The sequence below is a fragment of the Monodelphis domestica genome, chromosome 3 (genome assembly GCF_027887165.1).
Source record: "Monodelphis domestica isolate mMonDom1 chromosome 3, mMonDom1.pri, whole genome shotgun sequence".
Lineage (NCBI taxonomy): Eukaryota > Metazoa > Chordata > Mammalia > Didelphimorphia > Didelphidae > Monodelphis > Monodelphis domestica.
This window is the reverse complement of record NC_077229.1, coordinates 143,380,343-143,441,394: the sequence shown is the minus strand read 5'-3', so window position 1 is coordinate 143,441,394 and position 61,052 is coordinate 143,380,343. Positions and strand designations below refer to the sequence as shown.

General features: G+C 36.6%; 1 protein-coding gene and 1 non-coding gene across 2 annotated transcripts; both read left to right on the top strand.

Annotated features, from left to right (window-relative positions):
• The first annotated feature begins 1,839 nt into the window (after window positions 1–1,839).
• On the top strand, window positions 1,840–13,416 carry CCN3 (cellular communication network factor 3). The gene is made up of 5 exons (XM_001380979.5): window positions 1,840–2,228; window positions 2,314–2,539; window positions 4,078–4,329; window positions 9,131–9,345; window positions 11,896–13,416. The coding sequence occupies exons 1-5, from the start codon at window positions 2,133–2,135 to the stop codon at window positions 12,190–12,192; spliced, it is 1,086 nt and encodes a 361-aa protein (XP_001381016.3). The 5' UTR covers window positions 1,840–2,132; the 3' UTR covers window positions 12,193–13,416.
• Window positions 13,417–42,802: 29,386 nt separating this feature from the next.
• Window positions 42,803–42,966, top strand: LOC130458636 (U1 spliceosomal RNA). The gene has a single exon (XR_008918046.1). It is a non-coding gene; the product is annotated as a U1 spliceosomal RNA (small nuclear RNA).
• Window positions 42,967–61,052: the final 18,086 nt, after the last annotated feature.

The following is a 61,052-nucleotide window of genomic DNA, read 5'->3' as shown; positions in this document are numbered from 1 at the left end:
CTTGTAGGAACCATATGTTAAGTACCAACAGGGACAGCTTATTTTCATTTATTGGACATAATAAACTCTTGGGAACCTCTACCTTGAGTATATCCACAAATCTAAGAGTACTCCAGAAAAGGAAATGAGATCCTCCCATTTGTTGTGTTGAAAGAACTGCCCTCTCACCCACTCTCCCAACTTTCCTGGTTACACCCTTTGATACAGATCTGTCTCATTTAATTCAAACAAATCAGGCTTGTTGGAGGTTTGGAAGTACTAAGTGGTAATTCCAAGCAACTTACAGAACTTCATGGAAGTGCCTTGCAATGACCTCATCCTCAGTGGGTGTGAGTACATGGGTAAATTTGGCTTTTTGCCAGTTACTTGTGATTCCTTACATGTCCTGAGATGGAGAGGTAATTTGTTTCTTTTTTTAAGCCTGGTTACGTCACAATTTTTTTCCTATAAAATATCCTTCAAAAAGCTGCTATCCTCAGAGGGCCTCAACATATTTTCCCTTTGAATAACAATAGACAGTAGTGAGACTGATATATGAAAAACACCCAGAAGGCAGCACCACCCTTTCAAACATAAAACTGGCCAGACTATCACATACTGACTGGATGGTGGAGTTGCCACTAGGATGCTTCACAGTTTCGCAGCAGTTTTGTGAAATGGTGAAATATAAGAGAGGGATTTTTTTATTTATTCATATGTGAGACATTCTTTTTTAAACTCTGCCCTGTAACCTGAAGGGCATCACAAAACAATGCCTCAATTTCACCAAGGTCTTAAAATGTTAGAGTTGAAAGGAAACTTGATATCCTTTTAGAATGCAACTTCCTAAGGACGGTCCTGATGTTTCCACACCAGCAAGTGGCTAGTGATCTTTCTCCCCAATTGTGCTTTATATCTTTGGCATTTACTTTTCAGTGTGTTCTAGTCTCTCAGTACCACCCAAGTTTCTTAAGGGCAATAATAATCTTGTTTATGTCTTTATGTTCCCAACATTTAGCACAATGCTTTGGATATAGTACGTATTTAAATGTGTGTTGAGCGAATGCTTGGACCCCCTCATTTTTATAGAAGCGATAAAATAAGATCGCAGGAATTCTAAATAGGGCTAAGATTCCAGATTCTTAGACTCTCATTTCAGTAGTATTTTTGCTCCACTATTAAACCCAGTCCTTTTTTCTTTCTTGTTTTTTTTTCCAGTTTTTATCAAACAGCACGTGATTTCAAGAATTTGCTGAGAAAATAAATGTTTTGTGTTCATTAATCTAGAACTTTTACTCCTTTAAATTTAGGCAAATACTTTATTTCTACTTAGTCCTAAAGGGATAGGGGCAGGGAGAGAAGAGGGAACATATAGAGAACAAATGGAATAATTCGTCAAAGAGATTAGAACATCTGGATAGCAGCATCTCCCTACCATTTTGACACTTTTTTTACACATACAGTGAGGACACTAAATGATGACAAACTTGAATGTGCTTTCTCTTTAGTTATGACTAAGCAGTCAGGCCTCTTGCCAAACTCAAACAGATGGTCCCAAACTCTGTACCTCCCCCAAACAGTAATTCAGGCTCAAGAACCCCTTGTTGCAAACAGCCTTGCGGGTGGAGAGAATGGAAAGAGATAGGGGGAAAGAAGGTTTGAAGGGAGATGGAGGGCGGTGGTGCTTTTTGTCCTGGGAGAAGGCAACTGGTCTTTTCATTCCCATTCACTCAAGTGACTCCTCAGAGTCCGAACTCCGCCCCGCTAAACTGAGCACCCAGGGAAAAGCCGGTCCCCGCACAGGCGTGCAGGCGCACACACCCCAGCACCGCGCCCTAATCCTCCTTCCACCACCGCTGCTGCTGAGAGTGCGGCTGCTGTGGCTGCCTTGGCCAATTACCATAGCAACCCTAAGGTTGCTATTGTAACCTCAATACATTTAGCCTTCCAGCCAATCCCACCCTCCCTCCTTCCCCAGCTGCAGCCAACCGGCTTCCACTTGTCCCTAGACGCGCTCTATATAATCTGCTTTAGCAGCTATAAATATGAGCTTTGCCTGTGAGAAGCAGAGGGAAAGAGTCCGGGTGGGTTTTTAAAAAATAAAGTTAAAAAAAAAAAGAGAGGGTCATTGCAAGAAATCCTGAGCGAAGATCATGCAGTGCGGGCTGCTGCCCCCACCAGGGATGCGCCTCCAGCTGCAGAAGCAATGTCTGTGCCTCAGTTTCTTGCTCCTCCTTCTCCTGCACAAGGCAAGTGACGCTCTGCTCTCGCCCTGTGCTCCTGTAACCTCGATCCATCCTTACTGAATGTGGCTGTGCTCTTTTTTACTCTCAGGTCGTTCCAGCTCAGAGCTGCCCGACTCCGTGCCCAGGTCAATGCCCAGCCCAGCCTCCTGCCTGCGCCCCTGGAGTGCCGGCTGTGCTGGACAGATGCTCCTGCTGTCTGGTGTGCGCCCGCCAGCGCGGGGAGAGCTGCTCAGAGCTACTACCCTGCCAGGAAAGCAGTGGCCTCTACTGTGACCGCAGTGCCGACCCGAGGGCTGAAGTTGGCATCTGCATGGGTAACTCGCGCTCGTCCTGTCTCCCCTCCCCTTCCCTGGGGCTCAGGGCTGGAAGCTGCAAAGGCTCGCTGTAGTTATTTCTAGTCCCCTTCCTTACTTGGAAATTCTTTCAAGTAGGCATGATTGGGGGAGGGGGAACGACGGGCAGAGGGAAATTTGGGAAAAGGTCATTTAGAAAGGATTGGGGGTTGGTGATAGGATTTGGGTTTACATGACGAGATAGAATAAGTATTGCACACCTCAACCGGGACAAAGAGAGCATGTGGTCAAATTGAACAAACTAAAAAACCTCCACTATTTTATTATACCCTTTAAGAGAATTTGGACAGATGATTGACAACCCAGAGCAGAGTAAAGCTGGTTAGGTCATTTCCTTTTGAGATTCCCAAAGGGAGCAAGGAGGAGGAGGGGAAATAGAGCCCTAAGTCTACATGCAACATAATTATAATAATAAAACAACTACAGTTCATAAAATTCCCCAAGCTGTCATCCAGTAGGTTTGTTTTCACACCTGTACAATACATATTGTTAAAATTAAAAAAAAAGAAGTTTTTAAGTAAAGCTAGCCCCAGATCACCCAGAAAGCTTAATAAAAGCATTGTGGCAGGTTCTCCTTCTCTCTCTATATGAGGGCATTTGTCGTTCTCCCAGGCCCTGCCCTTCTTTCACCCTGATGCCTCCATATAGAAGGGATTTGATGGCAAGGGCTTTTTACTGCCTAGTAACTTAAATGTTTGTTGAATTGAATTGGGGGGGGGGGCAGAAAAAAGACAAAACCTATAGAGAAAAAAACAAACACAAATTCAGTTCTGAGATTTGTCAAGGGAAGATGGTTGTCAATCTGGAATTTATTGTAGAAATTGACCACTTTTATGACAAGGCTAATAGCCTTTAGAATTCAACAAATAGTAATTGTCCACCACATACAAGGTACTCTGCTGGTCTCTAGGGATAGAAGGAGAAAAACTGGAAACATTCACTGGCTCCTTTACCCAGAGGAACATTTATATTAGTCAAATCCCAAGGCATCTGAACTTCATTCACTTTATGCTTATTCATCTCCAAAGGGATAGATTAATTTTTTTAAATTTATACTTCCCCACTGATATAGAAGAGTTGTAAGAGAGACTGAGGAATCCCTTGCACATTCAGAAGGAACCTTGGAGATCAGCTAGTATAACCCCCTTATTTTATAGCAAAAGAAACAGACCTAGAAAGGTGAATGGAAGATCATAATATCACAGCTTTAGAAGTAGAAAGGACTAGAAAGATAATTTCAAGTTCCATTTATCATGAAATCCAACCAAAGCACAGCTATTGTTGATAGAAATAATCTTTACAATTTGGCTGCAAATCCAGCTATCAGACATATCTTGGAAACATTCTTTTTCTTTTTCTTTTTTTGGGGGGAGGAGGGCAGAGACATGAAAGAGGCAAATAGGAGATTTTGATTATTTCCAGAAAAAAATTTATGTAATTACTGTGAGTTTTTTTTCCTCTTTGTTCTCCCCCTTCCCCCACATCTCTGAACATTTTAGTTCTAGAAGAAGACAACTGTGTGTTTGATGGCATAATTTACCGAAGTGGTGAGACCTTTCAGCCAAGCTGTAAATATCAGTGCACCTGCAGAGATGGGCAAATAGGCTGTGTTCCCCGCTGCAACCATGACCTGCTCCTTCCTCGCCCAGACTGTCCTTTCCCAAGGAAAGTGGAAGTTCCAGGAGAATGTTGTGAGCAGTGGGTTTGTGACCCAAAGGAAGAGGTGGCTTTGGGAGGCCTTGCTCTAGCAGGTGAGAAACTCATTAGGGCTGGAGGTCATTGGACAGGGGCCTCTTTCCACTCTGTGCCTGAATAATAAAGGCATGCATACTCTGGGGTCCCATAAGGAATGTTTCAGGATGAGAATCTGGTCCTCATTTGCTAAAATTGTGGCTTTGCTTTCCAATGTGCTCTCTCTAAGAATGCTGAGTGTCCTTAAAATCCAACCCAAGATACTGTAATGGGCTCACCAGATTCCTAAAATGGGAATCTGCTAAATAGCTCTTCTCCTCCGTGAGAGCACTTCATAGACATTAGACATTCTTATTTTTACAGAGGAGTAAACTGAGGTGCAAATAGGTGACATTGGCTTACCCTAAGGACACAGGCTTTGAACCCAAGTCATTTGACCCCATATCAAGCCAAGCTGACCATCAATAACCCAAAAGTTAGATGATAATTAAGAAGTAAGTGTGGATAGTAAACTGGCCTAGGAGTTAGGAAGACTTGTTTCCATGCCCGCCTCTGTTGTATTCTGAATGTAGGTCCCTGGGAAAGTCACTTAAAAATTTCCCAGGCAACAAAGTAGGTGCTGAACTGAATTGACAGAGGAAGTCCCTAATAGTGAGCTGCCTATATTGATGAAATCCCAGGGAAAGATAAATTTCAAAAATTAATATAACAATAGAAGTATAATAATAACTCATTAAATAATAACATAAAGGATATATAATACATAGAGGCTTACATGACTATTCATCCAATCCAACAAGCATTTATAAAATACTTCTATGATGTGACTGTGCTAGGAATTGGAATATCAGTAAAGTAGAAATACATTCCTTGTCAGTTAATCAGTAAACATTGATTAAACACCAACTATTTGCTAGGAACTTAACTAAATGTTGGGGATGCAAAGAAGGGGAAATGACAGCCTCCGTTCTCAAAGTTTCATTATCTAATGGGGAGACAGCATGCCAGCAACTAGGTACAAGCAAGCTCTAGACAGGATAAATTGGAAATTATCAATAGAGGGAGAACAGCTAGGTAGCGTAATAGAGAGTACCAGGTGTGGAGTCAGGAGGACCTGGGTTCAAATTTGGCCTCAGACACTTCTTAGCTGTGTGACCCTCAATAAGTCACATTCCAGCCTTAGAATCCATAGACAAGTTATTTTAAATAATAATAATCAGTAGAGGGAAGGCACTAACATTAAGGAATAAATGAGATTTTAGCTAGAACTTGAAGGAAGCCAGGAAAGCCAGGAGGTGGAGATGAGGAGACAGTAAGAGAAAATGTCCAAAGTTGGGAGATAGTCACCTGTCCTCAAGGAGCTTACATTCTACTCAGGGAATACTCTATGTATATATATATATATATATATATATATATATATATATATACATATATATATATGATGATTTGTACTTTGCAATGAGTTTTCATTTATATAACCTCATATGATTCTCAGTTCAACCATTCAGGAGGAAGGCAATACAAATACAGATCTATGATCAGATGTACAAATACCCATTTTACAGAATGTGAAATCAAATATCACAAGTCTAAGAGAATTGTCTGAGGTCACACAGCTAGTAGGGAGTAGGGCTTCCCAAACCCAGATCTTCTGATATTAATCTCAGTACTTTCTTCTGAGGTAGTTTTGTCTCTGCTCTACAGAGTTACTCTCCTTTTCAGACGGTGATATTCTACTTGAATATCCTTAAAATAGAATTCCTCAGTAAATATTCTGAGAAATCATTCCTCACCATGTTCTTCAGAGAAGGAAAATTTTAGTTCAAATCCTACCAATGATGTTTACTGTTCACATAACCTTGGACAAGTTCAGTTTCTTCATCTGTTAAGTGAGGAGAATGGTCCAAATGAGTTCCAAAAATCTTTGCAACTCTAGAGCTATGGTCTTAGGGAAGATGTGAAGTTCTAAAATATTTTCTATCAGGATCTCAGCCATTTTCCCTTAGTAAGGGAAAGAAATATTGCTGTGTTCTTGGTCATCAGTAGAAGAGATTGCTTTGCAGAAGCCATACATCAGCCAACAGCTAAAACTTATTGGGATCATTTAGAAATGAGGTCAGTCTTAGTGGGTGTTTTCTCCAGCCGGAGTTACTCATAAAGAACCTACTTTTGACATCTCATCCCTGGGTAGTGTTAACAAGTGATTTAATAATACCTTACATCTGTGGAGCATGTTAGTTTTAGTTTTTGTTTTTCTCCCCAAATCTTTTCACATAATTTCTCCCATTCTTTCTGTAACAAATCCATGAGAATGAGCGTGTCTTAACAGATTCAGAAAGCTAGACTTTTCTGGAAAGGGAAGACAGGGAGACCTGGTTTTGAATTATGTGTCCAGTTGTACAAATTTTAGCAGTAAACTTTGTCTTTAAATGTATGACCATGAATAAGTCTCTGAAAACTTGCTAATCTTTATCAGCAGAAGGAGTTTCACCAGAAATTCCCTATATTGATGACATCACAGGATCAGACCAAGGACAGAAAAGAAATTAATGAGGTCTGAAAATTACAATTTAAGCAGGGTATCATTCTCATATTTTACAATAACCTGGCACATTGATTCTAAGAGCTCATTGAAATAAATTTGATAGGAAAGTAAGGCTCAGAAAAGGTTTTGTCTTACTCAGGGTCAACATAGTATGTGACAATGCTTGGACTAAAACCCAGACTTTATGCTATGCTGTTTGATTTTTTATGCCCTTGTATAATGAATAAAGAGCTAACCTCAAAGACTGAGGGGTTCAAATTTTGCCTCTCACACATACTGGATATGGGACTCTGGACACTTTGCTTAGCCTCTAAGTATGACAGGCAGCCCTCCAAAACTCAAAGTTCTAGAAAAGATGCTGATGTGAGCATGTAGGTGGATCAGTGAATTAAGAACTAAGCCTAGATACAAGAGGTCCTAGGTTTAAATATGACCTGAGACACTTCCTGTGTGACCCTAGGCAAGTCACTTACCCCCATCACCTAGCCCTTATCACTCTTCTGCCATGGAACCCAATACACAGTATTGATTCTAAGACTGAATGTAAGGGTTGTTTTTTTTTTTAAGATGCTAACCTGTATTTATAGATAAGGTTGCCTCAAATATGAGGTCTCTAAGCCAATATGCCTCCCCTCTCTTAATTATTTCCTGTTTTTCTTGTGTATACCTTGATTTGCATATATTTGTTTGCATGTTTTCTTCCCAAGTCTATTGCAAGCTCCATGAGGGCAGAAACTGTCTTTTGCCTCTTTTTGTATCCCCAGTGGTTAGTGCAATGCCTGACACACAGTAGGTGCTTGAAAAATGTTTATTAAATCAATCAAAATTACAGGTCCAATCCTTATCCTTATCCCATTCCATACTCATGTGTGAACATTGTACTGTTCCTAGGGTTTTGACTATTGAAAGTTCAATTTCACAAATGTTTTTGTGGATTAAAAATTTTCCATTAAATACCACATTCCTGATATACTCTGACATAAAACATCAGGATAAAAATACACACATATTTACTTTGTAAAATGCAGTTGACCTTACTGTGTGGTGAGCCTTTTATTTGGAAATGTTAAAATTATCTTCCAACTTGCACTGAATTGTACCATGCATTTGGAAAGCAACAAATCATGGACCGTGTTTAACAAATAAGGAAACAGAATCACTTAGAAGGGAAATTGGCTTGTCCCAAGTCACATATAATAAGCATAGGAACAGAAGTTTGTTTTGTTCTTGTTTTTGTTTTTTTTAAATGCTTAACTATTGTCTTAGTGTCGGTTTTGAGACAGAAGAGTGATGAGGGGTAGGCATTAGGGGTTAAGTGATTTGTCAAGGGTCACACAGCTAGGAAGTGTAAGAAGACAGATTTGAACCCAGGTCCTCCCAACTCTAGACCTGGTACTCTGTCACTATGCTTACCTAGCTGCCCCAAACAAAAATTTAATAAACCAAAGACAAACTTTTTTATGTCAAGTGCCACTTCCTACAGGATCCTCTTTGATCCTTATAGTTATCAGAGCTTTGTCCCTTCTCAAATTCTATTATACATCTGTTTATGTGTTCTATCCCTAAATAAATGTAAGCTTCTTAAGAAAAGAAACTATTTTTTCATCTTTTCCCTTCAACTACTACAAGAATTGCCCCAAATCCATCTGGGTTTCTTGGCTATATGTTAAAAGTAGATGAGATGGAAGTCATTAATCCTATTACTTCTGGTGAGATGTAGAACCAGCAGACCTTGCCATCTTTAAAGCCCCTGAATCCAAAGGTCTTCCAGGCCTTACTATCTGCTCTACAACTGAACTTTCTATTATTTATTGTCTTCCCCCAATTAACATGTGAGTTCTTTGGGAGCAGGAGCTATCCTCTTTGCATCCCTAGCACTTGTACATGCCTAATGAAAGCCTTTTCACTCATTCATTCATCATGGCTTCTGCAGTATCTTAACACTGCCTTTCCCATTATATGTGCTCAGTGTCTTCTTGTTGAATTATCTAATCAATTCTGCCAAAACTGTTACTTCTACCTTCCCAAAATTCACTTGTGGTTTTCATTACTATTTGTAGACTTGCTAACACTATTTCCTCCAAAAAAATCAGAAAAGAAGTCTCAATTTTTCCTATGCAAAGTCATGCCTGAAAATGGTGGTCATGTTCTAAAGGCATAGACTTGGATTGCTGCTAATGTCCTAAAAACACGATGCCATCATTTTCTACCTTCCTTTATTCTCTTTTTATTTCCTAAGTAATTGTTGGAAGGACCACTTTGTTGAACCCTGTTTTTCCCAACAACATTGATTATGTGTCTCTTTGCCAAAGCTTACAGACAAGAAGCCACACTGGGGATTGGTGTTTCTGACTCGAGCCTCAACTGTATAGAGCAGACTACAGAATGGAGTGCATGTTCCAAAAGCTGTGGGATGGGATTCTCTACTCGAGTCACCAATAGGAATCGCCATTGTGAGATGACAAAGCAGACTCGTCTTTGCATCGTAAGGCCCTGTGAACAAGAGATTGAACACGCCACTGAAAAGGTATATTCTATTGAACAGGCTTGCTGAGAACAGCTCCGATGGAATTGTTCCAGGAGCTGTAGGTGTGAGAGGATACATCCTTGAAGCCAGAGTAAAATGGGGCTTGTGTCTGGGACTAGGGTGCAGGGGTGGGGAGTGCAGAAGAGTTGGAGGGAAGAGATCAAGAAAAAAGTTGTATCACAGAGGTAGGCACCCTAAGTATGCCTCAGACACTGCACTGGGTCAGCACCAGAGAGAAATCAGAAAGGTTAAATGAAACCAGACTGGCTCTCATTGACATTACCCAGCCATTCATCTCCTCACTTCCTCTTGTTGGTTCAAATGTCAATAGTTATAAGATGGCAAGATCAGAGTAAAAACAAAGAACTCAGAGCTAATTAGTTGGCATTTACTTAGGGGGGTTATAAAGTGCTTTATAAGTATTATCTTTGTTTATCTTCACAAGAACCCTGGAAAGCAGGTGCTATTATTATCATTTTGCAAATGAGGAAACTGAGGCTGACAGTGGTTAAGTGACTTGCCAGGATCCCTCAGCTAGTAAGTACCTAAGGCTAGAATTGAATTCAATTCTTTCTGACTATATGACTAGGATTCTATTCACTGCACCACCTAGCTGCCACCCTTAGGGCTCCTGAAATTATCGGGAGTGAGAAAGTTGGATGGAAGCGTTCCATCCCTCCTCTTGGAATCATAATATTCAACTTCACCTAGGCATATCTCTGCTTCAGTGTAGTAGATAACTTCAAATCTGTCTAATCAGTATGATTCTATAATCATACATGTATAAGGAAATGTTAGTCTAACACAGTGAACCCCAACATGACTCACTAGAGAGTTCCACTTCCATTAGGAGGTACAGGGAAGAATATGGATGACTTTGTGCCCTATTTATGGTTGCTACCTAGAAATGGGCTCAGGCTAATGCAAGCAAATTGCAATCAACACCGCATTCCAATACTTGTTGGTGAACTTTTTCAAGTGTCCAGAAGGCAAATTCAAGCTGTCAATGAGCTCCTGGATTCCCTAAGAGAGTTGAGGGAGAAAGCGCTTGCTTTGGGCTGCTGGACAGAGGGATGGAACATGTAAAAAATGTCCTCTGGTGATGGGAAGAGGGAGAACAGAGCAGGTCCCCGAGTGCCGGTTGTGCATATGTGCCACGTCTTCACCAATGCAGCTAAAACAACAGTTCTTAAGACCTTTTACAATCTTAAAAATGATTGAGGGCTGGGGGCAGCTGGGTAGCTCAGTGGATTGAGAGTCAAGCCTAGAGACAGGGGGTTTTAGGTTCAAATCTGGCCTCAGACACTTCTAAGCTGTGTGACCCTGGGTAAGTCACTTAATCCCCATTGCCCAGCCCTTACCACTCTTCTACCTTGGAACCAATACACAGTATTGATTCCAAGACATGGAAGGCAAGGGTTTAAAAAAAAAACTTTTTTAAATTATGGAGGACCCCAAAAGCTTTTGACCATATGATTTATATCTTTTGTTACTTATTAAACTGATCATTTTAATTTACTTTGTCTAAAATAGCAGTAATAAACATTATGTTAACATAACTTAATTTTATGAAAAAATAACTACATTTTCCTTAACAAAACTATATGATGAGTGGTGCTATTTGATATATTTTTGTAAATCTCTTTATACTTGACTTAATAGAAAACAGTTATATTTTCCTATCTATTTCTACATTTAGTCTATTGGGATATGTTGTTTTTGTTTGAGTTTATGAAAAAAAATCCAATCTCATAAAGATATGTTGCCAGAAAACAGATGAATATCTTAATAGGTAAATAACATCTCAGTAAAAGTATGAACTTTTTTTTACCAAATGAATCTCTTGAAAGATTGTTCAGGACCCTCAGGTATCCTTGAAGCACCCTGCTGTTTAAAAAAAAAAAACAAACAAACTTGCTAATGGAAAGGGAATGAGACAGATTCATAACCTCCAAAGAGCTAAAATTTCGTAGCACTTTAGTTTTTTAAAAGTTTCAGTAAACAGATCACTTAAAACGTCCTTCAAACCTATTTTTCAAAATTTTGGCTTTATTTGTTGCTTTCTTTCTTCCAAACTACACTTATTTTCCATATAGGAAAGAGATTCTGTGACTAGTAACCAGTTTGGTATCTGGCAACCTTCTCTCAATTTCACATATTTTCTAGACCAGTGTTTCACAGCTTAAACTATACAGCAGACTAGCAAAATAGCTCCATTCTCATCCGCTGACTAATTATTGCTCTGCCTTCTGGAGTCTATGTGGGATGGCTCTTAAAAGATCAGGAGACACGGAGGAGATTGGTAAAATGAATGAAGATGCAGAAGTAGCCTTATGGAAAAGGTGTCCCTTAATTAAGTTTGCAAGTTTTAAAATGATAGTGAAAATCCTGTGGCTGGTAAAAATAAAAATTGCCCCCACCTCTGCTTGAAATCCTCGAGGCTTCCTGGAGATTCTAGAAATTGACTTTGATACTCAAATACTTATAAGAGTAAGAATTGGTGAGTACCACGAAGCCTAATCTCATTTTATACATCTCTTTCTTTTTTAGAAGGGAAAAAGGTGTCTCCGCACTAAAAAGTCTCTTAAGGCCATCCACTTACAATATAAGAACTGCACTAGCACCCAGACCTATAAGCCCAGATACTGTGGCATCTGTACTGATGGCCGGTGCTGCACCCCACACAATACCAAAACCATCCAGGTGGCATTCCAGTGTCCCCAAGGACAAACTGTCAAGAAGCCTATGATGCTCATCAATACCTGTGCCTGTCACACCAACTGTCCCCAGAGCAATGATGCCTTCCACCAAGCTTTAGAATCCAAGCCTAGAAGAATGAAGATATAAACGTGTGCAATGGGCAACATGCTGATGGGAAAAATTTGGGCTTAAGCCAAAACAGGACCCATTCATCTGAATGTAAGATCCGTGGCTTTGTCCCCACCTCCGCATGTATGTAGCATGATCTCTGGCATTACATATAGCTAGCAAGCTTATTTTGTGTTACCTGAAAGGAGAGAGAGATTTAGTGAATAAAGCAAGGAGTGCAAGTGGAAGAAAGGTAAGTAAAAGATAAGGTTCAATGATAGGTTAATTTTCTATGATTCTGTTTATACAAATTAAAGGCATTATTATGATAAACAGCTGGGTTTTTTTAATATGCTGTACACATTGCATGATATCATCCTTTCACCTATAAGTAGAGTGGTAGGAACTCATCTTCTAATGTCTGAAATAATAAGATTATCCCAGAATCACACCAAGCACACTGCTGTATAAAATGTGGAGTCACATTTTGACTTAAGGATGCTCTGCTATTTATGCATCTCCTTCCAAATTTGGGGAGCATACAATCAAAACAAGGATCTGAGCTAGCATGGGAGATGGCTCTGATGCTGTATTTTTAAAGGCAGAACAGAGACAATGCATCCATTTTGACATGTATTGCACAAAAAGAGAAATGTAATATTTACACTCATAAATCATCTAATAAGTCTCGTAGGGGAGTAACCAATCTAAAAGCAAGTTGGTCTGGATCTGAATAAGCCTGTTGCATTGCAAGCACTTTACAGTAAAGAGGGAAAAGTGACCATTGAGAAGGAGATAGCCCATTCCACAGAGGCCGATGTCCCCTTCAAAGAGCTTCCAGTCCTTTCCACGTGTTAATTCTCTCTGCCATTCTGAAGCATGTGTTAGCAGACTATGTCATTTTCAGGTACGCTTACAGCTGAATTCCAGGCATGGGAATAAGCAATTACTAGGACGGCGTTATATACCCCCCAAATGGCATGTGATCCCATATTTGGGATTAAAGTAGCTCTGACTTATTAAACTCTATATGACTCACAATAAAACACTCTACAAATAAGACACACTTTTGTATCCCCATTAGTCTGCAAGATAAGCTACACATTTAAATCTGTAAATTCCTTTTGGTTTGTGCATTGAACTTGTTTTATTGTTATGTTAACAAAACATTAATGTAAATACAGAAATTGTATATTTTGTAAAGTATCCTTTTTTATTTTTCTGTACTTGTCAGACATACTGAATAAACACGTTTTGAAAGTGTGTGGTTTTGCCAGTTTTGATTTAACGCTCCTGTCACATTTGTAGTTTGAAATGTAATAGGTAAAATCCATGCAGATTTCAGGACCAAACGAATGCCCATTTATCAACTGTTCTTGCAAATGTGGGCAATGATCCAATGACCTTTAGAGGTACAATAAAACGTTATGTGTTGCTATTAGACAAGGTATTTGTAGATAAGCATATTGATTATTTTATAAGAAGGAATATCAAGGCTGTGTTTCATGATGCAAAACATTCAGATGAAAACTAGCGTGATCTTTTATCATCTAGCTCTCTTCTCCATATATAAATCAGTAGATGGAAATCACTCTTAGTCACTACATATGTGCTAGACACTGTGTCTATAAGCACTGGGATTACTAAGAAAGACAAACCCAGTCTTTGCCCACAAAGAGTTCGTGTTTTAATGGGGGAGACATAAACAAATTGATAAATAACTAGGTATTTGGGAGATATATTCAGGCTTCATGGAAGGTGATACAAACCACTATTTATAAATTTATAGGTATATTCACATATGTGAGCATGTTACATGCACACACATAGATGAGGCTCTAATTATTTTATTAATGGGCAGTTCTCCTTAAGGTGAAAATTCTCCAACTGAAAAAGAAACCTTTCTGACAGCTTGTGAAATATTTTGCATCCCTAGACCTGCCACTCTTCAAGGAGTGGGGTTAAGTGAATTTCTTCTCTTCTCTTGGTCCAAGAATGATCGTTATGATGATGTATCCATTTATCTTGTTTTGCTATTCTTTTCATTTATGTTATTGTAATCATGCATTTTAATTTCCTAATTCTGTTTACTTCACTCTGCATCTGTTCTTAATAAGTCTTCTAAGTCATTTCTTATTTCTCTTAATTCCTACTATAAGAGTAAGGTTTCATCCCCCAATACAACCAATATAATCACAGAAGGTTCATGCACCTCATTTAACAAATCAATAAAGTGTATAAAAGATGATGCAAAAAACATCTTGTAACTGACTGAAAAAAATCCAACAAACAGTTAATGACTTGTTTTTTTCTTTGTTAATTTTTATAATTTTGCTTTTTATTGTGAATTTAATTGTCAACAAACACATACATTTCAATGTGCAAATAAAAAAGAGGGTTATATTGTGATAATATGTGTATGTATGCATATGTTTATATAAACCATGAACTTTTATACACAATTTGGTTTTTGAATACAGGTATATATCAAAATTAACAAGCAATAACAATATTTCTGTGTCCCCTTATTTACTTCTTTTAATTTTCTTCCATATGTTTAAAAAATGTTTCATTGATCCTGTTTTAATTAAAATTTATTTGTTTGCCACATTAAAATATTCAGTTAACTTCACCATTCCCTCCTTCCTTCCCTTCCCTCCATTGGAGAAGGAATCAACTGATAAATATATATATATATATATATATATATATATATATTTATATATAACTATATCTTACTTATATCAATTTACTAGTTCTTTCTCTAGGGGTAGACATGCACCAGTCATTCTTCAGAAAATATTTTTGTTGCTATATATGATGTTCTCTTGATTTGCCTCATTTCTCTCTTCATAATTTCATGTAGGTCTTACCATGTTTTTCTGAAATGAACATGCTCATCATTTCTTACATTGTAGTAGTTTTCCATCACAATTATGTGCCACAACTTGTTAAGCCATTACCTTCAATTTAGGTCCCCTTCAATTTCTAAATCTTTACTGCCACAGAAAGGGCTGCTATAAATATTTTAGAATTTATAGATTTTTTTTTCCTTTTCCCCTGTTCACCTTAGGAAACAAGCCTAGTAGTGGGATTGCTGGGTCAAAAGATATAAACAGTTTTATAACTGAGTATAATTCCAAATTGCTCTCCAAAATGCTTGAATCATAGGGAGGTCTTTGTGTGAAATAGCAATCAGTCCAACAAGGAGCCAGTCAATAAGTGGATCAGTGTGTTGGTAGAAGAAATCTAATTTAGAGTATTCCAGTTTGCAATGTGCAACCAAGACCCAAAAGGGAATTGCTTTGGAGAGCTAGAGTCTGGGGAGTGAAGAAAGTAGTTTATCAGAGATGTATCAGAGAGAATGGATTAATACCAAATAGTACATCTAACTAGAATAAGAGAAACTGGACCCATAGGATACAAAACACCCAATCAGGAACAATAATCATCTAGAGAAAGGCGGCTTCAGGTAGTATGACCCCTTTATGGAGAAAATGCTGGCTAGGCATTGACCCTCAAAGCCCAGTAAAGAAAAGCACCTAAGAAAAACTTCATGAAAATTCTATAAAGGGAGAAAAAAATGATTCCAAGGAACAGAAGTTGGAAGTTCTCTTTTGTCACAGTGATGATGCCTTTGTAATTTGTTTGTGTCAACTCTACTATAGACCATGTATATATATATATATATATATATATATATATATATATATATATATATATATATATTATTTTTTTTAGGAGAGTCTGCCCCAGACTTTTTTTTTGGTGAGAGGTATTCTACATCAAATGTTTAAAATATATCTCAGTAAATGCCTCTCTACAGGCAAATTAAGTGACTATCAAACTACCAAGAAACTTTTTTATAGAATTAGGAAAAAAATTAACAAAGTTTATCTGGAAGAACAAAACATCAAGAATATCAAGGGAAATAATGGGGAAAAATGTGAAGGATGGGGGCCTAGAAGTACCAGATCTTAAACTGTACTATAAAGCAGTGGTCATCAAAACAATATGGTACTGGATAAGAGACAGAAGGGTGTATCAATGGAATAAATAAAGGTTAAATGACCTCAGCAAGATAATGTTTGACAAACCCAAAGATCCTAGTTTTGAGGACAGGAATTCACTCTTTGACAAAAACTGCTGGAAACATTAGAAAACAGGATGGGAAAATCAGATGTAGATCAACATCTCACATCCTATACCAAGATAAATTGAGATAAAGAGTGAAATCATAAATAAATTAGGTGAACATAGATTGGTATACTTGTCAGATCTGTGGGAAAGGAAGGAATTTAAGACCAAGCAAGAGATAGAGAACATTATAAAATGTAAAATGAATGACTGATTACATCAAATTAAAAGGTTTTGTACAAACAAAACCAATGCAACAAAAATTAGAAGGAAAGCAACCAACTTGGAGAATATTTTTATAACAAAACTCTCTGACAAAGGTTTAATTTCCCAAATACATAAGGAACTAAGTCAGATTTGCAAAAAATCAAGCCATTCCCCAATCAACAAATGATCAAGGGATATGAATAGGCAGTTTTCACATGAAGAAATCAAAACTATCAATAAGCACATGAAAAACAATATTCTAAATACCTCTTGATTAGAGAAATGAAAATTGAAACAACTTAGAGGTACCACCTTACTCCTAGCAGATTGGCCAATATGGCAGCAAAGGAAAATGATGAATGTTGGAGGAAATGTGGCAAAATTGGGACAGTAATACACTGCTGGTGGAGTTATGAATTGGTCCAACCATTCTGGAAGGCAATTTGGAACTATGCCCAAAGGGCTTTACACTTTGATCCAGTCATACTATTGCTGGGTTTGTACCTCAAAGAGATCATAAGGAAAAAGACATGTACAAAAATATTCATAGCCGTACTTTTTGTGGTGGCAAAAAAAATGGAAAATGAGGGGGTGTCCATCAATTTGAAAATGGCTGAACAAATTGTGGTATCTAATGGTGATGGAATATTATTGTGCTAAAAGGAATGATGAACTGGAGGAATCTCTTGCAAACCAGAAAGAACTCCAGGAATTGATGCAGAGAGAAAGGAGAAGTACACAGAGACTGATACACTGTGACACAATCTAATGTAATAGACTTTTCTACTAGCAGCAATACAATGATCCAGGACAATTCAGAGGAGCTTATGAGAAAGAACGCTATCCACATCCAGAGAAAGAACTGTGGGAGTAGAAACACAGAAGAAAAACATATGAATAATCACATAGTTTGATGGGGATATGATTGGGGATTTGGCATTAAAATATTACTCTATTGCAAAAATATGAATAATGTAGAAATGGATTTTGAACAATAATGCGTGTTTAACCCAGTGGAAATGCTTGTCAGCCCTGGGAGGGGGGGAGTGAAAAATTATGAATCATGTAACCTTGGAAAAATGTTCTAAGGAAATGAATGAATTTAAATTTAATATATACATGTTTAAATATATATGTATATAATAAATAAAAGAAAATCAAGTATGACTGATTATTAGTAGGAAACAACTTGTGAGATATTAATGAGTACCAGTACTAGAAATATAGCACCTCAAATTACTCTTAGAACGCTCAAGAATTATAACCACTCTGGGAACCCATGCAAGTGGAAGTTAGAGATGTAACATCAATATTTATTGTTGTTCATTTGTGTCCATTCTTCATCATCCCATTTTGTAGTGTTCTTGGCAAAGATACTGGAGCAGTTTGCCATTTTCTTCTCCAGCTCATTTTACAGATGAGGAATTAAGGCAAAAGAGGGTTAAATGACTAGCTCGGGATAAGTAACACAGCTAGTAGTCTGTGGCCAGATTTGAACTCAGGAAGATGATTTTTCCTGACTCCAAGCCCAGTGCTCTATCAAACACATTACTATGCTGCCCAGCCTCAGAAGTAGTGAGTTCTAAACTTATATTCATCATTTCTTAACCCTTCTATGTACTCTTGCCCCATGAATAAACAATATCTTTCCATTCTCTTACTCTACTAACTCTGAAAAGAAAAAGAAAACTCAATAATTCTCCAGGAACACATGGATGGCCCCAAACTTCTCTCTATGACTCTTCTGTGTACATATCTTGGAGACATGCACAAATATCTTAGCTATGTGTGATATGTGGCACTGACAGCTTCATTGTAGAAATTGTTTTTTCAAAGTGGAATGAAACTCTGAAAAAAGAACATAAGGAAAAGTTTCTCCACTGTTCTTTGCAACTAAGAAACATATAGACACAGGAGCATCCCTCAGTCTGAAAGTTGAGAATTAGAGAGATAATGATGAATTTGGGTTACTGTATTTAAAGAAATTCACAAAAATAAATATTTTACTATAAAAAAATTGATGGTCATGACTAAAATGTTAAAGCTAATGCCACTGCATTTATGACTAACAAGATTAAATAGTAAGGCCTAACATGGAATAGGAACTAGAAATTTAGGGGTTTCCCAGAGGTAAACTGAGTTTACCTTTGTATGTGTACATATTAATCAATCAGGGAATCAACAAGTATTTATTAAGTGCCTTTTCTGACTCAGGTACTAGGTTAGGCACCTGAGATTCAAAAACAAAAGTGAAATGTCCCTTGCCCTCAAAGTGTTTACTTTCTATCAGTGGAAGCAATGTGTGATATTAATATGGATATCTCAAGTATAAATAATATTCCTTCTAAAATATTAAATGTGAGTTTATAATACATACATATGAATGTAACTGTTGACTCACATATAAAAGCAATTAGTGAATTTAATCTTCATTAATCTCATTCATTTATTTCATTTGTTAAGGAAAGATTTGAGAAGTTGCAGCTTGCCGAAGGTCACACAACCACCAAATGCTAGAGTGGAATTTAAACCCAGGTCATCTGATTTTTGATCTCACTGGCATTGTGTTCTGCCTTTTGAGGAAGATCAAGATGTATCCAAGGAAACATTTCTGGAATTTTAATAGAAATTAGGGTAGAAAATAAATCCATGATTTGCTATACAGATGTTTGCTATAGACACCGACCTTACAGGAATGTATCTAACATATCAAATGAAGGAAATTGTATTTTCAGCCACCGTAGACAGTATAATTGTGCTTCTTTTGATTATATTTGTTCAAAAAACAAATGTTCACTTTCATAAGAAAATTATTTAAGTTGGCCATTAATAAGTGAACTAATTCTGTACATGGATGGATCCAAGTTCTCGTGAGTGTAAGCATATCCTCCTCAATACAGATAGCCACATTTCCATGCCTTTTCCCCCACTGCAATCCCTTGTGCATCTTTCTTTAAATCCTCTATGGAAAACCTTTGGCTGGCTGTTTTCCCATCTCCTGAGCTCAGGAGCAGCACTCTGGTCATCCAGCCATTACTCCTTGCTCTTTGCTGCATTTCTTTTTCTGGTATCTATATACTACTTCCCCCTTTGAAGACATCTTCAGTTATATGCTTCACGTTGCTGATACCAAACATCCATCACTTTGAGGTCTCTAATTTCCATTATTTGAGATTGTAGCACTCCATGATCCACAACCATAAAGCATCACCAGGAAGATGTTAGCATTTAAAAGAGAGAGTCTTTACAGCAGCAAATAGCTTGAGCTCATTGAAAGTATTGTCCCGAATATGATCCAGCCTGATCCCCTATTCAATTCTAGGTCCAGGTTATTGACCGTGACATTAAAATCTGTTCCAGTTTTATATACATACATATATAATGTATGTTTATATGTTTATGGATGCATAGCATTTTTTACATATATAAATTCACACACATAAATACTTGCAACTAGTTTTCTCTGGACTCTGGGTTCATGATCCAAGAGTTTGAAAGACCTGCATTTCAATTCAGCCTCAGATCCTAACTTGCTGCAGGAGTCAAGGAAAGCCCCCAATAAGCTGTGTCAGTTTTAATTTCCTCATCAGTAAAATGGGGCTAATAATACCTGCAGTGCTTAATTTAGAGGATTGTTTGGAAGAATATATGAGATTATATATACTGTATTTGGAAACTTTTTAAGTACTATATACATCAGTTATTCTTATCTATATATTGTTTCAGATACCATCTATGACTTCATTTACATCATTTATACCAATATAAAATAGCACAGAGCCAAGCAAAGATTGCTGGGGGTACATTCCATTTCCATATTAAAGTAAGACCATTAATGCTACTTTCTGGATCTGGTATTGTGTATCATCTCATAGATTTCTCCATCTTTTTAACAAACACACTATCATGTGAGACTTTGTCAAACAACTGGTTGTTCCTCTTGTATTTAAATTCTACCATAGCAACCCTGTTGAAAGATAAAATGAATGCTGGTTTTTTGTAGTTGTTGCTCCATTTTTGTAGATATTTACTGACCATTCCTTCATTTTATTTTATTTTTATATTCATTTTCTATTTATTTCATTTTCTATTCATTTTGTATTTATTTTTCCAATTACACAAAATATATACTTATTTAACTGGAAGTTTGCATGCACTTGCAGAGATTCCATGCAAGGGAAGGTACTTAAAATCATGCCAGGAAAGTCTGACCTGACTTTAAACTGAACACATGGGCTGGCTCAAAATTTGGGAATTTTAGTAATAATGAATTTCCTGGTTTGCTTTTGTCTGTCCATGGTGACTCAGCACTGAATGGCACTTTGGGAATGATGAAGAAATCTCCTTATTGGCCACTGAAAAGAAAGAGCCAATGATTAAGTCAACCTATAATGGGATGTAACCCACTCTCAGTCATCTCTTCTCTTCCCATGTAAAGTTTTAACAATACCATTTGAATCTTTCTCCACAGTCGCTCTTTTGCTCACCCCAGAACTTTAGAGATAATTCTCACATAGCTACTAAAGTGGGGAATTCTACTCTGCAAGTTCAAGCCACAGTCTCTGGCTGCCTTTAATACTTCTATTTTATTTCTCTTCTGAATAAAGGATCCCAAGCAGTGACTCTAAAATAGACATTTCCAGCCAGGGAGAACATCTTGTGAATTTGAGAGGTTGGAGATCCTAGATCTCTTAATCAGAGCTGACTGCTATTAAAATAATTTTCTACATTGGAAAGGATGAAGATTGATAAGAGGCTGAGCCCAAGACATGACCAATGAGGCAACAGAACAGTACTAAGGGGAAATACAATGACATCCATTCATCTGTCCTATAAAATTGTTTTATAGTCTTTTATGTCTCTTATTTTGTTTTCAATTAAGAAATGTTTATTTTTCCGTACTCCAGTGAATTCCCAATTTAAAAGAAAAAATGAATACCAAACTCTTGTTCACTCAAGCAAAAGAAATCACTACACCATCCATATCCTTGTCCAAAAATGTATGTTTTATGCTGTATCTTGAATATGTCCATTCTCTGTCAGGAGGCAGGTAGCATATTTCACCATTCGTCATCTGGAATTGTGATTGTCTCTGCATTGATCAGAGAGCTTAAGTATCTCAGAGTTGTCTGTCTTTATAATATAATGTCTTTTATAATGTAAATTGTTTTCCCAGTTCAGCCCTCTTCACCCTGCATTGGTTCATATAAATCTTCCCAGATATCTCTGAACCCCTCTCTCAACATTTTTTATGGTATGCCAGTATTCCATTACATTCATATAGGCTACTCCTAGAATTTCTAGTTTTTAGCTACAATGAAAAGATTTGCTATATATATTTTTGTACATATAAGCCTTTTCCACTTTCATTGATATCCTTATGATATAGGTTAATAGAAGTATTTCTAGGTCAAAGGTTAATACAATTCATTGATTTGGAGGCATGGTTCAAAATTGCTTTCCAGAATGATTGGACTAATCTATGACTCTAATAACAGTGCATTAATGTGCCTGTTTTTCAGCAGCATCACCAACATAATATTATTTTAGGGATTTTTTGTCACCTTTGGCAAAATTAGATGGGTGGAATCTGAGTCAGGCACTGAGTTGAGTTAATTTGTAGTTCTTTGTTATTTGGGTTGCCTTTTTATGTAGTTGTTGATCATTTGAAAGTCATCTTGAGAATTATCTGTTAATATCTTTTGAACATTTGTCAGTTGGGCAATGAGTCTTATTCTTATAAGTTTGAATTCATTCATTTACCTTAGAAATAAGATGTTTATCATTAAAAAAATTGTTACAAAGATTTTCCAAAATTACAAAAAATTGTTACAAAGATGTTACAAGTTCATGGTTTCTCTTCTAATATTAGATTCATTGGTTTTGTTTCTGGAAAAACTTTTTAATTTTAGATAACTATTATCTTCTGTGATACTCTCTATTCTCTCTCTCTCTTTTTTTTTTTGGTTTGGCCATGAATTCTTCCCCCTTGCTTTGATCTGAAAATAAATTTCTCCTTATTCTCCTAATTTGTTTCTAATATGACTTTTATATTTGTTATCTATCCATTTGGAGTTTTTTCTTTCTGTATTGGTCTAAACTTATTTTCTGCCAGATTGTTTAATTTTTCCAAGAGTTTTTGTCAGATTGTGATTCTTTACCACAATAGCTGTTTTTTATTGTTTTATTTTTTAAGCTGGGATATTGTTTCATTTACTTCTCTGAGTTGTGTATTTAATCTGTTATTCGGATTGACCTGTGTTTTAATCAGTACCAAATCATTTTGATGCTTATTGAATCATAGTATAGTTTGAAATCCAATGATGGTAGGGCCTTTTTATTTATTTTATCTTCCTTGAGGTTAATTTCATTATTTTTTTCTTGTTTAGTAACACTTTCAGTAGTTGAATTAGTATTGTTTTAAACAAGTACATTAATTTAGTAATATTGTGATTTTAATTATATTAGCTTGGCTTACACATTAGCAAATTCATAATCCTTCAGTTATTTAGGTCTTTCATTTTCATAATTCTGTTTTGTATTTATATTCATATAGTTCCTCTATGCATTGAGAGTCCCATGTATTTCATATATTCTATAGTTTTTTAATGGAATATCCCTTTCTATCTCTTCTTGCTTGAATTTGTTGCTAACATATATAAATGTGAAAGATTTGCGTGGATTTATTTTATGCCCCACAACCCAATTTAAGTTTTCACAAGGCTTAAATGTCTGTCTCCCAATAGAATAAAATAGTCGCTCTAAGTGAAGTTCCTAAACACTGTTGGCCTATCCATTAATGTATACTTATAAGAACATTTCTTTTACATGTAGGAAAATAAATCTGTTTCATATCCATATCTGATTAATATCATTCATTATCTTTTTAGTCCACCCTTTTGAGGCAAAGCCTAGATAGCCTAATCTTTAAATAAATCTTAAATGGGGCACTGGGGTTGGGGTGGTATAACAATCCAAGAAAGTCTAAGAAAGTTCCTTGAGTCTTCTCATGAGAGGCCAGAATCTTCTAGTACTGAACCTAGTTCATATTGAACACATATGTCTAAAGAAGAGGAACCCCTTTTGTGAGAAGGAAAAGGTGATTGACTGCACTTGGACCTAACAGCAGTTATTGTTTGATTTATATATATTCTGATATTCAAAAGGATCTGTAATTCCATTGATTTCAATATCTCTTAATCACATAGACTTCAGTCATCCATATCTGCCTGTTCTCTGGAATTTTTGAGTTTACCATAAGTTTACCATAAAGGTTTTACAAAATGTGAGGGGGCATTCTTCACTTTTTCTTAATGTTATGAGTATAACAGTGGGTCACTTAGATTATCCAATTATCATTGATTACTATCACCATAAAAGAATACCATCTTTCTTTCCTGACACATTTCCCTAATGATATCTTTTAATTCTATTCTTTGAAATTCCTCCTGTAGATTGTTCATACTCACCATATTCCATTCTATCATTATCTTTGTGATATTAATTTCTTTCTCTTTTTATAGAATAAAATAAATACATTTTCTTTCATCTCTTCTTCTTTTTTAAAGATTGGCTCCTTCTATCCCAAACTGGAAGTTCATTGGCTAATCCCAGGCACAATATCACTACTGACAAATACAGAAGTTTGGTCCACTCTGATTCTGATCTGAACTGCTTCACTTCTTCTTAAACAACTTAGTGGTCCTTCACTACTATGGCTCATCATATTAATGCCAATCTTAATTTGGATATCTGATTAGCTTTTAGGTCTAGGGAGTGTTCAGGAAGGACTATCCCCTCTGCTGTGAGGACTTGATGAGTCCTTTTCAGGGCAGCTCATCCACCTCTATTGTCCACCTTTCACCAAACTCTCTCCTGTGATTCCAAGGAAATGATCCCTCTTGGCAGATGGGCTAAATCAAATTGCATGTTTTATAGACATCATGAACTGAATGGATCCAAAATTTAATGATGGTGGTAACTGATAAGCTTCAAACCCCCCAGTGAGGTGAGAGATGTCTACCCTAAACATGTGAAGACCTACCCTCGCAGAATGGGTAGTTAATGGTGGCAAAAAAAAATTGGAAAATGAGCAGATACCCTTTGATTGGGGGTTGGCTGAACAAATTGTGGTACATGTTGGTGATGGAATATTATTGTGCTCAAAGGAATGATGAACTGGAGGAATTCCATGTGAACTGGAAAGAACTTCAGGAATTGACGCAGAGTGAGAGGAGCAGAACCAGGACAACATTATACACAGAGACTGATACACTGTGTTACAATCGAATGTAATGGACTTCTCTACTAGCAACAATGCAATGATCCAGGACAATTCTGAGGAACTTATGAAAAAGAACACTATCTACATCCAGAGAAAGAACTGTGAGAGCAGAAACACAGAAGAAAAACAGAGTGGGCATTTAAGAACAATTTGTTCCAATAGCCAGGAAGGCAAGTGAAATACTTAGAACTTGGTCAGACATCAAAGATGCCAAAGTTATCCACTGCATCCCAGGTCATCACAAGACATCATAGCATTTGTATTACCATTAAACTTAGATGGCTTTGGAAGAAAGAATGAGAATGACAAATTTGTGCAACCCTTAAATCCAATTAATGCCAAAATCAAGACATTGCCCATGATGTTATTGTTCTTTGAAAACAAAGTAAAAATAATAATATTTGATTAGCGTTGACCCTACTACAACTAAGAACCCTTGACCTCAAAATATTGATCAGCTTCAGCTTCCCTGGTAGCAGGGATAATAGAAATGCACCACCATCCCTGGCTTATGATATTTATTTTCAGTATTTCAGTGTTCTAAGTCTCATAGCCACATCACAATGCCAGTTGGTATTTTTTTTAAAGATTATTTTTGTTTGTTTGCAAGAGCGATTTGGGTTCATTAAAAGAGCTTTGCAGTTTCATGAAGGCATGAATGCTCTTCTCTTTCTTTTTTAGATCTGGCCTCAATTCATTGTTCATTTTTACTAACTATCAGATATTTTAAAATATTGGTCATGCTCCATAGGTTGCCAATCTAAATGCATGTTTCAATCTAAGCAACAAACAACCTCATTTGTTTTTACTTGGTGGATAGTCAGAAAAACTATTTTGAACAGTTATAATTCTCTTCTAGAAGTTTCTGCTGTGTGGTATAGCTTGACACAATCATCACAATGTCATTGATTAAAGGGACAACTAGAGGCACTTACTATCCACTTTAACTTAGACTGTGCACTGGACATCCTCCATCACAACTTCACTTTTGATGAGCAAATTTCTCCCACTTTTATGCCTTCTTAGAAAATTATGATCATTAAACAAGGTTATGTCTGGGGCTACATATTTCAAAGAATAGTAAAATATTTTGAAACATGGATAGGGGTCATTATTGAAAAAGAATCTTTAAGACAATAATATGGAAGTTTGCAAAAGGAGAGGATTTGTAAAAAAAAAAGATAACAAGTTCAATTTTGAATTCATTCAGTTCCTGATGTTTATGAAACAAGCAATTTGAAATGTCTAATAGATAATTGCAGATATGAGACTGGAGATCAGTAAAGATTCTGAGCATTCTCTGCACTCTTTTCCATAACTTTACCACTCTCACAACAGAAATAGAAGAGGGTAAAACAGGGGCAAGGGTCATTTTGTATTTTTCTTTATTTGCAGCATTATACAATTCCCCAAATATTCCCCAAATATGATACAACCTCTCTTCTTTCTATTATTCAGCTTTGGGACCACCTTGTTGCCTATCTTCAGTGCCCATCATAGCTATATATACTGATGGATCCACTCAGTGAACTGCCTGTACAACTGACTGTCACAAACTAGGCAATGTTTGTTCCTCATCAATTAGTTTTCCCAGTGGAGATTATTATTTTGATGCTTTTTGAGCACCCCTGTACTTCAGTGAAGGAAATCTATAGATTTCTTGAGTTTGGTACAATCAGCACATTATTATCTTTAAACAAAAGAATTTGGAAGCATTTCCTAGCTATTGTAAATTTCTATTCCATTTGGCCTATATATTGAATGTCTTCTAGAGCAATGATGAACTTCTGTAAGAAGTATATATGTTCCTATTTTATGCCATGCTTGATACTGAAAATACTTGAATCAATCTATATTCTCTCTATCAAAGAATCTAATATGATCTTAATTTTTACATAAAATTCACCTTTTATAGAGGAGAGCCTTGAAATATAGATTACCTCTTCGATTATTTTTCTTAATCAACAAAACAATAAACATCTTGATGTTAGTAAAGATTCTTAATCCTCTGCCCCCCTTTTCCATCACCTTACTATAGTCAAAATAAAAGTAGAAAGGGATGACCATGAGCTAAGAATCATTTTGTAGTTTTCTTTACAGTAATATATAATTTTCCAAATGCAATCCAACCTTTATTCATTTTACTACTCTCTCTACTTTCTAATATTCTGGGGTTTTTCTACCATTCTACTACACTATTCTGTTTTTAATCAAATTTTCAGTCAGATAGTTAATGGTGACAATATGACCTACTATAGAAAATTGTCTACAAAAACCTACCCCTTTCCTTCCTATATTTTAATTAAAAAAATGCCTGACTGCAGAGACTTTTCTTATAGTTTTTACAGAGAAAGGAAGTCACTCTATGGGGTAGTAGTTGTAAATGTTTTCTGTCTTCCTTTTGTGGTAACAAAAAGGACCCCCCATTCTATTACTCTTATTCTATTACTATTATTTCTTAAAGGCATCTTGAAAATCAATCCCTTAGTGTTTTGAAAATTGTCATCTCCAACATTCTTCTACATTTATTTGGCTACATAGGGCAGTGGATAGAATCTTAGACCTAGAATTAGAAATATCTGAGTTCAAATATGAACTCAGACACTTAGTAGTTGTGTAACCCTGGGCACTTAAGTGACATGAATCTGCCTCGGTTTTCCCAACTATGAAATCAAGATCATATCACCTACCTTTCAGGGTCATTGTGATGATCAAATGGGATAATATTTATGAACAATTTAGCACAGTAACTGACACATATTAGGTACTTAATAAATGATTTCTTATTTTTATTATAATATTATGATTTGCACCTCTACTCTATCTTCTTAACTATTATTTCAACTTCCTCGAAACAACACATCAGGTAATCAAAAGCTTTTTGTCTTAAATATCATCCTTACACTTTCATTCATAAATATTCTAATGATGTCTTGGCTTAGTTGAGTGTTGTACCAAGGTTTTTGCAGACTTTCTATGTCCTTCACTAATTTTTATTACTTTGTGAGGTGATATTGCTCTTCTGCCACCCTCTTTTGTAATATTTTAGCAATGACTTACATGCCAAATCTGTGTTCTTAGCTGCTACATTTTTTCCCTTGACAGAAAGACTTACTATTTCTTGCCTAGGGAAGTTTCTCTTTTTAATCTCATCATCACAGAAATTATTTTGTCTGTCAGACTTCTCTAAGAAATGGAAATAATCAGAACCTATGTCTTTGTCTTTATCTATTTCCTATTTCACAGAATTAATAGCTTATTTGGATAGGTCACACAGAAGTTGTTTTAATTCCATGTATTGTCTTTTTATCATTATTCTCTCTTCTAATTAGTATAATGTTTATTTTTGCTCTAACTTGACAGTGATTTCTCAGTCAACAAATAGCTGAATTAGAAATTATTCCCATATCAGAAAACAGTTGTTTCTTGTCTATTAAGATACTATCTTTTGCCATGGCCACCTTAACAATTAAAGCTTTCCAAAACAGGAATGGAACACATGATGAGGTAATGAATTCCTTATGATTTAAGGTCTTCAAAAAAGGCTGGAAGCAAAAATATTGTTGTAGACAGAATTCTTGCATTGGGTGGGGGTTGGATTGGATGACCTCTGAGGTCTTTTCCAACACTGTAATTCTATGATTCTTTGTTTCTAGACCTTTGTATTTTTTATATGGCCAAACCATGATTTAATTCAGCAAAGAGTCAATGACATCTCTAACTGAAAAGGAAGATAATTTGTCACAGAGTGATTAAATATCTCCATGTTCAGTAGATGTTGTTAGAGATAAATTTCAGGACAATACTTGCCTGGATTCCCAATATCCTTTTTTGCAGGTAAACATTCCCATGCCTCTGAACTGATTTCTGTCCAAGATGCTAGATCTCATAAATCAAGTCATCAAAACACTGAGCCTTTTGGCTTGGGTATATATAGCTTGGTTTGAAGATTCATTATTGTTGGAAATGCATCCATCTTGACTGCACCACATGCTTCTTTCAGGCTCTGCTCTTCTGCCTGGACCACAGTGGGTTCAAGGAATTCAATTACCATTTCAATAACACTGCTGGCTCTTGCTGAATTTTCAATAATGAAGGATTCTCTGCAGTCATCTAGCTGAGTACTGTGAATTATTGTTACATTAAACCAACTGTTCCAGGGATAATCAAGAGGGTAAAGGGTAAGGGCACTGATGTGCTTTCAGTCAACATTACAAATAAAAAAAAACAACCTTTTCTTTTTTCTTTTGGAGGCAAGAAAATGAAAACCAAATTCCCATCTAAGAGAGTACCAAAGAATACAAAACCCCATTCAACCTGTAGGGTTCCAGAAATGAAAAGAATAAACATGTTCTACCATAAAGAAGCTAGCATATTGGAAACAAATATATTTTTTAAGTTTTTGTTTTGTTGTTTTGAGGTACTGAATCTTCTAAAGAGCTAGATTTTTTGTCTTAAATTTCAACAACAAATTTTAACAAATGGATACTGATGAGAATACAGATTCACAGGGTTGGAAAGAACATTAAAAGATTACTTAGGTTAGCTTTCCTCAAATACTTTTCCAGAGGCCCCTAGTATTCCCACTGCAGTGAATAGAAGTTCTAGTAGGATATATTGATGCCAGTAACATTTTCTCTCAACAAAATTAAATATAAAATTATCACAATTATTAAGGATACTAATTTTTGTATGAAAATAAATGAAATTTTAAAGAAACCTGTATAAACACTTACATTTTACACCATACTCTAATAAGCTGTTCAAATTCTCATGGAGGAAATAATTCCTATAAGAGTTTTCAGATTTAAGTACTGAGTCAAAGATAAAGTAGAATAGTAATGTATCTTCTTTAGCATCATTTCCATTAATAAAACTCTATTCCTTTCTGAGTCTCCGTTTGCTCTGTTTTGTTCCAAAAATTTCCCTTATTCCCCACTTTATTCAGGAGTTTTATTAAAAGTTCTTTTATTAAATCCTTATTCTGATGCTTCATAATGTCAAGGAGATAAGCCTGGCTTTTGAAGGTCATATAAGTTAAGTTGAGTAAAAATTGAGGTATAAATCCTACCAGTTTGGTAGACACCAAGTATGGAGCTGGCTCTGTGGGTGTGTGGGTGGGTTTTGCCAGTGCTGATGATGCTAACGATGGTCTTCTTTGATAAGTTCTTTGATCTTATTCATATGGATACTCTGCTCAAGAGAGAAAATCATAACTCAACCTACTATTTCTTTTTAAAGAAAAGCAGATGAGAACAGGAAGAATATGCATTTAATAAACATTTATTATGTTGCCAAATACTGGGCTAAGCATTTTATAAATATCACCTCATTTGATTTTCATAACAGTTCTGAGAGGTAAATGTTATAATTTCCCCCATTTTACAATTGTCAAAGATTTACTCGGGTTCATACAAGAAGTCAAATTTGAATTCACATCTTCCTGATTCTAGGTCTAGTAGTCTACCCACTGTGCATCAAGTTGAGAAGGGAAGGAAAGAAGGAAGGAAGGAAGACATGAACAATACAGAACCAGAAAGAAAGCCAAGAATAATCACAGACAAGTAGGACAACTTTGAAAGTTATATGTTCAATTTCTTTATATATTTTTAAAGAAAGTCAATCTATAGATAACAGAGATCCAAAATTTCATGTATAATCCTCTTTTTTATTTCTAATATGCATAGGGAAATGTATATTTTACATATTGTTTGTTAAGTTGAGAACTCAGAAACAACCACAAAATAGCAACAATATATCCTATGATATAATTATACATATTTTCCTAAAAATTTGCCTTAAAAGTTCCACTAAGCATTTTGTGGGCTTTCCTCCTGATGACTTGACATTAAATGGAAACCAATAAAATGTAGCTCATTAAATGCAGGCTTCATTATGTTTTATTTTTTTTATCCTCCAAATTAGCAGAATGGCTAGAACATAGTAGGTACTTAATATATATTTTTGATAGAGATATTATTCAAGTGATGAGCATTGGTAAATTCATGAGGCTCACCATAAGAAACCATTTATTAATATATGGGGAAATTGTGATCAGCCTAGGTGAAAGTATCTGCAATAATGAAATCTCAGCACTTTGAAATACTCAAAAGTATAAATCTTGCACAGAAAGTAAAACATTGTGGGGAAATCCAGTATAATGGACCTTGCTACTAGAAGCAATGCAACAACCCAGGGCACTCCTGAGGGACTTCTGTAAAAGAACACTATCCACTCTGGAAGAAAGAACTATGAGAGTAGAAATGCAGAAGTAAAACATATGACATCACTTATCACATGTATATATGGGTATTGTGATAGAGGCTGGAGAGAGAGAGAACTTGTAAATCAAGATGCAAAAAAAAAAATGGAGACCTATCTGTCAATCAAAAGGAGAAGGGTCCAGCTTTCTCCATTCTATTCTACTCTGTCCAAAGTTCCAACCATTCCGACAAGGAATGTTCCCAGGAATGGCAGTTGGGGTTTTCTGGCCACACTGAGGAGAAGAAGCAGGATCTAAAAGGCTTTGGACTTTGTCTCTGGCTCTGAGCAGTTGAAGCTGACCAGGGGAGAAGCTTTTGAGTTGGTTGTCTCTTGGAGAGTTGAGCTGACCAGGAGAAACTGAGAGACTTTGGACTTTGTTTGTCTCTGGGATTAAGCCAAGAGACCTTGCTGATTTTGTGAGGAAGAAGAAAGATTTAAAAGCTGTTGTCCTCCATCTCCCTAATGTCTTAAGAGTCACATTTTGTGACTGAACTACTTCCTCAAACCCTCCTAAAATTCCCCTTGTAGTTAGGGACATCCTCATCCCTCTTACCTCAGCTTCCCATCCTGTTATCACAATAAACCCCTCACCTGAGAAATAAAATTAGAGTATTTTATAGTCCACTCAAAAGGGGAGGAGGAAGTCAAAGGCTTCCAAAAGAGGGTGGTTAAGGAAGAGGGTGAGGGAGGGAGGAAGGAGGTTAGGAAATAGATTGGTCCATTAACCATCAGTAGGGATCAGTAGGCAAACCCCAGAATAAAACCCAGAGCAGTCCTCTGTGTACCAGCATCCCTGTATGGCAGCATCCCTCAGTATTTCTCAGTTCTACCTCCATTACAAATAAGCAGTATCAGGTTCCTGTAGTAGCTCTCTTTAGTCACAACGAGCCAGAGGACAGCAGTCATTGCAGAAGAAACAGTTCCCCTCATTTTACCTCTCTATTTCAAGAAGTAGGTGTTTCCTTCAGTTTATTTTTCTATTTCAGTATGTGATTGGGAGTTTAGGCTTTAAAAGATCTCTTTATAGCAAAAATAAATAACATAGAAATAGGTATCAAGTGATAACATCTGTTTAAGCCAGGATGGAATTGCTTGTCGTCTCTGGGAGGTGGGAGAGAAGATGGGAGGGAAAGAAAATGAATCATGCAAATATGGAAAAATATTTTTACAAATAAATTTAAAACACACATACTATATATATGTATGTATATATGTATATATATATATATATATATATATATATAGCATTGACAAGTTTGAACAACACTTTTCTAATCCAAAAGTAGTTTTTGATCCCTCAATCAATCAAGGATTTATTATGTCCCTCTTATATATCAAGCATTATTCTGGGCCCTAGGAATATGAATACAAAGAATGAAATAATCCCTATGCCCAAGGAATTTAAGAGCTACTCTAGTGGTGGAGACAACATATAAAAGTTTGCCTCATTTAAACTTCAATAAATTTGACAATTGTAAGAAGTAAAATTTACTTGTGTGTGTGTGTAGTAAAACGTAAGTGTGAGACCTTTTCAGATCTACATAAAGCATTCTATACCTCAGAAGAGATCTTGTCACTTTTAGTAACTAAAATGAACATGGAAAAGTCTACAGAAATAGTGATCTTGCCTTAGGGTATGAATGTATAAGTGATCCCCAAGGGTCTGTCCTTGGCTTAAGATTGGCAGAAACCTTTCCAGATCTGCTTGTCCAGGGTATTAGTCCAGACATTTGTCATTTCCAGAGAGGGACTGGGAGAAGTATACTCTTTCCAATTCAACAGTCCTTCCATATTCACAGTTTGGTTTTCTCTGTGAAAGACCTCCTCCTAATTTACAGTGATTATTTGGTTACATTTCCCAGATTCTGGTTGGGTATTATGAATGAGTGTGTGGAAAAGGTAATGAAAACACTTTGTTCCAATGGCCAATGGGGTAATGTTTTGACTTATTCATGAGTTGGGGTTTGAGTAAAATATTAAAAAGGTAATCCAAAGTGTCATAGGATTAGGGCTAGAAGTAACTTCAGAGGTCCTCTAGTCTAAGCTGATCATTTTACAGATAAGGACACTAATACCAGGAGAACTGAAGAGGTAAAAGGGAGAAGAACCAGGATTCAAACCCAAGTACTCCAAGTCAAAACACAATGTTCTTTATACTATTGTTAATTTAGGAATCAATTCAAGCTGGAATGGGGGAGCTGGATTGGAAGAATTGGTGTAGACCAACAAATGCATGAAAAAAAAATTTATTAAGTACTTACTATAAAGCAAGAAATGTACTATATTCTGGGAATACAATTACAAACAAGCAAAACAGTCCTGTCCTCATTGAACTTATAGGTCATGCTATTATTATTTACATGATTATTTCTTGTTATTCAATTTAGTGGTTCATTCCTACATATAAATTGGTTTATTATACTTTTTTCCTCTGAAATCTGACATTATTACACTAAAGGAATGGCAGATTTGACTAGAGGCTAAGGTCAAAAGGATAACTGCAGTATGGGACACTATGCTTAGGGTATCATTCTTGCAGGTGGCAGAATATTGGCACTAAAAAGAGATGGCACATCAAGTCAAGGAAAACATGTATAAAAAGAAGGTAATGAGAGGACCTGAAAATAAACTTTACAATTATACCTGGTAGAACACACACCTAGCCAAGGATATGGGGAAATCCCAGAAGAAAAATTTGGTCCTGACTCTATTTTACAATCTAGTCACTTCACATCCCAATCCTTAGATTCTTCTTCCTTCCTAAATTGTGAACCTTCTCTGAGGCTTTATTATTAACCTGACTCCTACTGACAGTGCCAAAACTATTAACTCATAGTTCCTAGACTAGACTCTCTATGAATATGAGAAGAGACTTGTCATTTTCATATTTCCTCTTAATCAATCTCTATCCCACAATAATGAGATCAACAGTGGGAACATGCACCAAAGCCATGTCTACTTGATGCCCAAATAATCACTGGACACATGAAAAGTTTAGGCAAATAGCCACTTGTCATAATTATGTATTACCAACTAAATACTTTGTTTTATTTCCTCTAGATTGTTTGGCAATGGAATTGATAAATTCAAATGGCACTGCAATGTACAAAGTAGTTCTATATGCATAGAACATTATGGTTTCATTAATTGAATAGATTGGTAAATTCATTAAAAATGGACAAAATATATTTGATTAGACAACTGGTAAATAGTATCTCGTTAGAAACAATATGGTAACATGGGACCCAATGTAGTTGAACTAGGAGTCATAATAAGTGATTTCAAATCCGAATTCTGCCTCTTATTATCTATTTTACATTAGTTAAGTCATTTAAACTTCTTGGACTTAACCTCCTCAATGGTAAAATGATAGTTAGATTAGATGACTTCTTGCCTTCCATCAAGTTCTAAATCTATGATCCCATAATCAATCAAATTTCTCCAGAAGTTTTACATAATTTTTAAAGACCTACATGAACTTATGAAGTGAAACAAGCAGAATGAAGAGATCATTATATACAAAAGAAATGTTGTTTGAAGAACGATTTGTATATGCCCACCTCAAGAGAAAGAACTGATTAATAGAAATAAGCAAGACATAATATACATATACCTTTTTGCCTTCTCTGATGGGGGAGGAGAGGGAGGGAGAGAGTTAACTAGGTTTTTTTTAATTAATACTAAATAAATTTTAATTAAAAAAAAACATACATATTATACATTGTCTGTGGTGTGTCCTTAATATTCACATAACAACCCCATAAGGTAAATAATATTGTTACCTCCATTTTGCAGATGAGAAAACTGAATGTAAGAGGTTCTGTAATTTGCTATGGGCCACACGGTTTAGTATAGTATCAGTTGCAGAACTCGAAGCCTAGTTTTCTTAATTCCATGAATGGCTTTCTATCTATTATGTCATGATATTCCTCTAATAAAAACATTGTATGACCCAATAAAAAAACTAACTCACTGGTTAATATTTTTCCTCAGTGAACATTAGACTAGTCTAAGGACCAAACGCATGGCATTTGTCATAGTGGGTTGCTTTGGCCCAGGTGAATATTGAGTTTGTGCGATGTTGGAAAGGGATTCTTTAATAATACAGTTGAGCTTTTGTACACATTAAGAAAGTGAGTATACCATGGACTGCTAAAACTTAGAGCAAGGGCAGCTGGGTGGCACGGGGCTTGCAATCAGGAAGACTCATTTTCCTGTGTTCCACTCCATCCTCAGATACTTACTAAGCTAAGTGACCCTGGACAAGTCACTTAACCCTGGTTGGCTGCATTTCCTCATCTGTAAAATGAGCTGGAGAAGGAAATAGGAAACCATTCTGGTATCTTTCCCCAAAAAGTCAGATTGGATATGACTGAGCAACAACAACAAATGGAGTCTAACTATAACTGTAATCTTCTCTATATTGCCCTAATACAGAGATTCAGTGGCACCAGAGGACTGTTCCCAACAAACATTGACCCATTTTATCATTCACTTGGGAGTCAACTGTGCCTTTAACAGAAAGTAAAAAATGCTCAATTCCCATCCTTCTTCCCACCTGCTGTCTGAAACACATTATATTCCTTCTTTCCCATCTGGAATGCCTAGCTTTAAAAATGTTTGCCTAGAAAATTTGTTCCCAAATAATCTATAGTTCATTGTACTTCTGAGAAGAAAAAAACGCTGTTACCTGCCTTATTCTGTGGTCCTTAACCTCGATTCCAATCTCACTGCAAATAATATTGGAAAGCCAAGCCTTCTATTTCTCATCCCCACCCAAACCCCAGGCACCACTCGGCTAGGTAGGTGTACTTAGCATTTCACACAGCAGCCAATGTGCTTTTATTGGTCAGCTGAAGTTTTTGTAGGCACCTAGCCAAGTTTTAAAATGACTCAAGACCCAGGCCTTTCGTAGAATAAAAGCCTATTTACAGGTTTCTGGCTATTCCCAACTCTCCTGCTAGTTGCATAATTCAGTTTTCAAGTGAAGTCAAAATATCCAGCCAAACTCAGCAGCAACCACCACCCTAGTGTAACACCCCAAATTGCATTGCACAAGTTCCAAGTCCTCAAGGTCTATTTTGTCTCTACTGCCACCCCCTCCCCCCATGTGCTCCACCAACCACTTGTCAATGCCTCATTTTCTTTTCTTGGAAGGTATTTTGAAGATACAAAACCTGTAATATGGGTACTTGAAGAACAAAATTTTATTTCAGATATAAATGTCTATATTAGCAGATGACCTCTCAGTATAAAGAATCCTATCTTATCTTGGGTTATATTGATACGTCTTCCTTTTTATATAAGATATATATTAATGTTATTTATATAACATATCAATGATGTAAAGATGAGAAATTTAATCAAAGAAATCTAATCAGTCCCATACCAGATAGTATTCCACTTTTATGTTATTACACATTTCTCTGTTCTTATCTTAACCCAATATGACTATCACAGCTTGGTGGGTCTTTCTCAAGATATGAATTTCATCCTCTCTCCTCAAAGCTAGTTTAGATCACTTGGTAATTATGGCTCAAAAATTCAATCCAACAAACATTTATTAAGTACATACCATACTAAATTAAAAGGAGGCTGGGGAGAAAGGGCAAGTATCGGAGTCAGGTCCTAACTCTGAATCCTGGCTCTGGAACCACCGACAAACTAAACTCTCAGGATTCCAAGCACCTTTTTTAGCACTAAGGATCGCAGAGAAATTGCTGATCTGCATTGGTAAAGTCAGTGACCACATTAGGAGTATCTTACAACCACAAAATCAAAGGCAAAAGTCCAGAAAGGTGTCTGCGTTTGCATGTGTGTGTATATGTGTATCTGTATATTTGTATGCATGCTGTGTTCCTCTACTAGAAAGTAAGTTCCTTGAGGGTGGAGAATTTTTCATTTTTGTCTGTGTCCTTTGGGTGAACATTTTAATACATAATCAAATATGTGACTATATGAAACTTCAGTTATGTAAATATATGAAGCTTTAATTACACATTCAAATATAGGAATATCAAATTAACATTTGAGGAACTGAGAACACAAAGATGAGGATGCAGGCCTTGCCCTCAAGATGTTTACTTTCTATTAGAGGAATATAACATGTATACACATATTAAAAAGGTAATCTGAAGAAGAGAACAATGAAATCGGGGAGGGAGGAATCAGTAAAGTCTTCATGGAAGCAGAAAAATATTCTTCAAATCAGAGACAAGATGGTATCTCATTTTAGACTTAAGAAGTGGTCTGTGGGAATGCATAGAAGTGGGAGATCTCCTGTCAGGTTTGAAGAATAACTATCATATTAACCTAGTTATGATGGAATTAAGAGTTCATGAAGGAGAGTAATTTAAAATAATTCTGCAAAAGTAAATTTTCAGGGAGATTAACTGCCAGCCTAAAATATGTTACTTTAGAGACAATAGAAATGCATTGAAGGTTTGCAGGCAAATAATGGTTAGATCTAAATTTTGATAGATTTCTTTTTGGCAGCTATAGGGAGAATAGGTTGGAAGGGGGAGAAACTAGGAACAGGGAAACCAATTAGAAAGCTATTATAATAATCCTTGTAAAGGATGATAAGCACTTCAACCAAGGAAGTGGTCATGAATAAAGAGATATATTTGAGAATTGTTATGGGGTGTCTGACTTATAAGATATGGGAAGTGATTGAATATGGAGTGGTCATCAGAGAGAGAATGTGAAAAAGGTCAAAGATAATTCCAATTTTACAAGCTTGGGTGACAAGGAAGATGTAAAAAATTTAGAGAAAGATAGCTTTAGTAGGGAAGATGATGAGTTCTACAAAATGATGAGTACCTACAAAAAAATCTGGATCGAGCCATTTGGCAAGCAATTGATGAATGACGCAGACCCAAAATTGAAAAGAGAAAGAATTTCTGGAAATAAAGAAGTTAGAGTTTCTTTCACAGTTCAGTACAAGAGAGTAGATGAGATTACAAAGGGACAAAGTATACACATCCTTGTGGTATGCTTACACTAAGGGAAAGGAAAATGATTATTGAACTTAATTGAATCAATCACTACCCATTTATTGAGCACCTACTATGTGTGGAGACCTGTGCTAGGTGCTGGTATACAAAGACAAAAATGAAATGGTCAATATATTCAGCTTATATTCTTTGGGGGAAATAACATAAACATGTAATATTAAATGAAAAATAAATGTCAGGAAATTTCAGGAAGATCTCGAAGGATCAGGTTTCACCTAGGACATGACATTTTGAGCTGAGTTCTGAGGAAAGCTACAAGATGGAGTGGTAGAAGGGTAAGATGGGAGTGTATTTCCAGTGTGGGAGACACTGTATGCAAAAGAATAAAAGGCAAGAGTTAAGGTGCCAGCTGTGGACAACAGCAAGTAGGCTGATTCAACTTCATGTCTATGAAGAAGAGTAAAGTATGGTGAATCATGAGGTTTCAGCTAGACACAAGACAATCATAACATTCAAATGACAAGGGAATTTTTATTTTATCCTAGGGATAAGTTGCTGGAACTTTCTGAGCAGAGGAATAACAGGATTAAAATTGTTTTAAAATATTATTTTGAACCCCAGATTTAGGAGAGCAATTAGGAGACTATTGCAGTAATTGAGGTGATGAAGCCTAGAACACAGTTGTGGCCACATGAGTAGAGTGAAAGCAGATGGATATGAGAGATGTTGGGTATATAGAAATAGCAAGGTTTAGACACTGATTAGAACAGAGTGATATAGAGTGAGAGTGAGTAAGGAGTCAAGATGACTCTGAAGTTTTTAATTTGGATGATGGTATCCTCAACAAAAATAGGGAAGTAAGAAGGAACAATGGGTCTTTTGGGAAACAAAATGATCTCTGTTTTGAGAGTATTGAGCTTGAAATGACCATGGGTATCCTTCCAATAGGCAGTTTATGATAGGGGATTGGAGCTTGGGAAAAAGAATAAAGCTGCAAATAGAGATCCAGGAGTCATCTATATAGAGATAATAAATATAGAGATAAAAAATAAAACATAAATAAATTTTTTAAAAAGCAGAGAGAAAGATGTCTCAGCCTGGAATCTTGAGTTATACTCACAATTAGTAGGAGAAATAACCAAAGATAAATAAAATTCCTGGGAGTGTATCTGCCAAAACAAGCCTAGGAACTATACAAACATAATTATAAAACACTTTTTATGCAAATAAAGTCAAAGCTAAATCAGTGTAGAAACATTAATTGTTCATAGATTGCCAAAGCCAATATAATTAAAATTAAAATTCTAAACTAATCTACTTACTCAATTCCATTCTAAGTTACCAAAAATTATGGAAATATGTTTGGCATGTTAATACATGTATAATCCAGAATGAAATTTTTGCCAGCTCTGGGACAGGGAAGGGAAAGCAGGAAGGGGGACAATTTGGATCATATAACTTCAGAAAACTAATGTGGAAATGTGTTATTACATGTAATTTGTAAAAATAAATGAATAAATCACAAATTACCAAAAAATTATTGAGCTAGGAAAAAAAGTAATAACAAATTTATTTGGAAGAACAAAAGGTCAAGAATATTAAAAGAGTTAATAAAAAGGTGTAAAGGAAGTTAGTGTAGCAGTACTGGATTTTAAACTAAATTATAATTTGGTACTGGCTAAGAAATAGAAAGGTAGATCAGTGGAACAGAACAGACATAAAAAATGTAGCAAAAGATTGTAGTAACCTTGTATTGTATCAATATATAAATGTAGGCCATTGAGATAAAAAAATACTATTTGACAAAAATTGCTGGGGCAAATGGAAAGTAGTTTGGCAGAAACTAGGTATAGACAAATGTCTTACACCATTCACTGAGATAAGATCAAAATAGATACGTGATCTAGACACTAAAGTAGAGATCATAAGCAAATAGAAGAACAGTGAACAGATAACCTATTGGATTTATGTATAGAAGAGGAGTTTGTGAGTAAACAAGTGATAGAGAGCATTGTGGGATATTAAATGGATAATTTTGAGTACATTAAATTAAAAAGCTTTTGTACAAATAAAACAAATATGCCAAAATTAGAAGAAAAGCAGAAAATTGGGAGGAAATTTATTGATTCTCTCAGATACAGGTTTCATTAAAATATATTGAAAACTTCATCAACTTTATGGGAATAAGAGCCATCTCAATAGGTAAATGGAAAAAAGATATGAACAGATAATTTTCCAATACAGAAATCAAAGCCATAGGTAGCTATATGAAAAAAAAAGTTCTAAATTACTTTTGATTAGAGAAATACAAACCAAAATAATTTTGAGGTATTATCTCACACCTATCAGATTGGCTAAGATGACAAAAGGGAAAATTGACAAATATTGGAGGGGATGTGGAAAAATGAGGACTCTAATACACTTTTGGTGGAATAAAATGGTTATCCAACCATTTTTTTTGGGAGAACCATTTGGAATTACATCCAAAGAGTTATAAAACTGTGTATACCTTTGGACCCAGTTTCCCAAGAAGATCAGGGGGAAAAGGGGAAAAAAAACCTATATGTTCCAAAAATGTTATGGCATCTTTCTTTGTGATGGCAAAGAAGTAGAAAGTGAGGGGATGTCCATCAATTGGGAAATGACTAAACAAATCTTGGCATATAATTAGGATGGAATACTACTGAACAGTAAGAAGCAATGAGCAGATTAATTTTTTAACTTAGAAAGAACTTCATGAGAAAATGAAGAGTGAAATAAGTGGCAGAATGGTGCCTCCTATGGTGGATGAGGAAGGGGCTGAGACAGCCAGAAATAAATTATGTTAATAAAATATTTTAAAAAATCAACTAGTGAGTAAAACATGGATTAAGATTTGGCAAAGGAAAATAAGAAGTCAAGATCCAAGAGAGAGCATTGTGACAAAACCCAAAAGGAGAAAGAGTGCCCCAGAAGAAATGGTGATAAACAGTGTTAAAGGTTGCCAAGAGGCCAAAAGGACTGGGAAAGAACCCTTGGGTTGAATTTCATCCAGCAAAAGAGACTCAGTAGACATAGTCAGAGACTTGGGAAGAGAGCCAAGAGAGAATGCTGTCTGTCACTGAAGTAAAGGGAAAAGAGAATTCTCAACAATGCTTAAGTCTACAGAGAGGTCAAGAAGAGTGAAAGCTGAGAAAAAATTATGGGATTTAACTAGTAAAAGATTGTTGATAGGGGCATCCAGGTAGCACAGTGGGTAAAGCGCCAGACCTGGAGTTAGGAAGACCTGGGTTCAAATCTGGTTTCAGACATTTTCTACATATGTGACCCTGGGCAAGTCACTTAACCTTATTGTCTAGTTCTTACCACTCTTCTGACTTAGAATTGATACTAAGACAGAAGATTAGGGTTTTAAATTTAAAATATAAAAATAAAAAATGTTGATTACTTTGTAAAAAAACAATTTTAGTAGTATTTGGGGATCAGCTTGAATTCAGTGGTCCATTCTAAAACCCTAGCCTCAGTCTTAGGCAACCACAATACCTCCTAAATGCATATCTATTGATAGGGATAGCCCATATTCTGATCAAATAGACCAGCAAGCAAACATCCCCTTTTCAGCCTGATAGAAATTATCTCAAAACCATCTTGAGAAAGTTTTGTCCCAAAGTCCAATTCTAGAAATCCATGAAGAGATTGTTTACCATCCTGAATGGCAACAGAAAGCCAGATTTAATAATTTGTCAAGGTTGCTTTCAGCATTGACCATAAGTCTTGGAATCCTTTCTGATTCAGGTATGTGACAACATGAAATGTAGTCAGTGAGTTCAGACAAGGAGACACTTAACAAGTTCATTTATATCATCTAACCATCTGACCCATTTCCCACAAGCTGCTTAAGCCCTTAGTTGTCTGACTTCTCCAAAGGAACAGTCAGGAGCTGCCATTTTCTTGTTGGTATTGGCCTTCACCCCAAGAGTTCTTGGCAGTCTTTGTAAGTGAATTTCACTGCACCTTAGTCTCATACTCCTGGAAGAAATATATATTTTTTTGTACTCTGAAGCATTGTACACATGAATAATAACAAAAAGTTATATATAATAATTCACAATTATAGAAACTGCTTGGTTAAATGCTGAATAGCTTTCCTCAGATCCAGGAAGACCTGGGTTCAAGGCAACCACTGGCACATACTGGTTATGACACCTTGGAAAAGTCATTGAACTTCTTAGTGCTCTGGATAATATTCTAAGAAGAAAAGTGGCAGAGAAGATGCTGCCCTTCAAAGGTAAAAGGAGTTTCCTTTTACGGGTAATTTCCTTCACCGAAGAAATCACAAGTTCAATCCTCATCCCTGCTTCCATTCTAAGCCATATTTATAGGTCATTTCATAATAGCCCTGGGCGGCTTATACTAATGGCATTACTATTCCTATTTTAAATATAAGGAAACAGAGTGAAGCTGTAAGGAGATCTGTCCATGGCAACAAAGCAAGAAACTATTAAAGCCAGTAATCAAGCTCAGATCTTCTGATTCCAAATTTAATGTTCTTTACAATATATTGTTTTTCTGCTTATTTCTACCTGCCTATTAATCCCTTTACAATTTTCAAAGCATTTCCATATACTAGACTCTGAGAACCTCATTTGCTCCCCGCAACACTCCTGTGAGTTATGTACCATAGGTATAATTGTTCTCTATTTATATATATGGAAACTGAGGCTTCCAGGAGTTAGGTAAAATTGCCCTAAATTACAGATAATTTTAAAAAGTCAATTGGAGAATTTTAGAGCTAGAAGGAACCTTAGAAATTATCTACTCTATACTTATCTTGCAGGGGGTGATTCGATGATCACAAAGGCAGTTACCCAGGGTGAAGTTTATCCATTGCATTCCAGATGGATTGACTCCTGCAATTTCCCCAAATATGGGAAATTGGATTATATAATTTGTGATAATAGGGGATTATGTTCCCACTCTCCCATTTGAAAAAGAAAACAGAATTTACTTTAACCCTTTCATTTTACAGTTGAGTCTTGTTGTTATTCGGGCATTTCACTCTGATTGTTTGTGACCCCACTTAGGATTTTCTTGGCAAAGATAGCGTTGTGGTTTGCAATTTCCTTCTCCAACTCATTGTACACTTGAAGAAACAGGGTTAAGTGACTTTCCCAGAGTCACACAGTTAATAAGTATCTGATTTGAACTCAAAAAGTTGAGTCTTCTTGACTCCAGATCCAACACTCTATCCACCACAACACTTATTAATAAGAAAACTAAACCAAAAAAATGTTCAAGTGATTTTTCCTAAGACGACCAACTAGTTAATGACAAAAAAAGTACTAGAACCAATAGTAGGTTTACTGTCTCAACAGGGCGCTTTTTGTACCATATCACACTATCTTTCTAGGACATTACAACTTCAGCTAAACAGAGTTAGTTAACTGCCTTTATGATAGCATTAAAAAACTACCCAAAAAAAGAAAAACAAAACAAAACAAGACGATCACACACAAAAAAACTGGAAAGACTAATATGAAGTGATGAAAAGCAAAGTGAGCAGAACCAGTAAAACATCATACACAGTAAAAGCAATAATGTTCAATAATCAACATTACCATTATCAGCAATGCAAGGATCCAGGCCATCTCCAAGGGACTTATGATGGAAAAGGGGGTCCATCACTATAGAATGAACTGATCAAGTCTGAACACAAATTGAAGTGTACCATTCTTTGCTTTATTTCCTCCATGAATTCTCCTCTAATGTAAGTGATATGTGTCTTCTTTCACAATATAATGAACATGGAAATATATATTATGATAACACATGTACAACTTATTTTACCTGCAATCTTGTGGCAGTGGAAGGGAGGGAGAGAACATGGGACATAAAATGTCAAAAAAATGATTATTAAGAATTATATCATTGTAAAAATTTTAATAAATTAAAATTAATTTTAAAGACTTTAAAGTAATTTTATCATTGGAATATTAGTTTAGACCTAGAGAGGTCCTTAGATGTTCACAGAGTCCCATCCTCCTCAATCTAAATCGGAGGAAATGGAAGGAAAAATAGGTAGAATTTCTTCTCCAAGGTCACATTGGTAGGTTGTAAGAGGCAGAGTCAAGATATAAATCCAGGTCCTTCAACTCCCCCAATCCAGTATGCTTTCTGCTGCACCATATTGCTTCTCACATACTATGTGTAATGATGGGGAGTAGGAAAAAAGAAGCATCAGAGGAAATGGAATGTTAAGAGCTTTGCCATGCATGGGGCAGAAATGGCAGTTGGAAATTGGACAAGGACTTCTGGGAAATTCTCCTGAGGAGGGGATCTTGAGTGCTGAGACACAGAAGAGGGTGGAAGGAGGAACTGTTTCTCTGTGCCATTTTTCAAGACATCTTTGGAGATTTCTGTCTCTGACAGAAATCCTAACATCATTGGTTCCTGTGAACAAACCCTAACTTCTCTGAAGACTTTCATTCCATGAACTATTGAGATACTGACCTCAATTTGGTGAGCAGTGCTCTCTCCCCTTTTCTACCTCTCCCCTGACTACAAGACTAACAGTGACTGAGAGGGGCAGCTAGTTAGACAGAAATTAGGGTGACCCACAACCCCCTAACCTTTAAATGCTTCTCCTTTACCCCAATTCACAAATAAATCACATTGAGCAGTCAGAGAGGGAATTTAATCTTGTTTATTTGCATCTAGAGAGTAAGCTCATTGGAGACTCCATCTTGCTGCCAGATTTCAAGAAGATTCGAGGGGGAGGCTTGTGAATGCCTCAAAGTAACACATATCCAAATTGGGGTCCCACATACCTCTCCTTGTAGAGAAGACTTCCCCTCCACCTTGAGGGCCAGCAAGCCTTCACCAAGGGGAGATCTCCATTGTGTCTTCTCTCAAATAATCTGGGGACTCTGGAAGGGGGTAGTGAGGAAGCCATTTTATTAACACTTTCCTCACTGCCTTCAACCCTTATTTCTCCATCTAAGGAACAAGAGTCCCCCAAAATTACATATGAAAATTCTTCTATGATTTGTGATGGAACTGGTGTGGCTAATCGCTTTACTACTATATATTGGAACCCTGCAATGACTTAATTTTTTTAAACCCTTACCTTGCATCTTAGAATCAATACTATGTAATAGTTCCAAGGCAGAAAAGTGGTAAGGGCTAGGCAATGGGGATTAAGTGACCTGTCCAGGGTCACACAGCTAGGTAAGATTTGAACTCAGACCTCCTGTCTCTAGTCCTGGTTCTCAGTTTATCCATTGAGCCACCCAGTTGCTCCTGATTTATTTTTTTTAACCCTTACCTTCCATCTTGGAGTCAATACTGTGTATTGGCTCCAAGGCAGAACAATGGTAAGGGCTAGGCAATGGGGGTGAAGGGACTTGCCCAGGGTCACACAGCTGGGAAGTGTCTGAGGCCAGATTTGAACCTAGGACCTCCTGTCTCTAGTCCTGGTTCTCAGTTTATCCATTGAGCCACCCAGTTGCTCCTGATTTATTTTTTTTAACCCTTACCTTCCATCTTGGAGTCAATACTGTGTATTGGCTCCAAGGCAGAACAATGGTAAGGGCTAGGCAATGGGGGTGAAGTGACTTGCCCAGGGTCACACAGCTGGGAAGTGTCTGAGGCCAGATTTGAACCCAGGACCTCCTGTCTCTAGGCTTGACTCTCAATCCACTGAGCCACCCAACTGCCCCCTGATTTAATTATTTTTTAAGAGTTATTGCCTAAAAAATTTACCAATATACCAAAGAAAATTGTGCCTCTACTAATAAATTTGTCTAATTCTTCAATTTCATGTATATAATCTAATACAGTCCTCTACTTTCAACCTGTCTAGCATGATAAGACCAGCCTGGGCTTGATCTCTACTGCCCCAGTGTCCCCTGCATAATACGAAGAAGCACAAGAAAAGTACATGATATATGAAAACATGACAAAATGGCACCTTTCTTTAAGACAGTGCTTAGCATAATTCCTGGCACATGATTGGTGCTTAATGTTTCTTGATTGATTACAGCAAGGCATTTCAATATATTTTCCAAGTATAACTGTAACCCAATGCAGTTAATTTAATATTAAAAGCAACAAAGAACTACACTGAGAATTTGGCCCCAAAAGCTAGGAAGGTTGAATGAAGAAGAATCAACATTTAGCCTTCTCTCCTTCTCAAGGATGCACTGCCAGTTCTGTTTGGAGAGTTTCATTTAAACATGTCATACTCACATTTCACAAAGATGGATGGGAAGTTGTCAGTTGTAAGTGGAGTAGAGAAACTGCCTTGTTTAAAATCTTCAAGCTTGCCCAAACAAAGGATGGTTAAGACTACTCCTATTTTTGCAGGATGTTCTTCAAAGAAATATTGGAGTCCCTACTGAGGCAAAAGCCCATCAGGTGGTTTGCAAATTGGCATAAATGAGTTAATCAGACCTCCTGCCCAGTAGGGAAAGTGGGATTACTCAGTCTTTGAGTTACAGAGATAAAGTGGATACCAAAAATTACATGGGACTCATATGTGGATGAAACTGATGGTTTTCTAGAAGACAAAGATCAGATTTTGATTCCTCTGCAGATGCCATCCCGTAATCCATCACAGTTATTTGGAACCCCCCAAAGGGAAACAAAGGCATCCAAAAGTCTTCTAGGAGAGCTGAACAGGGGTATTTTAAGGGTGGTATTTAATATGAATTACTTTGATTGGAAGACCTCAGGTACAATCATATTTTTATATCACTTATGAAAAGTATTTACCACCTTCTTAAAAGATATGTTTTCATTTACCTGAACTAAAAAATCTCATACCTGTATCAGAGGCTCTCAGGGCAGGAGGGATCCTGGTATACTTTGAGGGTTTTCCCCATATATCCTACTGATCACAGCACATCTGGAATTCAATGTATAATAGTTCTGGAACTGACATTTTGAGAAGGATATTGGATGGAAAGCATCAAGCAGAGAATAACCAGGATGTGAAGAGGACTTAAGTCCAACGCATATGGAAATCAGTTGAATGATTAGGTTTTAGTAAGTAATTAAGTAACTAGGGTTACTTGACCTAGAAAGAAGATAAGGGGACATGATAGCTGTGTTTGAATATATGAGGAGTTTTCACATGGAAAAGGGGTTCTATTTATTCCTCTTAGCCCTAGAAGTCAGAACTAAAAGCAACACATTGAAGCACAGAGTCAAAACTAAGTTTAACATAAGAAAATGTAAGTTGAACTGGATAGCTCCTGAATTTCCATCTAACTCTGAAATTTGGCAATTTTCGAATTCCTAATTATTCATTTATTCAACTGTTTTTCAGTCATGTCCAACTCTTCATGACCCTATTTGGGATTTTTCTTGTCAAAGATACTGGAATGGTTTGCTATTTCCTTCTCAGCTTAATTTACAGATGAGGAGACTGAGGCAGGCAGAGTTAATTGACTTGCCCAGGGTCAAATAGTAAGTATCTGAGGATGAATTTGGGCTCAGTGCTCTATCCACTATACCACCTACTTGCCCTCCTAAAAATTAAGCCTATCTAAAAGTGGAATAGGCTTTCTTAGAAGTGTGGGGCTTCTTCTCAATGGAGAACTCTAAGTAAAGACCAAATTACTATGTTTTCAATATATAATAGAAAGGATTCTTTTCCAGGTATGAGTTGGGGTAAATAGTCCTTTTAGCTCACCTGCACAGTAATATATATGGAGCCACCACATAGGACATGTCCTAAAAGTCTTAATGCCGTTTTAAGAAATTAAAGTATAAAAATGGGGCAGTAAGGTGGCACAGTGGATTGGGAGTCATGACTAGAGATGGGAAGTCCAGGGTTCAAATCTGCCCTCAGATATTTCCTGGTTACTTGTGACCCTGGATAAGTCACTTAACCCCCACTACCTAGCCCTTACCACTATTCTGCCTTAGCACCAATACACAGTATTGATTCTAAGGTGTATTGATTCTAAGGGTTTGAAAGAATAAATAAGATTTTTTTAAAATATCCTGGACATGTGATCTAATCAATGTAAATTGATGTTCATTTTTCACTTGTATCCAATTCTTCATGACATTTTGGGGCTTTTCTTGGCAAAGATACTGGAGTGGTTTGCCATTTCCTTCTCCAATTCAATGTAAGTACTATCTCCAATTATGATTGCAAGCCCAAATTCAGAGGCATCTCTGCACATTCTGTGAATATTAGTACAGTCTGCATTCTGTCCATTCATCTCCATCTGTCATGACTCTCTTAATATATGACAGAACTACCTCATTTTTCAATCATATACTTCCTAGATCATTTGTTTGTTCAACTTCCTTGCATGCAAGTCATCATTGATAACATGCTGCTGCCTACTTATACTCACCACACCCTTTGGATAAACCACAATTGTAATTTTTCAAATATCATAGTTTTCCATGATTCATAGACTTCTGATTTCTCCAGAAGAATAACGGTGTTAAAATACAGAGTCTTGTTTCCGAAAGTAGCTTGGGATCACTGAAAATGCTGGATAGTTTTCCAAAAGTGACCTCACTCTCTTGCTGCCATTAATAGTAATAATGATAATAATATTTATATGGTACTTTAAGGTTGCCAAATACTGTATATGTTCATTCATTTGGTCTTCATAACAATCCTACGATACGGGCATTTTTTATAATCCTCATTTTACAGATAGGGAAACTGAGGCTGAGAAAAGTTAAATGACTTGCCCAGTCACATGGCTAGTAAGCTTAGTCTGAAGCAAGATTTGAGCTCAGTTTTTCTTGACTCCAAGTCTAGGGCTCTTCTCCACTGTGCTACCAGTCTAAGCAGAGTTCATTCTAAGTCCTGACCACTGGTAATGTCCTTAGGCTATGTCACTTAACCTATCTGAAACTCAATTTTCTCATCTATAAAATGATATTAATACATCTTTTCACAGGGATTTGTTATGATGATAAAATTCATCATAATCACAAAGCACTATATAAATATGAATTATTAATATTATTTTATATTATAAGGTTTCTTATAACACAAAGAGCCTGAGTCACTTCAGAGACCTCCTCATTAAGTCTGGTACCCAGGAATATCATCATACCTGCCAAACGGTAGCCAACCATTTACTCAGCAGCCTTATCTGGATCATCTGTTTTTACACAAGTGAACCCTAGTAATGTCAATATCTGTAAGGCCCCCCCACAAAGGGCGACCGTTGGTTCTTTTCCGAGACACTCAAACTGACAAGACATCAAACATATATGAGGTTTGATTTACTTGGTGGGGGGCTGTTCTTTGCTTTTTTTTTAAACCTTTACTTTCTAAGTAAACAACTCATGACAGAAGGGAAAGGATTTAGCATTTGGAGTTAAGTGACTTGTCTAGTCATATATCTAGAAGTGTTTAAAACCAAATTTGAACCCAGGTCCTCCCAACTCCAAGTCTGGAACTCTATCCCCTAGGCTACCTAGTTGTGCCCCCCCTTTTTAAAAAAAAATTAATGGCTTGATTTACTTGTACTTGAACCAATACAGAGTCCAAGGATTCCTCTTCTTCCTTTTGATGATCTACTATTCCCAGGACACTACGGCAGAGAGATTCCATTTTCTGACAGCAGCTAGTCTCAGACATTTAATAGCTATGTGACCTTGGTCAAGTCACATAACCCTGTTGGCCTCAGTTTCCACATCTGTAAAATGAGCTGGAGAAGAAAATGGCAAACCAATCCAATATCTTTACCAAAAAAACACCAAATGAGGACATAAATAGTAGAACACAACTGAAACAACTGGTCAACAACAAGAATTTTTGTCCCTTTCATCCTCATCTCTGTATGGTTACATCTTCCTCTGATACACTGCTCCCTCCATTCCCAGTTTGCATCCTGGTCCTTTCTATAGAAATTACTTTGTCACCTATTATTCACAAATGTGCCCTACCTCCTGTGTTTTCATCATTACTAAGTATCTTCTACCTGTATTACTCTTTGCCCATTACTTTTTCTCTCTAAGAAAGTCATTCCAGAGCTCAAGTAGCTGGATCCCAGAGATTTTTATTAGAAATGTAACAAGTGTTGCATCTTTTTTAGAACCCTGCACCCAGAATATCTCAGGGGGTATTTATCCCTTCTATTTTTAACATAGGCCTATGTTAATGCCAATGAAGCATCTCTTCTGCTGTTGTGGGAATCTTCTAGCCTGTCTTGGTACAAGGCATCTATAAATTCATAGGGAGGCCATCCTTCTTTCCTCTTCTCCTCAGCAGTGTACATAGATACTTCCCATTCAGGCAAAACCTGCTCCTGAGGCTTTCGAGGATTCAGGAATGCCTATCATGCCACCTTTCCCTGTGTTTTTCTCTTGCTCATCTTTATCTTATTGAAGAGCCTACCACAATTATTGCCTTTGCAAAAGACCATCTGTCTACACAAACGAGTCAGTTTATATTTCTGTCTCCTTCAACTCTGGCCAACACACTTTTCTTCCCATCCAACCCAGTTAGGGAAATTCTCAGTACCAGTAAGAAGAACCAGTGCCCTCAGATCTCACTAGAAGGGAAATGAAATATGCCCAAGTAGCATAGGAATCCTAGGATGTAGAGCTGAAAGACAATTTAGAAATGATCTAGTCTAATCCCATATTATAGACAAAGGAACTGAGGCTGACAGTCATAGGATGGCAAGACATAGTAACATAATGGATTGGAGTCAGGAAGACCTAAATTCAGGTCTTCCTCAGACCCTTACTGATCATGTGACACTATGCAAATCACCTAACCCTTTTTAGCCTCAGTTTCCTTCTTTGTAAAATGGGAAGAAGAATAGCAATTCACAGCTTTTTTGAGAAAATTAAATTTGGTAACATGCTATTCTTGTTGCTGTTGTTGTTATTAAATGAAGAAAAAAAAGCATTTCTCACAACAATAATAAATATCCCTGAAGGTAGGGGAAAAGAGAACAGTTTTGTAAAAACAATTGGGTAAGCTAAAAAAGAAAACAACAGAAGGAAGCTGACATGTGGCCAGTTGAAGACCACTGAGAAGAAAGAGTAGTCTTGGGAGATTCCAGACACAGCTGGAAAAATGAAATGAAACAAAAAACTTCCTCTCTTACTATTAATTGCTCCCTGCCTGAAAGACCCCAGAATTCATTCCTCCTTCCCTGAAGAGGGATACTTTCCGGCTTGAGAAAGCTGAAGGCAAATATCACATGTGTGCTATTCCACAGAGGCTAGGGTTGAAGAAAATATGTTATGTTTTGAAATTCTTTCTATTTCTGTCTAGTCTATCTCTGTCTCTGTCTTGTTTATCCACCTCTCTAGTTCTATGTCTTTATCTCTCATCATTCTCTTTGTCTCAGTCTGTCTCTGTTTCTCTGTCTCTGATCCTTCTCTTCCTCTCCCTGCTCTTCCTTCTCCTCCTCTTCCTCCTCTTCTTTCTCACACATCCCCTTCAACTGTATTGTCCCCTGGCCATGCCCCTACTTTATTCTAGTTGCCTAGGTTACTGTCAATATTTGCCTGACCTATCACATGTCATGGCAGCATTTTGAAGTGTCAGTTCTTCATCTAACAAACTTAGGGGAAGGGCGACGCCTAGTGGTCCAAAGCTGCCTTAGCGCCCACCTATTATGACTTCATTTGATTTTTCCATGGCTCAAGACCTTGGACCCCACCTCAGTTTCTTCCTTCCATTGGAGGTGGGGGGTAGGGGGAGATGAGACATGAAGCAATGTTTGCAGCTATGGCAACTTTCGCTTCCAGAAGATGCCTCATCAATGCAATCAAAGCTCCAAAATCCAACTATTTGCATGGCACCTCAATGTAGAAACACACGTTACCTGATGGGGGCATTACTCACCAAACTGTTTAAATGAGTTTTATAATGTAAAACCTTTTCACCAATTCACTCTCCTGTGAGAAAGCAAACAAAAACCAAAGTTATTAAGCCAGCCCATTTTAAAAATAAACCTTTAACCATTGCAGTATATTAATTGGATGAAAAATGACTTTGGGAGGAATGAATTTTAAGACATGACTGGAGGAGGAAGGGGATTCATGACCCAACATGAGACGCCTTTTAGCTCTGGTGCCTAATTATTATTTTATTTTTTTTCATTTAGAATATTTTTCCATGGTTACATGATTCATGATTCTCCCCGTTCTCTCCCCCATCCTGAAGGTGACAAACAGTTCCACTGGGTTGTGTACATTGTAATAGGTGGGTTAAAAGAAGGGATCAAAACTAACTACATATATAAAAATAACAGGTTTATTTAGCTAAAGGGAGGTAGGGAAAAAGGAATTAGGGAATAACTAACTCTTAACTCAAACAGAGATTAAAACCCATATAACTAAAGTAGTAATTAAGGTTAGGGGTTTTTGGTGGGAACAGGGACAAAGGGACAAAGAATCTCACAATATAGGAGTCCTCTTTGATTCAAGCAGTAATCCCAGAAGTAAGTCACAAGCATTGTTTAAATCTACTTCTCTGTAGCAGCAGCAGTAGCAAGGACTGGCAGAATATCAAGAAAGCCAAAGAAGAGGAAACCACTGGCTCTCTGGGTCCTGTTAGTTTTATGGTTGGACTGAATATTTAATTGGTCACAAGAGATTTAATTTCTAAATCCCAAAAATGAATTACTAAAGTAAAATGGAATTTATGATAGTTTATTTTTACAATAGAAGGAAGATATTAAGGAAGAGAGAAAAGAGGAGAGAGGGAGGGGGGAGAAAAAGAGAGAGAGAGAGAGAGAGAGAGAGAGAGAGAGAGAGAGAGAGAGAGAGAGAGAGAGAGAGAGAGAGAGAGAGAGAGAGAGAGACAGCTTCCTCTGAGTCAGGTAGAAAGTCTAAGGCCCCAGTCATGGGGAAAAGAGTCTCAAGACAATGGGCCTTTCCTGGAGGCTCATGCCTCGAGAAAGGGCAAAGAAGAAAGTCAGCCTTTACACTCACCGCATTGTCAGTTCAATCAGCAGATTCTTTTATCAGCCTCAAACTCCAGCAGGCTCCACTCCAAGTGTCTCTTTCCAACTCCAAGTGTACCTCTTCACTCCAAGTCTCTCTTCCCTCCAAGTATGTCTCTTCAATCCAAGTGACTTCCTTTCAAAATCTGTGTGTGTTTCTGTTTCCACTTTTAAAGACCTCTTTCTCTTGTTTCACTTCCCCTAAATTTTTACCTCTACCAATCACAGCCAACACTCCACTCCAGGACTGCCTACTCTTTCACAGGTGGGTCACAGACCTCCCATTCAGTGTATGAAATGGGTGTTCACACCTTTTTGTGGTTAAAATCCAAAATGGGTAGATCTCCATACTCAACTTTAAGTACTGTGCTTTAAACTTTGGGGATTAAAATCTAAAAATAGACAGGGGATTACAATTTAATCTTCACAATCAAGGAAGAGCTAAGTACCTTCATTGTTACAATCAGGAGAGAGCCAAATCTAATCTTCACAGTCCACAGACAGAAACCCTCTGGGCTCTCCTGACTGCTAGAGAAAAACAGCAGCCTCTCCCTCTTTCTAGAGTTCACCAAATGTGTCCAGCAACTGCCTATGTTTTAAGTTCCCCAACTCTTCAGAGTTCTGTGTTGAATACTGGTCTGCAGGATCTCTTGCTGTCAGCTGGCTCCTGTTAAAATTCCTTACTACAGAGATGGGAGATCCTAGGTTCAAATATGGCCTCAGACACTTCCCAGCTGTGTGACCCTGGGCAAGTCACTTGACCCCCATTACCTAGCGTTTACCACTCTTCTCCCTTGGAGCCAATACACAGTATTGACACAGTATTGACTCCAAGATGGAAGGTAAGGGTTTTTAAAAAATAAAATAAAATTCCTTACTACAACGTGTATCATTGTATCATGTATACATGTATCAATTGTTTATATATATTGTTCAATATTGTTCAATTATTCAATATATATATATATATATATATATATTCTGTGAATCTTAAAATTTCTCAGACTCTACTTCAGAAGATTTGATTAAGCTATTCCCCATTTTAAACAATGGAGGTACTTGATCAGGAATGTATAGGGAATTTTAACATTACTCCACACAGACTTAGGCATACCTTAGGGGAAGATGAAGTTGTAAACTCCTGATGGAACAATGAAAAAGTCCCTAACTCATACTTAGAATGAAGCTAGAACCTTAAGCTAGGTCCATTTTTAGATCTAATACAAAAGGATGCTAAGTACCTATAAGGGTTAAATTAATCACTAAAAGGTCAAGCAACTTACAAAGGGCAAGCTTAGCAAAGAGATGTGAAATACTCAGAAGATGTAATCTAATCAGAGAAGGTGATAACAAAAGAAGATGTGAACTAAGAATGGACAGTCCTGGGGAAAACGTCTGCTGTGATTGGTAGATGTGAAAATTTAGGGGAGGTGACATAGGAGAAATTTCTCTTTAAAAGGAGCTGGCTCTCTGAACTTAGTTGGAGTTCAGACTAGTTGGAGTTCGTAGTTCAGTTTGGGAGTTCGCCATGGAGGTTGGAGTATGGAGTTAGTTTGGAGGAGCTGGGTCTCTGAACTCAGTTCAGGAGTTGAGGATTTCAGTGAAGCACTGGAGTTTTGCTTGGGACAAATCTTGTGGTGAGTGATAAAAGACTGACTAGTCTCTCTCAAGGCTCAGGCCTAGGCTATTTGGCCTAGGCCTTCGTACTATTTTCTCTTATTCTCTCTCTCTCCCTTTCCTTAATTCCTTCATTTGTATTAATTAAAATCTCCATAAAACCCAGCTGACTTGGGTATTTTCATATTTGGGAATTTTTCCCATGGAGACCACTTATTTTTAATATAAATTAAGACACTAAAAATTATCTTTACAGTTTGGCCAAAACCTTTACAGTTTTGGCAATTCACAGTCTTGGAAAACCACATTTTCACGGTTACAATTGTTCAAAATCTATTTCCCTGTTGTTCCTATTTGCAGTAGAGTGATTTGTTAACATCAAAACCCCAATCATATCCCGATCAAACTACATGATCATTTATATGTTTTTCTTTCGTGTTTCTTCTCCCACAGTTCTTTCTCTGGATGTGGATAGCGTTCTTTCTCATAAATTCTTCTGGATCGTCCTTAATCATTGCATTGTTGCTAGTCCATTACGTTCGATTGTACCACAGTGTATCAGTCTCTGTGTATAATGATTTCCTGGTTCTGCTCCTTTTGCTCTGCATCACTTCCTGGAGGTTGTTCCAGTCTCCATAGAATTCCTCCACTTTATTATTCCTTTGAGCACAATAGTATTCCATCACCAACAGATACCACAGCTTGTTCAGCCATTCCCCAATTGAAGGGCATCCCCTCATGTTCCAATTTTTGGCCACCACAAAGAGCACAGCTATGAATATTTTTGTACAAGTCTTTTTCCTTATTATCCCTTTGGAGTCTGGTGCCTAATTATTGCTGTTTTTTAAAATTCTCCCTAATCTACTGTGGGAATAGCTAGGCTTCATCCCACAGAGAAAAATAGTTCTGCAGTATGGAATAGAATCGGGTATTTTATATGGAGGTATGAGTTCTTTTAAAGTCACATTTAGTTGCTTTCCCACTTTGCATTTCACAGGCAGAGAAATATAAATGTACAAAGATTACATTGGTCATGGAAGGCATCAATGAAAGGAGATTCCAGAAAAGAAAGGAGTTCCAGGCAAACAAAGAGGACGTATTCAGATCTAGAAAAACTATTGCAATAAAGGTTCATTTCAAAAGCTAGAGAAAAATTTTAATTATCACACTACATTATTGGAGTATTCAATTTTCCACCAACAATTCCAAAGAACCACTAATAATGTTAAATAAAATTTTATTTAATATTCATGAAATGGCAAAAGAATCATCCTGCTGGGGCCCTCTTAAAAATATTTTTTAAACCCTTTTCTTCTATCCCAGAAAAGACTAAGTCTTAGTTACAAAACAGATCACTAAGGACTAGGCAATTGGGTGGGGTTAAGTGACTTGTCTAGGATCACACAGCCAAGACATGTCTGAGGCCAGATATGAACCCAAGTCCTATAGATTCCAGGCCTGTCTATCTGCTGAGTCATATAACTTCTCCTAAAAATATTTTTAAGTCTTCTAATTTTCTCTCATAAGAAGAGCACTAGGTTTAGAGATGGAGAACATGGGTTGGAATCCTGTTTTTAACCTCTCTGAGCCTGGGTTTCCCCACCTATGAAAAGAAGTGCTTAGGCCAGATAAGCTCTTTAGTACCTTCCTTCTCTTATTTTTGTAATGCTAAGAAATAAAACACAATTCTACTTTCTCTACATTTAATTTTTTCTTCTCCAATCACCTACAGAAATGAATTTTGTTTCCTGAGAAGAGACATTATTATGGACAACACCTTTGAAACTGAATTTGGAAGGAACTGACTGTAATTATGTGCTTGATCAGTTAAGGAATAACTCTGGCTTTGGTTTTGTTTCGTTAATTGGAGTGAAATAATTTCTTCCTTCTCATAATTCATTCAGATAAGAAGCCTGACCTTAGCTGAGCTCTACTTATCCTGACTCTCAGAAGCTTTGTCAATCATTCAACACACATGTTACTACTCTGTGCCAGGCACTGTGAACACTGGAGACACATAGAAAGAGAAAATAGTCCCTGTTCCCAAATAGCTTACATTCTAATGTACAGTTTATAAGAGTAGATGGAAGAGACACTTCCCAGCTGTGTGACCCTGGGCAAGTCACTTAACCCTCATTGACTAGGCCTTACCACTCTTATGCCCTGGAACCAATATACAGTACTGATTCTAAAACAGAAGATAAGGATTTAAAAAAGAAGAAATAGATAGAAGGCATCTTTAAAGGGGGAGCCTATGGCAAAAAAAAAAAAAAAAAAAGGATATTTAAACTGAGTCCTAAAGAATGCAAGGATTTCCATTTTTCTATTGACTTTTGTTATGGTGGGTCAATCATTTCTGTTGTTTCTGACTCCTTGTGACCCCATTTGGGGTTTTATTTCAAATACATTAAAGTTATTTGCAATTTCCTTCCCCAGCTCGTTTTTACAGAAAATTGAGGTAGCAGAATTAAGTGACTTGGCCAGGTCACACCGCTAGTAAGTGTCTGAGACCAGATTTGAACTCAGGAAAACGAGTCTTCCTGACTCCATGCATGGTGCTCCGTCCACTCTATCACCTCACTGCCCAGTGTGACTACTTAGGACTGACTTCCAGGGACGACTTAGGAGCATTTGTTGGAAAGAGGGGCCCAGAACTTTGCATGCAATTGTTGAACTAAAGGTAAAGGTCAAGCCTTGGATTCTTGTCATGAAAAATTTAAATGGATCAATTTATTCCCTGATATAATATATGTATGTACATAAATACACATCATCATTAGGTGAGGGTCAGAGCAGAGCGGTTTCATAACCATGTAACAGCCCTCTAGAGTCACTCGCACGTGTGATCAGGATGAAATTTAAATGGAATTGGGAAATAGTTAGCAAAATAAAAAATACAATAAAAAGACAACACTCCATGTTTAAAATAAGTCAATATGCAGCCCACAAGGACATGTTTCTATTTTAGACGTCAGTGAAATTTTCTGTTAGTGTAGCCTCTGAGGACAACACAGCTCTTGGAAACAAATTGGTCAGGTTTTGTGTTTTTTTTTTAAAGAGGGGAAGCCATTACAAGTAACATGAGGTAGTAATAGTTTATCTATTCAGGTCCAAAGACATAATTTTTGCCAAGTTGCCTACATGCACATTAATTCAAGACAAGAGTCTTGAGGTTTACTATTTAACCACAAACAACAATTGACAATATTTCTTTTCCTATTCTCCCTTTGCTGCCCCCTCCTTTTCTATCTCCCTTCTCACCCCACCTTCTGTTCTCTCATCCCTTCCTAAATTTCTTGGCAGGAAAGGATCTAAACATCTCTATAAACTATATATTTCTATATACAGAAGGAGACGTGGCTGATATTTAGCTAGATCATCATATAGCTATATATTATAACATATTTCATTATATTATACTACATTATATTATATTATTCTATTCTATCATATCATTCTATCAAATATATATTATAATTTATATTACATTATATTACATTACATTACATTATATTATATTAATTATATTATATTGTATTATATTATATTGTGTTGTGTTATATCATATCATATTATATTATACTGTTATGTTATTTCATATATTATATTATATTACATTATATTATATTATATTATATTATATTATATTATATTATATTATATTATGTTATGTTATGTTATGTTATGTTATGTTATGTTATGTTATGTTATATTATATTATATTATATTATATTATATTATATTATATTATATTATATTATATTATATTATATTATATTATATTATATTATATTATATTATATTATATTATATTATATTATATCATATTATATTATATTATATTATATTATATTATATTGTATTGTGTTATGCTATGTTATGTTATGTTATGTTATGTTATGTTATGTTATGTTATGTTATGTTATGTTATGTTATGTTATGTTATGTTATGTTATGTTATGTGTCATATACTGGGGCATCTAGATAGTACAAGGGATAGATCACCAGACCTGGCGTCAGGGAGACTTGAGTGTAAATCCAGTTTCCGACACACTGGCTATGTGACTGTGGGCAAATCACTTAACCCTGTAGGTCTCCTTTTTCTCACCTATAAAATGAGCTGGAAAAGGATATGGCAAATAACTCCAGTATCTTTGCTAAGAAAACCCCAATTGGGAATCATAAAGAGTTGGACTCAAATAAAATAACTAAACAACAACAGCATATTTTACAGGTCAGAAGGAATAGTCTTCTATTTTGAGGGATAGTGGAAAGAAGTATAGATATAGACATGGAACTATGAATTCAAATTGCGCCACTAGAGTTCCATGACCATGGACAAGACACAACCTCTATAAGCCTCAGCTTCCTTAATCACAAAATGATGATGATAACAATCTTTATAATAGAGAATGTTGAGAGTTATTAATTTTGGTGATTATTAAACCTATTCAGATAATCTCAAACTGCTCAAAGGAGACACTCATAGATTCTCTTACTAAGTAAGCAAAGTTAATATAAGTAAGCATTCCTTTACTGGGTAGAATGATAGATAGATTACTAGACATGGAGTTAGAAAGACTGGAGGTGGAATTTCACCTCACACTCTTACTAACTGTATAACACTGGTCAAGTCATATTAACCTCTCTGATCCTCAGTCTCTTCAGACTTGAAATGGGGACATTATGGAACTATTTCTCTAGATCAGCGGTTCTCAACCTGTGGGTCATGACCATGGAGGGGGTCGAAAAACCAAAACACAGGGGTCACCTAAAGCCATCGGAAAATACACATTTCCGATGGCTTTAGCCGCTGAGAAATCGCACTATTTTACAACAAGATCTCGGAAAGAACAGGGACCCTGCTGCCCGCACATTGTACTAATATTAGTTACCTATCAGCAGCCCTCCCCCTATGAGGGGCGATGGATTTACCCTGTTGCCTGGAGACCAGACTCAAACAGAGACCCAGAGAGAGCACCGGGTGCTGGCTCCAGAGGGGTTAAGAATGAGTCCTGGAGCGGATAACTCCTGGAATGGATAATGGAGCCGAGTAATCCCAGGAAAGTGAAGCCTCAGCTCGAGCTGGGGGGAGATGACAGGAAGAAGGCAGCGTCTGTGGACCCCCTCCCCAGGCAGGACTTACCTCCCGCCCCAGTGCTCAGGCTGCCTCCTGCTGGATTAATATTTCTCAACATATAATTAAATATTGTTTTTGTGATTAATCACTATGTTTAAATTATATTTAATTTGTAGCAATGAGAATACATAATGCATATCAGGTATTTATATTCTGAATCATAACTGTAGCAAAATTACAGTTTTGAAGTCGCCACCAAAATAATTTTTTGGTTTGGGGTCACTGCAACATGAGAAACTGTATTGCAGGGTTACAGCATTAGAAAGGTTGAGAACCACTGCTCTAGATTGTTCTGAGGATCAAGAATTAATATACATAAAATACTTTGCAAAATTTAAAGCATTATATAAATGTTAGTTCTTACTATAGCTGATACTAGGAGGGGAGATAACTTCTTGTATCATTTACTTCTTTTAAGATTTGGAGCTGTGGAAGCAGAAACAAGAGAAGATACACAGACCCACAAGACTCCTGAGTCTTGGTCTCAAGGTAAGAAAGAGTTACACACAAGTAATTGCTGTAGTAGGGAAGCAGGGGGATCTATTCATAGTTCCAAAGTGGAAAAGAGGGATTATGGTTGCTTCCATACCAGAGAACAGCCTGGGAAAGTATTAAACACACCTCTCCTTACATTATATCACCTTGAAAGAATTGAACACAGATAGATCCCCAGAGAGCAAACTCTGAAGGCAGCTGTAAAAGGAACCTGAAGGTTGGTATAATACTTCATTCACCACAGTAACAGAGACTATTTCTAAGAGGGTTTTTTTTAATTAATATACAATAAAAAGGTTGGAAAATGAGCTCTCCCCCCCCAAAAAAAAACCAACATAGAAAGTTTTTTTGATGACAGGAAAGACCAAAATACAGACTCAGAAGAAGTCAACAAAATCAATATTGCTGCATCCAAAACCTTCCAGAAAAAAAATTAATTGGCCTTAAACCCAAAGAGAATTACAGGAGTTCATAAGAGATGTTAAGAGTCGACTAAGAGAAATAGAAGAAAAATTGGGGAAAGAAATGAGAGTCATGCAGGAAAATCATGAAAATAGAGTCAACAGGTTGGTAAAAATACTAGAGAAAATAATACCTTAAAAAACAGGATAATCATTTTTGTAAATGAGGCACAAAAATCAATTGAAGAGAAGAATTTATTAAGAAAGAAGAATTAGACAAATGGGAAAAGAGTTACAAAAATCCATTGAGGAAAATAACTTTCTAAAAAGAATTGGCCAAATGGAAATGGAAGCACAAAAGCTAACTGGAGAAAATAAGTTCTTAAAAATTAAAGTTGAGCAAGTGGAAGTTAATTACTCCGTAAGACATCAAGAATCAATCAAACAGAGGCAGATAAGGGGCTCAGTGTA

Coding starts and splice junctions, on each gene's coding strand:
- CCN3 (XM_001380979.5), top strand. CDS start 2,133: ATGCAGTGCGGGCTGCTGCCCCCACCAGGGATGCGCCTCCAGCTGCAG. Junction 2,229..2,313: donor TCCTCCTTCTCCTGCACAAG/GCAAGTGACGCT, acceptor TTTTACTCTCAG/GTCGTTCCAGCTCAGAGCTG. Junction 9,346..11,895: donor TTGAACACGCCACTGAAAAG/GTATATTCTATT, acceptor TTTCTTTTTTAG/AAGGGAAAAAGGTGTCTCCG.